At 61.8% G+C, this 50,721-nt stretch overlaps 1 protein-coding gene across 1 annotated transcript; it reads left to right on the plus strand.

The window, feature by feature from the left end:
• The first annotated feature begins 874 nt into the window (after positions 1 to 874).
• PRIMA1 (proline rich membrane anchor 1) lies at positions 875 to 44,769 on the plus strand. Its single transcript, XM_062181562.1, has 4 exons — positions 875 to 967; positions 7,612 to 7,747; positions 35,800 to 35,929; positions 43,710 to 44,769. Exons 1-4 carry the CDS (start codon positions 875 to 877, stop codon positions 43,810 to 43,812), a joined length of 462 nt encoding a protein of 153 aa, XP_062037546.1. The 3' UTR covers positions 43,813 to 44,769.
• Positions 44,770 to 50,721: the final 5,952 nt, after the last annotated feature.

Below are 50,721 nucleotides of genomic sequence, written 5' to 3' on the forward strand. Positions count from 1 at the left end.
GGAGCCGCCGCGCCCTGCGTCCCGAGCGAGCGCGCGGCGCCCGGGTCCCCGGCTCGGCCGCCCCGGAGGCCCAAGCGGCGCGCAAACTTTTGCTCCAGTGCTCGGCGCTCCTCCCCAGCATGTGAAGCCCCCAGGCGTCCGCGCAGCCGCCCGGGTGAGGACCGAGGCCCCGCCTAGAGGGCGGGGGGACAGGGGAGGCGGCGGGCTTTAAATGGGGGCCGTCCGGCGGCCAAACGGAGCTGCCGCGGGGGGAGCGCGGACCTCCCTTCTCCGCGCCGGGGATCTGCCGGGGCCGCAGCCCGCCAAGGTGGCGTGAGGCACTGGAGGGGGTGCGGGCGGGGAGGAGGGGGAGAGCGGGGCTCGGGGGGCGGGAAGCCGGGGGCGCGCGGAGGTTGCAAGTGTTGCATTGTGCGCAGTGAGGCCGGCGGGGCAGAGGGTGCACGCAGCGGGCGATTTCGCGGTGCGGTGTAGGCAGGAGTCGGTGGGTGTGCACGGGAGCCCGTGGGTGGTGCACGACGCCGTGAATGTGCGCGCAGGGTGAGCGGCGCCCGCCGGATTTGAAGTGTGCTCACCGTGAGAGCGAGTTGTGTACGGCGATTTCTGAGGGGTGCCCGGGGCTCGGTGAGTGTACTCGGGGGCCGGGGTGCGCTCGCTGGCTTCCGGCCGTGTGAGTGCTGGGCTGGACGCTAGGCCAGCGAGTGTGCAAGCTGGAGCAAAGGCGCCCGCCTGGTTGACGAGGGTGCCCAGGGGTGCGGGGCGTGCCCGCTGCCCCGGGCTGGTGCGTGCGCTGGGGCGCGGCGGCGATGGTGCCCGCCTGACCCGAACCTTGCTCCCCTGACAGTTGGCCCCTCGAGCGGGCGCTGCGGCCGCCGAGATGCTGCTCCGGGACCTGGTGCTGCGCCGCGGCTGCTGCTGGCCCTCGCTGCTGCTACACTGCGCGCTCCACCCGCTCTGGGGCTTCGTGCAGGTGAGCAAGAGAAGCGCCCGGGGCTGGGACCCCGCGGGCAGGGGCTGCGGGGCGGGGGCGGGGAGGTGGCACTTGGCTCCTGACACCCCTGTAGCTTCCCACAGCCACCCCACCCTGGGGAGAGTTTAAGAAAAGGAAGTCTGCCCCGGTCCCTCCCAGCTGGCCCTGAGAAGGTAAACTCCAGGTGAGACCTCGGCTATGGCCCAAGGCCCTCAGGACTGGGCTTGGGTACAAAGGGGCCCCCAGGGCCCAGACAGGGGGGAAGGAAATGAACCTGAAACGGACAGTCCTCCCGGAACATACATTCTTTATTTCCCACCACAACCACCGGCCAGCCTGCCAGGAACCTTCCCCAGGGCTGCCCGCAAGTCGGAGCTGTGTTGCCTGCAGGTGGTGGAGTTGGGGCGTGCACAGATGATGAGTGTGGGCCACTCGTGGGGGATGTAAGAAGGCACCGTCCGCATGTCCAGACGGCCCGAGGATGCATCCCTCGCCCTTGGTTCTCTGGGCACCAAAGTAGAGGCCAGGGAGCACCACCACCCCCCGCCGCCGCCCATGCAACCAGAGAGGGGCTTCCGTGTCTGCCCCTCCCCAACTGGGCCTCACAGGGTAACGTTTCTGAGCGTGGTTCGTTCTTCCTGATGGTGCTATTAGCAGTACTGATGAGAGAAAGCAAGATTCCTAGCGCAGGGCCTGGGCCGTAAGAAACAGGAAACGGCAGCTGTTGCTGCCACTGGTGATGTAGCTAAGGGTAGCGCGGCTCTCCTCTCTCTGGCCTGCCACGTGGTTCTGGCCATCGCCCTGGAGGCTGATGGGCATTTGTGACTTACCAGGGGTTCCGACGGCTCTGGGGCACTGTTTGACTGTGGAGGGCATTGAAGGACCCACGCTGGGGTGTGTGCAGCTTGTGTCCGCCTGTCCCAGGGGCACTTTGGGAACTGGGAATGTTTCGGGTGGGTGCCCTAAGGGTGACAGGCTGCGCGCCAGCCTGCTGTGCCTCGGGAGCTGACCCACAGGATGGGGCCCTGCTGGGGACTGGCTGGGTCGCTGCTGCCGGACGCTGGCCTGGGTACCCTCCCCCGGCACCCCCAGAGAACCAGGGGCTCTGAGCTGGCTGGCACCTCCAGCCCCACCCCAGCGCCAGGCCCCGTCTTCTGCTGTCTCCTCTGACCGGCCTCTGTCTCACTCACAATTGTTTCCCTTTTGGAATTGACAGCTTTGTTGAATGTGTGACACAGCAGCTATGGCAGTCAGCTGTGACCCCTCAGCACTGTGTCCCCTGTCCCCTGGAGGGGCTTGGGGCGGGCGTCCCTTGTTGGACTTTTGGCTGACCTTCCCATGGGAAGTTGACGGAGGGTTTCTGGTGTTCGCTTGTTCAGTTTCCTGTCTTCTGGAAGACTTTTCCTGCTAGGATGGAGAGCAGTGTGATGACGTTGGCAGTCCCGAGACAAGAATTCTGGCTGGGTGAACCCGCAGGATTGACACAGAAAACCCAGTCCCACCTGTACCCTCTTCTCCCCCCAAAGAAACAATTTTGTGGGAAGCAGCTCCAGGTTTTACAGCCTGGTCCATCAGCTGGGCGGTGCTTGCGTGAGCAGCTCTGTGTGTGTGTGTGTGTGTGTGTGTGTGTGAGAGAGAGAGAGAGAGAGAGAGAGAGATGTTCTTACTCAACTCGAATCAATTTTCATGAAAGTCAATTAGGAAAGGAATCCTCCAGACAACTGGGATGGTAAAATCTTGGCTTGAGGCTCTGAAAAAATTAATTTACAAATGACAAGGACAGAGAAACCACGGGAAGGGGGGCTTTGGAATGAGCGGATGGAGCTTCGACGCCAAAAGGCTGACTCCAGGGGAACAGAGGAGGGAAGACGCAATGTGGAAGTCCAGGAGGCCATGCGTTCCCCTTTAAGTGGTGAGACTACGACCTGTCCCTTCATGGGCATTTCTCGAACGCGGAGCAAGAGCCGGCGCCGTCTGTGCCCCCGTGAAGGTTTTGCTGCAGAGCCCCCCAGAGAGCGGCGAGGGGCCGATGTGCCCGTCCCCTGAGGAGTCGGGAGCTGGGAGGTCCCCCGAAGGCCCAGCTTCCTCCCTGGAATTCGGCCGAAGCTGCTGGATGCTCAGGAAGCCCCTGGGTCAAGTCCGAGGCCACTGGGCGGCCGGCGGCGGGCCAGAGGCACGCTCTTCAACGCCTCGGGAGCCGCGCTTCTGAGCTTTGTGATTTCGGGTTCTTCTGAGTTCACTTCCAGATGATTTTTTTTTCTTGGCAAGGGAAGAGGGTGACAGGCTGGCAGATTGATTAGGTGTGACAGCAGTGTGTCTCGGCGAGTTACCGCGGTGCTGGCCGAGCGCCTCAAAAGATGCCAGAAGCCATCGCTGCTGCGGTCACTCTCCTAAAGCCATTGTCAGGGAGACAGGCGGTGACCTGGCCTCACCAGTCCCTGCGCTAAGCAGGAGCTACCCAGGCCCAAGCCATGCTGAACCCCTTCTGTGGTCGGTCAGCAGCATTTATTGGGCACCTGCTGTATACCCGGCCCTGTGTCTGGTGCAAATGGCTCAGTGGTCCCTGCCCTCGAGGTGCTGTGAGGTCAAGCAAGGGATCTTAGACAACGGAGCTCAGTGGGGGCACATAGCATGGGCCTGGTGCCAGAGTGACTCAGGGGGAGGAGTCTCCGAAGGGAGAGAAGGGGGAAGCCTGGGGAGGTGAGGGCCTGACGTGTCTTACTGCACGTGATCCTGAGGCCTGCTGGGACCGCTGAGAGCTTAGAGCAAGAGACGACAGGGTCTGAGCCCAGCTCCAGCACCAAGGGGGGGGAGGGCAGCTGGGCTCAGCCAATGAATGCACGGATGTGCAACCAAACGGGAGCTTCCGGTAAGCCAGGACAGTTTCTAGCGTCTTCTGTGTGACCTTTGATGGGCACATTGTTGTCTGTCTGACTCCAGGTAAGCCAGGACAGTTTCTAGCGTCTTCTGTGTGACCTTTGATGGGCACATTGTTGTCTGTCTGACTCCAGGTAAGCCAGGACAGTTTCTAGCATCTTCTGTGTGACCTTTGATGGGCACATTGTTGTCTGTCTGACTCCAGGTAAGCCAGGACAGTTTCTAGCGTCTTCTGTGTGACCTTTGATGGGCACATTGTTGTCTGTCTGACTCCAGGTAAGCCAGGACAGTTTCTAGCGTCTTCTGTGTGACCTTTGATGGGCACATTGTTGTCTGTCTGACTCCAGGGGGTCCCGTGTTTCCGCTGGCAGCCCCAGTGAGAGGCAAGTGCTGCCCAGTGGGGGTCTCATGGTGGCCTGGCTGGGGCGGCAGCAGAGGGGATGGAGGAAATTGGGCAAAAGTGAGTGTCATTGTGGCCACAGCACCCACCAGACCTGCAGGTTGCTCTTGTTGGCCAGGAGTGGGCCAGGGGCTGGGGAAGGGGTATGAGGCTGGCACGCGGCAGCCACGCAGCTGGGCCCCCCAGGCCACAACAGGTGCACGCTGGGCCTCGGTGCACTGGTCACAGCGATGCAGGACTCAGACCCACGAGGGCGCCGCACAGTGCGGACGAGAGGGTGGGCAACTGGAGTGAGGAGGGGTCCCGGGAGTAACCACAGCGGCTCTCAGCCTGTGAGCGACTGGCGAGTCGCTGACCTCTCTGGGCCTCTGCTCCTTTTCAGACAAGACCAGCTGAGTGCCGGTGACACAGGGGTGACTTCCTTCTCCTTGTAGACCCCCCAAGACAGAAACCACGCAAGCTGGGTGCTGATGGGTGCTCAGCCCCTGCTGGTCTGAACACAGCGCCGCTGCTCAGCAGAGCCCCAAGTGGCCCTGGGCCTGGGGACCCGGGTAGATCCTGCAGGTCCCCCCGTCCTGGTGAGCAGACCAACCTCCAGTACACTTCTCAGTGGGCACCGAGGCTACTGGCACTCTGGGGCATGAGCCTGGCGTTTCACTCTGAGTGTGGGCGCCACTCGCCTTCCTCAGCTGTTCCCATGGCTGACACTCGCCAGGGGCCAGGAAGTCACGGCTGCGGGGGATCCACACAGCAGAGACTCACTCCTGCCCCACCCCAAGACGCCCACACCATGGCGTGCAGATGGGTGTCACCCCAGAGCAGGAAGGGTTTGCCAGGCGAGGAAGTGGCACCGGGCAGGTAGGGCTCATCTCGGGGGGTGTGGGGTGCCGCCTGGCTTTGCCCCAGGTTGTGCGAGCACTGGGTTTGAAGCATGAAGAGATATTGGCAGGTGAATGGATGAAGGGGCTCAGTGTCTGACTGTCACTCGTGGGAGGCTCCATGGCCACAGGATTGTGTGCGTGGCTGTGCCATGGCTGCTCTCGGGGAGGGGGCAGCCAGCTCAGAGCTGACCTCCATGTAGACAGGGACGGAGCCGTTCGCCTGTCCCCATCTGGGTGAGGCCCTCACGCACCAGGCTCCGTCCACTGCTCCTCCTGCGGCTTGAAACTTGGCCCTGGTTTCTGCTTCCGCAGTCTCATCACTGTAGACGCTTGGGCCCCTCCGTGCCCCGACAGCCACTCAAAACAGCAGCTCACGGTTTTGCCAGCACAGCACGCCCCTGTCTTTGAACTCTCTGAGTTGCACCTTGGAGATGGAGAGAGGCGTGGCCTCGGCTGTGGCCTAGCATGCAGTCGGGGTACTTGGTGGCCTGCAGGACAAGGCAGGCTCAGAGGCCAGCTCTCGGGAGCACGGAGCCACCCAGCGGCCCCCAGGGTCTCGAGCGGTGGTGCTCCAGCAGGGGACGGGCTTGGTGCTAGGAACTCTAAGGATGGCACTGGCAGAGAAGCGGGTGGGCTCAGCCCCGACGTGGAAGGAGTTAATCTGCTTGCTAAAATAATTGAGAAAGGGCTTCCCGTTGGAGGAGAGGCTCTTCCCAGTGGGAGATAAAATTGCCTTCCAGGATCTGAGACGCAGTCAATGGTCCTCTAAAAACACTAAATGCTGCCGAGCAGGAGCGACCTGGCCTCCCAGTGCTAAGTTCAGGCAGCCCACCTGCCCCTGTGGCCGTGACCCAGCGCCTGCTGCCCCGTCACCTGTGAGGCAGCCAGCCCTGCCCTGCCTCCAGAGACAGCCTGCACATGGAAGTTGGGGGCCTGGGGGGTCTACTCCACTATAGTTGACAGCCAGAGGAAGTAACCGTGGCCATCCCTAGGTGGGGGCTGACCAGCAGCTCGCTCTGTGTACCTCGAAATCAGCTCTGGCCCCAGGACAAGCACAGACCCCGACGCAGCAGGCAGGCAGGGATGCGAGCAGTGTACCCAGTGCTCCCCCACCTGCCTCTCGTAGATCTGGAACCTGGGCAGCTCCAGCTCCCAGGCCCGGCTTCCCTGGCAGCCAGGGTTGGGGAACTGCTGGGCGGGCACAGCCCCCTGCAGCCACCCGGCCGAGCTCACGGACAAGGACACTGAGACCAGGCTTTGAACGCAGCAGGCCAGGGAGCAAGAGGCACAGAGGCTGCCCTGGACTGCGGCATGCAGGCCTGCGCTCGGCAGGTACTGACCGAGTGCTAGCATTGCCTTGGGAGCTGGTTTCTAGTAATGGGGGTGGACCGGGGCACTGGCCCCTGCTCTCATACACCTTACAGGGCTGCTTCCAAACGTTCATGAAAATGGAGTAAAACGGTGTTTGTGTTGGTGCAAAAAATATTTGGAATCCTTGCAGAAAGATCGTGGAAAACACATATCATGGAGAAGACTATGCCTGTATCTTTTGCACCAAAATACACTTGCTTTTAAGTTCCATTTTCCACGAACTTTTTGAAGTCCCCTTGTAGAATGCCAAGGTGAAGACAGGTGGGCAGCTGGCAGTCGCCTACAGGTGGGCCCCACTGCCAGGCCTGGCACCTGGTCAGGGAGGTGGGGAGCTTCCTGGAGGAGGTGAGAGCTATGCCGAGTAAGGCAGAGAAGGGGGCCGGGCGGGAGACCATGCTGGCCCCAGGGGCCGGGGCCCAGCACCTGCAAGCAGGGCAGAGCACGGGGCAGGGCGGGGCTGAGAGGTCGCTGGGGGTCAGGTCCGGCAGCACCACTCAGTCCCAGGGCAGTATGGATGCGCACCTGGGGCTTGTGGGGGTAGGGATGGTTGGAGGAGCGCTCCCCACACGGCTACCCAGAGGCTGATGGAGAGCACCAGGCAGGCTGCTCTGTCCCCTTTAGTCGTGTGGGACACAGGGGCAGAGGCCTGGCTGGGTGAGAGTCCTCCCCAGGAAGGGAGGGCTCTGCCCCAGGTGGACACGAGAAGATGAGGACTGGACAGTGTGCCGAAGCGAGGGAGATGGGCGTGGCAGCTGGGCCGGGCTGCCGAGGAGGTGGAACCGTGTCCTGGCACTGAGAGTGGCACCCTCGGGCAGCCACGGTGCCTGGTTCTCGGTTTCCTCGCTTGCACGGTGGGGGGATTCCGCGAGGTGGCCTGCCCATTCTTGTCTACCCCTCCCTCACAGCCAGGCACTTGCCCAGGGCCCTGTAGCTGGTCCCCGGCAGAGCTGGGCATGAAGTTTCCTGGCCAGTCCAGCTTCCCTGGGTCTCTCCTGCCCCGGCTTTGGGGAGGCATCCCAGGTTCCAGTCCCTGGGGAACTGCAGTGGGGCGGCCCCATCTCGGCTTCCCATTGCTTCCTCGTCTCCTACATCTCTCTGTGTGCTCCTCTCCGCAGGTGACGCACGGTGAGCCCCAGAAGTCCTGCTCCAAGGTGACGGACAGCTGCCAACACATCTGCCAGTGCCGGCCCCCTCCCCCGCTGCCCCCGCCGCCCCCGCCCCCGCCGCCTCCCAGACTGCTCTCTGCCCCAGGTAGGTGGTGATGGCTGTCTCTGTTTTCGAGTTTCTCTCTGTGTTTTCCTGGGTCCAGGAAGATCCGGTGAGCGAGGCCGAGGGCAGCCCGGCCTCCTTTGTAATTTTCCACTGGCCGAGCAGGAGGGAAGCCAAGGCTGAACTTTTCCCTGCAGTCTACAAAATGCCTTTCCCACAGAAGGCTCCTGCGAGATGGAGAAGGATGCTGTCCGTCAGTTAATCAGATAAAACTTCAATCTCCATCTGATGAGTGACCGGCCTGCATTGTTTGGAAGGCCAGAGCTTCATAGGGAGACAGGCGCTGGGTACCATCTCCAACACCCGCCACACACACACACACACACAGAGTTTTGTTTTTCAGTTTTAATTCATGTTTAAGGAAGCAGCGAGGATAGAACCAAAGCCAAGGCTATGGTAGCAAAGTTACCCAGACGCCTTTTCGCTTTTGCACAAGATTCTCCCAAGATCTCTCTTAGAGACGTGTTTCGTCTCTGGACCATTGGCTCTCTGAACCATCTGATGGTCTGGTCACTCAAACAAAGGAGCGGTTCTCTAGCCAGAAACAGCCTTGGCCTTGACCTCTGTGTGGCTGAGTTTCCTGCGTGCAGTTGCCGGCTGCTACAGCCCCTGACGGGAGATTCCGTAGGTTAGATTCATCACTCGGGGTTTGGCTGCAGAATGCCCCCGCCGGCCTGCGTCTGCCTCATTAGACACACGTCTGTGGAATTATTTGGGGCGCATCTTCTGTAACCTTGGCGAGGCTCTGCTCTGCTCGGCTGCTTTGTACCCAGCAGCTTTGCAGTCTTCCAGGGCATCTTTGCAGTCTGTGTGCATTGCTGCCCTCGGATGCCAGGCGCCACCTGTCTCCCTCCTCACCTGGCACCTGGGACCCACTGTGGCCCCCAGACTACCTGCTTCAGCATTACCTGCGGCGTTTGTTTTCAGGTGCACCTTCGGGAGTTCACTGCAAACTCCCCGAATGAGATTGGTCGGGGTGGGGGCGGGGTGATCATGAGTCATCGTGGGAAGTCGCAAAGTGGCTGACTGTGCCTGCCAGGTCCTCCGCTCCGCCTCTGCCGGACCCCTCTGCCCCAGGACACTTGCTGCGGTCGCCTACCCTGCTGAAGGAGCCCCTGGGCCTGCACCCAGCCCTGGAGCTCACTCCCTTCCCCCTCTTTCTCTCGGGGCCCCAGGCACCTGTGCTTGTACCTGGGGGATCCACACCCCCAGCAAGGGTCCCTTCCATGTGTCTCGTGTCAGCGAGTTCTGTGCCAGACACGGGATAGCTCAGCCCGCGGGGGGGGGGGGGGGTTGTCTGGTTGTAACCCATGACGAGTGGGCAAGAGAAGGCAGAAACTGTGTACCAGACACACTGCAAATTCCCAATTAGTTATGCAAAACTAAGCCCCAGTAAATGGTAACATTGGCCTGGGTCTTAAGAATACATGGCATCGCTCCAGGTTGGAATCTCGTGAACCAGACTGTGGGGAAAGGGCAGCCAAGCCGAGGGCACAGCACGCAGGAAGACAGAGCCGAGCCCTCCGGGGTGGTCTCAGTCCACTTCCTGTCGCAGCAGCGGAGCACCTGAGGCTGGCTGGTTTGTAAAGGAGAGAGGGTGACTTGTGCTCAGGGTCCCGGAGGTTGACAGCCGGGTGTCTTCCAGCCGGAGCCTCGTGCTGCGTCCTGATGTGGCAGGAAAGACAGGCAGGCGAGTGCGTGAGAGAGGGCAGCAGAGGGGGCTGGGACAACCCACTCTTGCGGCCGGGAGTCCATCCCCGTGAGAACTCACCCCGTCTCTCGGGAAAGACATTCACCTCCCTCTCCGATGCTGCACCTCCCGTCACCGCACAGGCAACCCGATTTCAGCAGGAGCTCTGACTGGGACAACCGCAGGTGCACCAGAGCGGGGTCTCTAGGGGCGGCCAAGGGGCAGGCCTTGAGAGCGCCATGTGCCTGACCGAGTAGGTGGGTCCCTCCACACCCAGAGCCACCTCCCAGCTGCCTTATTTTTTTCCTTAAATAGACACGCATTTTTGCTGGTACAAATTTATTTCTAAACAAAGAAACCAGTGTTACTCGCACAGGTAGGTGACCATAAAAGTGTAAGGCTGATGGAGGGGCTGGCACTGTGGCGTAGCAGGTAAAGCCGCCGCCTGCAGTGCCAGCATCCCGAATGGACGCCGGTTCAAGTCCCGGCTGCTCCACTTCCGATCCAGCTTTCTGCTATGGCCTGGAAAAGCAGTGGAAGATGGCCCAGGTCCTTGGGCCCCTGTGCCTGCGTGGGAGAACTGGAGGGAGCTCCTGGCTCCTGGCTTCAGATCTAGGACTGGGAGCCCAGCCTGTTGTGGGAGGCTCTAAGCTCGCTGCCTGGCTTTGGGTAGAAGGGAGAGAAGCAGGTGGCAGAGGAGTTAAGGCCCTGGGAGCACCGGGCTGAGACTTTCTCTACAATCGCACGCTTTGTGAGAGACCCAGAGGGGCTCGTTTCTTGTCTTAGGTCTCCATGTGTTTGAGTGCCAGGCCCCTTAACCACGGAGACATGGCCCCTCCTTTCCGAAGCCCTGCCGTGGGCAGTGACGACCCCAAGACGGTGGCAAAGCAGGGAAGCGGTGGCCTTGCCTTGTTTGTTTTGGAGAAATTAATTTTTTTGACAACGCAGAGTGCGGATTAGGATGGAGCTGCCAGACCCGGGCTGGAGTCAAGTTGAGGACTGCTGAGATCATTCAGGCCCCAGCGCGCCCCGGCTCTGCAGCGGGGCCAGGGCTTCCAGAGAAGGGAGGAGGCCACTGAGGGCTCCGTGTAGCTGAGCTCCGGGCTTGCGCTGCCCCTGGGAGAGAGGCGAGCTGTGGTGGGTGCCGCGGAAGGGCTTTTTCCATTACAAGTAGCAGAGAGGCATCTTGGAGGGGATCAAGCGATATAAAATATCAGAGGAGGATGTTAGCTTTTTGTCTCGGGTGTCAGGGTGTTCCAGCAGCAGGCCTGCGGGATCCGGGGTCTCCGTGCAGGGGGAGTTCTGCCTCCCGTTTCTCTTCTGCCTTTTCCTGGAGAGCCTCTGCTCTCAGGCCGGCTGGGGCCCTGTGGCTCCTGCTCCAGAGTTCTGTCCACTTTTTTTCTTTTAAATATTTATTAATTTACTTGAAAGGCAGAATTACAGAGGAGCAGAGGGAGAGAGAGAGAGAGAGAGAGAGAGAGGAGATCTTCTATCCACTGGTTCACTCCCCAATTGGCCCAAATGGCCAGAGCTGCGCGGATCCGAAGCCAGGAGCCAGGAGCTTCCTCCAGGTCTCCCACATGAGCACAGGGGCCCAAGGACTTGGGCCATCTTCTACTGCTTTCCCAGGCCATAGCAGAGAGCTGGATTGGAAGTGGAGCAGCCAGGACTAGAACCGGCGCCATATGGGATGCTGGCACTGCAGGCGGCGGCTTTACCTGCTACTCCACAGCACTGGCTCCTCCATCAGCCTCACATTCAGCAATCTCCCTTCAAAGACAGTTTCTCTTCCCCCTGAGTGCAGTACAATCCCGGGACTGACTTTCGCAGGCCAGCTTGGGCCACATGTCCTTTCCTGGACCAATCACGCTGGCCTCTGAGATGGCCCATGGCGCTCGGTCAGGCCCTGGAGTTAGTGTGTGGACGCAGGTTAGGGGAGTCAGCAGGTGGAAGTGAAAGCCCAGGCAGAGGGGCCTGTGCCCCAAGGGTGAGGACGTGGACCTGAGGCTGGGGGGTGGGGATGCGACCACGGCTCACGTCAGACGTGGGAGGCAGATGAGACAGTGCAGGCATTGTGTTTTCTGTTTCTCTTGGTCCTCCTGGAGCCTAGCCCGGATCCCTGCACACAAGTAGTGCCCAGTAAATGTCAAAGCCATGGCCACGTCCACAGCTTCTGCCAGCTGTGAGATGCAGACGCCTGTTCTGCAGTCCGGGAAGTCAGCGTCTCCCAGAGGGCAGGAGGCCCTGCGCTGGGAAGTTGTCCTCTCTCGAAGCTCGCTGGCGTTCAGAGCAGTCACTCAGGGCCCTGTGCAGTGCCCGCCAGTGCGTCTGGATCTGCACACCGGGGGTGGGGTGTGTGCCAGGGGCTGGGGAGCCCGCAGTAGGCACCAGAGACAGCCCCGTCCCCACGGAGCGCATAGACAGCCCAGTGGCTGGCATCCCAGGAGTGGCCTTGCTGCCACCTCTCTGGACATTCCGGCACCAGGCACAGCCGTCATAGGTTGTGCCTCATATCCCCGGCGCCGTCAAGGATCCCTCCCTCTCCTGGGGATGCTTGCCGAGCCCCTGTCCCACGCCCAGCCCGGTACTGGCACCTGCAGGGATACAGAGGCACACAGGGACTTGTCCACATCGACAGGGGCTGGGTCCCGGGAGACTGCGGCCTCACACAGCGCAGAGCCTAGGACCCAGGGAACACAGCGAGTGGCAGGACAAGGTCACGGTCAGGACAAGAGCAGCAGCAGTCATAGGTCACTAACCTTCAGGCCGGGAGTCGCTTGGACAGGGTCCCGGCGGGCACTGTCCGCTGAGGACGGAGCAGCAGAGGAGAGCCGGGAGGACGAGCCGGTCCTGGAGGCTGCGGGTGCCCCCCGCCCCCCCACACCCCGGCCTCCGGCAGAGCAGGGGCTGCCAGGGAGCTGCACTCGTGTCCCTGCCCCGGGCAGCCTTGCTTGGGCATGTGATCCTCAGAGCCCAGCAGAGTCCCCGGCGAAGGCATCTCCGGAGTGAACCGAGGCTCAGGCAGGCTGCAGGCCCGAGAGCCCACGGCAGCCACCCCAGCTCGGGACCTGGGCTCGCCCTGCAAATGACGCACGTGGCGGAGGCCCCGGGAGGAGCCTGTGCCCGCCCTCAGGGAAAGCAGTCCACCCCTCGGAGCTCTGCTTCCCGGACAGATGTGACCAACACGAGCTGGGCTGGAAGGGAGGCGGGGCCCGTGTGGACGGACTACCAGGCCCCCAGGTGGGTTTGACTTTTGCATTTCTTTTATTCTTGAAAAAATCAGGAGTGAGGCTCAGGGACTCCCCGGAGGTCACTCAGCCGTGCTGGAGCTGGGAGTGGGGTCTCCAGGCTCCCGTCCTCTGTGCCAGGGGCTAAGTTCGAACCGAGAAAGACACATGGGCCCTGGAGATTTGAGAATGCTTTTTCTCCCTCAACCAGAGCACGAGAAAGAGCCCAGTGCTGAGCTGGCACCGCGGTGGGCGCTGCTCGCTGTCTCCTTTACTCCTCAAACAGGCCTGGAGCGGCAGGGGTGTCGGTCCCAGTCGCTGGCAGGAGCCCCGTTTCCTTGTTCCGGGCTGCCCAGCTGCCAAGGAGGGGCAGCCACCCAAGGCCGGGGATCGCTTCCTGCCTCCCTCCCTGTCCGTCACTGACAGTCTGTTCCCTTCCTTGCTCGGGCCTCCTTCCCACCTGCCTCAGGACCTTTGCATCTACCTCCTCCACTTGCCAGGTTTCCCCGTGAAGAGTGACCCTGAGTTCGTGCACATTCGGTTCAGCTTTCCTCTCTCTCTCTCCAGGAAAAGCTTGCCTGACTCCCCGAGGTCAGTGGTCTCTGTTCTAGCTCCCTGTGGCCGAGGAGCAAACCACCCACGGGTAGAGGGGACTGTGCTGCCTTTGTCCCGGCGGTTACGGGGTTGACCGGGCTCCACCCGGAGACTCTGGCTTGCAGTGGTGGTTATTTGGCTGGGACAGGGGCTGCCTCGAAGGCTGGCCCAGCTGGCTCGCTTTCGCTCTCTCTCTGTCTCTCGTGTGGCTGGGGGTTGATGCCGGCCGCTGGTCGAGCCCTCAGTGGGGACCGTGCCCCAGTGCTCCCGCAGGCCAGGTTGTGTGTGGTGCCGGCTCCTCCCAGCGTGGCGGCTGGGTTCCACGGTGGAGGGCCCGTGGAAGCTGTGTGCCTTTTGATGATGTGGCCCGGACATCACACAGCCTCGCTTCCACATTTTATCCCTGAGAACTGAGTGATCTGGGCTGGCCCAGGAGCCAGTCGCCACCTCTTGAAGGAGGCGGGTCGGGGATATGCCTCCACCGCCTATCAGCAGGTGCACACGCACAGGTACACGCACAGGTGCACACACCTCTGCACTTCTCACTCGCCTTTGTAACCGCCAGCCTATCTTTCAAACACGCAGTTAATGACTTGACGGTGCTTGGATGCTTTGCTGGACACACCATTGCCCGGCACCTGCTGTGTCCGCAGTGAAAGCCCCAGCGCCTTGGCACATGCCTGGCACGAGTCGTTTTTAGCTATTAACTCTCACGTGTTATGGAAATTGTTGCTCTCTGCTGAATGCCAGGCTTTGCGAGCAGGACAGAAGGGCCCCTGTTGTCACCGAGCTTGCGAGGGTCTCAAACGTCCACGGAGCGGTGGGTGTTGTGGTGCAGCAGGCTAAGCCCCCACACGGGACACCACATCCCATGCCAGAGTGCCTGGGACTGAAACCTCCTCCGTTTCTGATACAGCTTCCTTTTTAATGTTTTAAGATTTATTTGTTTATCTGAAATCCATTGTAACACAGAGAGAGCGAAAGACCCTCAAGTTCACTCCCCAAATGGCTACAATGGACACTGCTGGGCTAGGCTGAAGCCAGGAGCCTGGAACTCCATCCGGGTCTCTCACATGGGTGCAGGGGTCTAGGTATTTGGGCCGTCTTCTGCCACTTCCCAGGTGCGTTTGTAGGAAACTGGATCAGAGGCAGAGCGGCCAGGATTTGAACTGGCACTCCGATATGGGATGCCACCGTTTTAACCCTCTATGCCACAAAGATGCCCCACTCTGCCTTTCAAAAAAAAAAATAAAGTCCTGTGGCCAGCATTGTGGTGTAGCGGGTAAAACCACCACCTGCAGTGCCGGCATCCCATGTGGGCGCTGGTTTGAGTCCTGGCTGCTCCACTTCCTATTCAACTTCCTGCTAATGGCCTGGGAGAGCAACAGAAGATGGCCCAAGTGCTTAGGCCCCTGCACTCACGTGAGAGACCCAGAGGAAGCTCATGGCTCCTGGCTTCAGATAGGCTCAACTCTGGCCAGATTGGCCATTTGGGGAGTGAACCAATGGATTAAAGATCTCTCTCTCTCTCCCTCCCTCCTTCTCCCTGTAATTCTTTCAAACAAATAAAATAAATCCTTTTAAAAATGTTTTAAAGTTCATGGAAAGTGAGTATTGTGGAAAAACTATGCACAGATTGCAATAATTTTTTTGCACCAAAATAAAGCTATCTTTTAATCCCATTTCTCCATGAACGTTGGAAGCCCTCTTGCCTGGTTCACCAGGTGTATGCAAGGGTGGGAGGCCTCGGGCAGGAGGACAGAAGAGAAAAACCCCAAGTCCACAGGATAAACGGAAGGGAGTATGTGCCAGAAGGTGAGGGCAAAGTCTTGTGGGCTGACCAGGTAACCGGGTGGCCGTCTAGACCGGACAGGAGGCGGCGTCAACGCTGAAAGCCGGCTCAAGGGGTGCAGCGGATCGGGGAAGATCTGGGGAAGAGTGTGCCCGTCCGTGGGCATAGCGTGTGCAAAGTCCTCACGTGGGGAAGCTCTCGGGTGCCTGCAGGGCCCGCAAGCTGGTGGCTGCTGAGTGCAGGGGGGCAGAAGGAGGGGAGAACCCGAGAAGGCAGCGCACACAATACTCAGGGCCTGGGGGCTGGGGAGGCAGCTTGGGATTTACTTATCTTAAGTGCAGCTGGAAGGAGGGTGGCCTGGCCTCCCTCTTTATAGGGGCTGGCTCTGGACGGTGCAGGGGAGAGGGAACAGTGGAGGCTGGGAGGGGTGGGCCGGGCTCAGGGGCGGGGCAGGCGGATGCAGGTTGACGGGACCCAGTGAGGCTGTTGGGGATGGAGGGGAGACAGCCGCTGTCTGTCATCCCTGGCCTTCCAGGTCGTTTGTGACCTCACGGAGAGGCTGTAGACACGACCGGGGGGAAGACCGTCGGGACGTCTCCAGGGCGTTCGCGTGAATCCGGGGTTTGCCAGGCGCCGTGGTCATGCAGTGCAGATCGGCTACTTCCGCCTGGGGCGAGTGGAAGAGGAGGCCCAGCTCCCATGCACGGCAGAGCTGAGCGGTGGGCGCAGCAGGTGGAGCAGGTTCCTGCGATCTGTGTTACCTGTAGGGCACTGAGCTCCTCAGCCAGGCTGTGAGCACCGGGACCGTGACCTTGGCTGCCCAGGACGTGAGTGAGGACTGTGGGCCCCCGCCGCGGGCAGCGTCCCCCGGAGTGTTCCTTGCTGCGTGGGCAGGGTTGGTGCCCAGCCTGTGCTGTTGCTGTGGATCCAGGCCTCCGGGCGTTGGGTGTGTGTGGTTCCCTGGTTTCTGGTCCCCTGTGCGGAGCAGGGCCTGAGGCCTGGCTGGCTCGGGCTCCTGGGAGTGTCAGTCATACACGTGTGGGTCTCGGCCAGCCTGGCTCTGGTCCTGCGCACCGTTCAGGGCCTCTCTTGTCAGTATGATCCTTGCCTGAGCAGATTTCTCGTGCACACTGCCCTCGGCTCCCCCATCCATGCAATGGGCCCACTCTGCCTTGCACGCCACAGCCCAGTCAAAAGCTCGTGAAAGCAGGCTTCTTCCCCCCGGGTGGAGTGTCTGAGATCTGTAAAACAGCCTTAATATTGCTGGCTTTTTAAAAATGTGGCTTTATTTTAACTAGTGCCTTTCCCTATGCATGGAATTGGTTCATTCTTCCACTGATCTATTTGTATGCAGCAAACGATAGAAGATTCTGAATTTATGCAGACCTTAACGTATCAATACATGTTTCTTGATTTATAAATCAAATATTTACCAAAAAGGTGTGCTGGGGGCAGTTCTGGGGCCTGGGCGGTGAACGGAACACAGCCCTGGCTGCAGGGAGCCATCCCTCTGCTGGGGGAGGGGCACCCCAGAGCCCTGCCTGCCCCCTGCCAGCACCTGGGGGCTTCCTGAATGCCCGATGCCCATGCCCACTCTAGAGGGGAGTTTTGCTCTGTTTTATTTCTTTGAGATACAGAGAACTAGACAGAACTCCTATCTGCTGGTTCACTCTCCCAGTGCCCACAAGGGCTGGGGCTCGGCCAGGCTACAGCAGGGAGCTGGCAACTCGGTCCAGGTCTCCCATGTGAGTGGCAGGGACCCAAGTGCTTGGGCCAGCACCGCTGCCTCCCGGCGTCTGCGGCGTAGGAAGCTGGGATCGGAGCCAGAGCTGGGGTGGGACGTGGGCCTCTTAACCAGGGGCTTAGCCATCAGGCCAAGCACCTGCCCTGGGGCCGAGTTTTAAAGCTGCCCCAGGTGACTCTTGTGTGGATCAAGGTTGAGACCCTCTGCTGCAGCCAGAGACGCAGGCAGGAGGGGACCTGTGCCGGCAGAGAGAAACAGCTGGGGTGTGACGGCACTTTAGTTCCGGGTGGGCCCAGAGCTGGGAGACCTGGGTGTCGGAGGGGCGGCGAGGGGCGTGCACCTCTTCAGTGGCCCTGGTGCCGTGGGCGCCAGGCTGCGCACAGAGTTTGGACTTCAGGGAACCTCACGTGGAATCTGCACTCCACAGTGGGACACGGAGAGGGAAGCATGCGGCTCAGCAGGGTGCTCGCTGGGCCCCTCGGGGCCTACTTCCTGGGTGCTCTTTTGAAAGAGATGTTTTAGAGTGAGAGAAAAGGCGCCATCGGGTAGCACCCCTTTATAACATAAAATTCCTGTTAAAGTGTCCAGTTCCGGGGTTTCCATACAATCACCACGATGTGCTGCTCTGCGGGTTTGCCGGCTCTGCCTGTTTCGGGGGAGCCTCGGCCTCACAGGCCTTTCCTCCCGCTGGGGGCTGCCCGTGTTGGTGGGCACCCCGACAGGTTTGTGCCCCGGTGGAGGTCCTCAGGCAGGGCTGCGAGTGAGGCTGGGGGAGGCAGGGCGGGCAGGCAGGCTTGGATTCGCTGAAGTATCTCTTGAGTGTGGCTCATTCCGCACGACCATGGCTGCAAAGTGGACGTTCTGGCTGGAGCAGGGCGACCAGGAAACCTGGCCGTGGCCACAGGGAGCCGGCACTGCCGGGTGAGGGAAGAGTGGAGCTGGCAGCTCCAGCTCGGGCCAGGCCACGGTCAGAGACGGTGTCTGGGCAAAGGCTTGTGGTGGGGGGAGTAGGAAGGGGGAGGCAGGCTGGTGCCCGGGAGACCATCCCGGGTAGAGAGAGGACAGCCAGGCCTGAGGCCTGGTCTGGAACCCGCTCTGGGCTGGGGGAGCAGGAAATGGCACCGAGGAGGCAGAGGTGAGGTGGGGGCCCAGGGGACACCTCACCTGCTCCTCCTCAGACCTCGTAGCCTGCAGGTGCCTAGAACAGAGCCGGTTTTCTTCCCTGGGCTGCCACTCCGGAGAGTCCCACCATGGGGATGGCGCTCACACGTGTGCCTTGGGAGAGGCGCTGGCACTGGGTGGAGAATGGGTGGGAGAGGGCTGGAGGGAGACCAACTGGGAAGCTCCGTCCATTCTTGGGCCACCGAAAAGGGCCGTGCCTGAGAGGAAGGAGGTCACAGATCCCAGACACAGAGCCAGGAGGAGGATGGGGAGGGAAAAGTAGAGGCCGAAGGGCGGAGCTATGGAGATACGGAGTCAGCGACAGCTGGTGTCTCCTGGGAGTTAGGGACCTGGCTGTCCTGCAGGTGCACCTGCTGTCACTGCGGGCTACCTGGGGGAGGCGGCGGGGATCTGTGCTCGGGTAGAGATGAGGATCCCAGGAGCAGATGCAGGGCCGGGAGATGGTGGATGCAGGTGGTAGGAGAAACCGTACGGGCAGAGGTGGGCGGTCGGGGGCCCTGGGCCTCTGGGGAAGCCGAGCGGGACACTACCTGTCAGGCGCGTGTGCGGGGCCGCAGGGTGACAGGCATGGGCACTGTCAGGGTGGGTGGGCGAAGCCTAGCTGAGTGACGCACGGGGTCCGTTCCCCTCCCAAGGGCCTGTGGGAGCCTCGCTCTGTGCTGGGCTTCTTTCTAAGACCGTGCCAGAACAGCCTTGTTTAGTTCCCTGCACAGCCAGTTTATGGGGACTTGATTTATGCTGTGCCTCCGTCGTGTCCCTCTGCCTCTAAATATGGCCAGGCTGCACACAGGGTGGGGTGGCGGCGGCCAGCCCTGCCGGGTTGGCCTCTGGAGGTGCACCCAGTTGGCCCCGGGAGGAGGCGCCTTGAGCACCGGAGGTAGGGACCGCAGCCCGTGGGGGAGCTGCCGAGCTTGCAACCTGAGCTGTGTGTGCAGGACACCCAGGGCTCAGGGGTCCCCCGTGCTCGCAGTCACGGGTTCTCCTTCCTCTCCCCTTCTTTTTTTTTTAAACCCCGCCCTCAGGTTCCCTGGAATCCCTGCCCCACCATGGGCGGGGCCTGCCCCCACCCTCTCCCCCTTCCTCACCTTGACCCGACTTCTGTCCCAGCAGGGTGCTCTGGGTGCATTCGGAAATGTAGGGGGTCCGTTGCTTGGTTGCCACGTGACCGGGAGGTGGCAGCGTGCCTGGTACGTGGTGGGCAGGGACCAGGGTCATCAGTGTCGCCCCCAGAGCACCAAGGAGGCCCTGCTGCGACCCCACAGCCTCCTTTCCAAGCAGTCCAAGTGCAGGCCCCAAGCTGGGCCCGTGCAGAGCCGATTCTGCCCACCTGGGGGCCTCCGGGGCCCGCTGTGTCTGGTCCTCTTGCACCCTTGGGTGATCCTGGGGGGCTCATCCAGGTGGACTCCTGAACCATTTGCCGAACACCTGCTCCTGCCGACAGCAGAGGGGTGCACGATAGCAAGACCTGCTCCAGGGCCTTGGAGCACCGGCGTGCGCATTGCTGAGTGCTGATGGTCGCTGATGACCCCCACCGCCCTGCAGCCCCCATCAGTAGACAGTGGTCCACTGCAGCCCTGAGCCCCCTCCACAGGGCCTGCTGCCCGGCGCCTCGCTCGCAGTGCCTCCCAGCCCCAGGGCCCACGGTCATGACAGGTGTTGTGTTGCCGCCCCCAGAGTGCTTGCTCTGCTCCCTGCTGCTGAACGCAGATGCTGCACAGGGAGGGGTCACGCGCTCTCACGCGGCCAGGCTCGCGTGTCCAGCGGCGACGTTGAAGACTCCGCATGTCTGTGGTCTCCGTCATCTCCTGTCTTTACTTGGGTCCTGAGGGGCTCAGAGGCGAGTGGCAGTTGAGGTGGCGCTTTCTGGAGCAAGTGGTCCGGAAGTGAGGGGAGCAGGACTGGGCGGGGAGGAGCAGAGCGAGGTGTGGTCTCGGCTGCCAACTTCAGGGAGGGCCCACAGGGAGCCGTGGGTGTGAAGGGCAGCCCAGGAAGTCTGCCTGGAGGCAGGGCCAGCACTGTGGGCCTCGCGGTCAGGGAGCTGCTGGCTGCCCCGGTGAAGGGGCCTGGGGACACTGATGGCGCCCACTGAACACTCCTCTTAGGGGCCGGGAGGCTGCCCACTGAGCACCGTGGCACCAGGAGGCTGCACGTGGTGGCACAGACACCCCCGTGCTCGTCCCACCACCTCAGGGACCTTCAGTACTTCCCTCGATTTCCTCCCTCCCCCATCCCCATTTCCAATGACTTTTAAAATAAAAGTCTATTTATTTATTTGAAAGTCAGAGTTACAGAGAGACAGATCTTTCATCTGCTGGTTCACTCTCCAGATCACCGCATCTGGGGCTGGGCCAGGCCAAAATCAGGACCCAGGTTCCTCCTTCAGGTCCACCATGTGATTGCGAAGGCCCAAGCACTCGGGCCATCCTCTGCTGCTTTCCCAGGCCATTAGCAGGGAGCTGGATGGGAAGTGGAGCAGCCAGGACTTGAACCAGTGCCCACGTGCAATGCTGGCTTTGCAGGTGGTAGCTTTATCCCACTACGCCACAGCACCAGCCCCTCCACTGACCTCCTGTACTCAGCACAACAGAGGCTGGGGGGGGGGGGGGGGAGCAGACGACTCCACGCAGAGGAGGACCTGTGCCCACGTGACCTTGAACCACACACAAATGGCTCCACTCCCTTGGGCTCCCAAGGCCAGGCCCAGACCCTGGACTCCTTCATAGTAAGAAACACGAAGGATTCCCATCTGTCCCCGAGCACATCTGAGCCTCCTAACCAGCGGGAAGTTTCTCTCCTGGTTCAGCTCCGAGATGCTTTCTGCCAGCCACTAAAGCCCTGTGGGATGGGCCAGCCTGACGCCTGGGGGCTCTGCTGGCCCCACCCAGCCCTCGCCATTCCGGGCAGGTGTGGAGGTTTCCCCGGTGTGAGCGGGAGGTGGCGGCGGCCGGGTGATTGGTGCCCCTGTGCTGGAGGTGGTGCTAGGCAGATCCCCCCTCCACCCTCCCTTCCGCCCTGCGTCCCTCCCCTCTCTCCTTTTCTGTTTTAAACACAGATCCCATGACTTACCCATCCTCCCCTGCAAGGGAACCCCACCCGCCACTCCCCCCGGATGCTGGCTCACTCTGGCAGTCCTGTCCCCGGAAAGTTTCTAGATTCCTCCCGACAAAGATCTGAAGCCAAGTGGCCAAGCTGGGAGCAGCGTTTAGCCACGGCTGGAATGAAAACCCTGGGCAGCAATCGCCCTCTGTGAGACCTGGGAGGCTGCGGAGCAGAGCAGGGGCTGGTTCAGCGTGCACTCTGCCCCCGAGCCCTGGCGCCCTCGTGGAGAAGGGGCGGCGGCAGGGGCAGGGCAGGTGTGGGAGAGGGGAGACCGAGGGTTTGGCTGCTACCATAATGAAGGGAGGGGCTGGGAGAGACCCCCAGGCTTCTGAACTGAGCAGCTGGGGAAATGGGTGGTTGGGGGAGCAGGAGTTTGAGGGGTGACAAAGGAAGGGTTTGGTTGTGGGCAGGTGCACTCTGAGCTGGGCTGCGACCCTCCAGCTGGAGACACGGGTCGCGGGTGGAGTCAGGAAGTGCCGGTGCTGAAGCCGTGCCTGCGGGAGCTGGCATCTGGCTGGCGTTAGAAGCCCAAAGGCTGGGCGGGGCTTTCGGGGAAAGAGTATGGCTGGGGACGGGGCAGGGGCAGCAGCTGCGGGCTCTCTCCCAGCGCCAGGCTGGCCAGGGAGAGGCAGACGAGGGCAGCCTGGCAGGCGAGGGCGGCCTTGGGAGCTCAGAATGCTGCATGCGTCCCACTTTGCCTTTTCAAGATGGCAGCCTCTCTCCTCTCCTCGCTTCCCAAAGAGGTGGATCAAGATGGCCCCATTCCGCAGGCCGTGGCCTGGGCAGCTGCCCCTCGGAAGTGCGGGCACAGCAGCCACATGAGGTACCACGGGGACATGGATGGGCCACAGCCCAGCCCAGTGTTTAACAAGAGAAAAGGAAAGACAAGAACCAGTCAGAGCTACTGACCACGCGGAGGTGCTCATTTCTGTATTTTCTCAAACGACCAATGGCTCAGAGCGGAGTGGGAGGGAGCGGGGGTCGCAGGGAGGAGGCACAGGTGGCTGCGAGCGAGGACTTTGTATGGGCAGAGAGCAGGGCAGCGGCGGGGTGGCAGGGAGTTTTTGCTCTCCAGGTGCTTGATGACCTTGTCCCCTGCCCGCCGGGAAATCTGGGGTGAAAGACCCGTTGCTCAGGACTCTTGTGGGTTGGCGCTAGGGAGCAGGAGCCATGCCGAATTGGCCCCAGGGCAGATGTGGGCCCAGAGCCATGGCTGCAGCTCACGGGGCTCCTGGGAGAGGCCCAGTGGCTCAGCAGAAGTCAGAGAGCTCTGGGTTTCAGAGGAGCGGTATCAGGCGTCTCCCGTAGGCTGAGTGACATCACCAGGAGGTCCCGCACCCAGTAATGTAATCTCCCCGTCGTGAAATGTGTGGGTGTTCCCACGGAGACGAATCTAGGCCATGAGTAACACACTCAGCTCGGCTCGGATTTTGCTGCCAAATTAATTCTGGCATCAAGATAGCTCTTGGGTTTGGAAATTACCGTACAGACTGGGGTCCTACACTGGAAAGGAGCCGCTCCTGAACTCGCTGGAGCCACTGCGGGGCGCCGGGCAGGGGCACTCCCCGCAGTTCTTTAGAAACAAAAAAGGGGCAGCGGTTAGGATGGCACCGGGATGCCGGAGTTCCAGCCTCTTTCCTGGTTCTAGCCTGGCCCGGTCCTGGTTGCTAGGAGCATCTGGGGTGTGAATCAGTGGATGGAAGATCTCTCCGTGTCTGTCTTTCTCTCTCTCTCTTCCTCTCAAATAAAATACAAATAATAATTAAAAAAACCACACAGATAGTTCCACTGATATGAAAGAATTGTCAAAACGTGGTGTGGAATGTGTAGTATATCTCACAGCCGGTGGCGTCCCTGGGATGTGTGTGTGGGGGGGGTGTTCTCTCTAGGAATATAAGGAAATATGCACTCTCGAAGGGTACAGAGGAAACTGGTTACAGTAGTGGCTGCCTCTAAGGGGGAACAGGGTACCGGGGCTGACTCCTAGGTCTCCATTTCCTTTTAGTGACCAGCTTCTAGAAGTCTCTAGAAGTCTCCAGGTTAATAATCAGATTTGATGGTTCAGGGGATTCCAGGATCATGGCATGTCGGCACCAAAAGAGCTTCTGAGACCCCGCCTCATTTCGTGGTGAGGGCTGAGACCAGCGCAGACAGGCCTTCTCAAGGCGCGGGGGCTGGGCTGGCTGTTTCCGGTAGCCGTGGTTTGCCAAAGCAGATGGGGGCAGCGCCCTGCCTGGACGAGGCCCCGTTAATGTCCTCCTCCAAGGATGACAATGGCGACCGTGTGGCCAGCTGTCATGGGAAACACAGTGCACGGCAGGGACTGGGTCTCAGGGCCCCGTGGGCTGGCTTGGGCACTCACGGGCTTGGGATTCCAGGGCAGACTCCATCTTGAAAGACCATGTGAAAATCCCTCCCAGAGTTCTCCCTGGCCGAGACTTTTGTTCCCTTCTCCTGCCGCCGGGGTCCTGGTTGTGGAGGAAGCACCCTCGGTCTGAGTGAGCCCGGCGCCTGCCCGTGCAAGCCCGGGGAAGGCTGGGGTAGGGTGGGGACGCGGTGGAGACTGAGCTCAAGCCCCCAGGCAGTGGTAAAGCTGTTCTGCAAGTGGGACCAAGGCACCTGCTGCTAAAACCCAGCCACAGCGGCCTCAGGTGGGGCGGGAGGGAGGTGGACTCGGTCAGGCTGTCTCGGGGCCGCACCTGTGCCGCTGATCGCCCCTCGTGGCACTTGTTCTCACGGCTGGAGATGGCGACAGTGACTCCCACGGCTCCTGACAGACCAGGAGACTTCATCCCATGATGCATCTGCAGTGTGGCTTGGCAGGTGCTGTTGTCATGATTTCTTTTTTTTAAATTTTACATATTTGAGAGGCAAAGAGAGAGAGAGAGAGAATGAGAGAGCTCCCGTCGGCTGGTTTGCTCACTTCCTCGTGTTGAGGCTGAGCAGCCGGGTCTGAAGCCAGAAGCCAGAAACTTCACGCAGGTCTCTCACATGGGTAGCAGGAACCCAACCACTTGAGCCAGCACCTGCGGCCTCCCAGGGTGGCAATGACCGGAAGCTGGAGTCGGCAGCCAGGACTGGGAATGGAATCCAGGGACTGCAGGGTGGGGGCGAGCATCTTAGCCACCAGACTAAATGCCCACTCCGCTGTTATCATCATATTTGTATATGAGCAGATTAAACATTCTCTTCTTGAAGATTTATTTACTTGGAAGGCAGAGTTACAGAGAGAGTGAGAGCGAGAGCGAGAGCAAGAGCGGGAGCTTTTCCATTTGCGGGTTCAATTCCCAAATGGCCAGGGCTGGGCCCGGCGCCTGAACTCCACGCAGGTCTCCCACGTGGGCCATCTCCTGCTGCTTTCCCAGGTGCGTTAGCAGGGAGCTGGATCGGAAGCAGAACAGCAGAACTTGGCGGCAGCTTAACCCACTGCCCACAACGCCGACTCCCAGATTAAACATTCTTAATATAAATGTTGGTCATGAACTTCTCTGAAGCCTTAGGCATTTGCTCATTTGTCCACAGATGATGGGTGACAACCAATGGTGAAGGTCAGGGTCAGCCTGGCAGGTGCACATGGCCCATGGTGGCCACAACTCTGCAAACCACATTTACCGAATCTTTTGCGGTGGGAAAGTTGGTCCTGGTTCATGTTAGGGGACTTGGTGATCCCCGGCGCCTGGCGTCACGCAGCTAGCTTGGCACTGTTGTACCTGGGAGAGGTCAGGGGGGCCTGCCCCGCCGCGTCTGCCCTTTCCCGAGGGAGCCCCGCTAAGAAAGGGGGCTGGGAGGCATCTCCAGTGGCCTCTGAGAGGGCCCTTGTTGGGCCTTCTGCCGGGAACCCGACGTGGTCCGGTGAGGAGAGGCGGGAGGCCCCTCCCTGGGCGCACGCCCCCTTCTTCCACCAGAGAGAAATGAGTGTTTGTTCCTTGACCCCTGTCTCTGTGTCACCCTTGCCAGCCATCAGAGAAGGCCAGAGGCCACCATTTCCTGGAAGAGATGTTGGCCTACCCTGCCCCTCCGGCCCTGGGCCCCTGGGCAGCTGAATGAGTTCTTTGTCCTCGGATTCAGAATGAACTGGACTGTGGGTGGCAAAGGCCCATTGTCTGCGCCTTGGCATAGCCGGCTACAGATACCTCGGCTCCTCAGACCCTGTTACCCACAATCCCACTGCAGCCTCCGAGGAGCAGGGCTCAGACGAGGGGCGCTTGGCTTGGAATTTCAGGATGTCCCAGCCGGAAAGCCACCAAGTGTAAGGTCTTGGGTCGGCTGGGAAGGGAACAGTGCCCTCCTGGAGGCCGAGGGAGGTCCCCACTGTTGGCTGTGCCTGTGTGCGGTGCAGCCGTCTCCAGGTCCCGGGGTCCTCTCGGGTTCCCATGCAGCGTCTGGTCATCACGGCTGGGGCTGAGCTGCTGAACAGACTACAGCGCCCAGGACGGCCCCGCAGCAGCAGCAGCTGCCGAAGCAGCGGCCACGGCCAGGCCACGGCTCCCATGGGACCAGAGAGATGCCTGAGGGCAAAGGGTTTGAGTGGCTGTGACAGAACCCAGACTGCGCGACCTTGGTCTCTAGGGTGAGCTGAGGTCCAGGCAGAAATTCCCAGGTAGGCGGGGGCTGGTTGCCCAGTGAGACCTCTGCCCTTCAGACCGGCCGGGGTCATGGACATCGCCCGTGGGTGCTGCCACAGCTGGGCTCCCGTGGACCCTGGGCCCGGCCCTGGCCCCTGCAGTGGCACCCACCGCCCCATGGTGGCACTGGAAGCCCCCAGCCCGGCAGCTCTGACTCCCGCCTTCCTTCAGCTCTGGGCTTTGCCTCTTCGCCCCTAGTGACCCCCAGTCTCCTCACCTGTACAGTGGCAGCAGTAACACCCCTGCCTCAGCTCTGCAAAGCAAAGCCACACATGTAGGGAGCACGTGTGGCGGCGCACCCGAGGCTCTCACACTTTGCAGCCTGGGGAGGCACCAGCCCCGGCTGCCTTTTTGGACAGGGAACAGAAGGTTTTTCTGCCCGCACCTCTGGCTGTGTCGGCCAATCAGCCTCCCTGGAGGACGCAAGTGCTCCGTGTCCCTGTTGGTCGGCCGCCGGCCACGCGGGGTCACGAGCGCTCAAGTCGGCCTCGTGCGGCTGGGGAAGGGCGTTTTAAGTTTGCTGATTTAATGTCAGAGTCACGTGTCCTGGCAGTGCCCCTCGGGGCCTCCCTGGGATATTTTTTCCTCTTTAATAAAATGGTTCCGTTCCAAAGCCACGGGCATTTCAAGTTTCTTTCATTTTCAACATCACTGAGCGGCAGTGACGTGTCTCAGCCTGGCACTGTCCCTTTGTGGTCCCAGCCTGGCCAAACATCCAAGGTCCCTGCCACCCAGTAGCACAGGGCGGTTCGGGAAGGAGTCATCGAGAGCACGGGGAGGTCCCTGGTATCTCCCTGGGACCTGATCGCGTCTCTTACTTGGTGCGCCAGAGGCAGCCCAGTGACCCCGTGTCTGGGGCTCCTGACGTGGACACTGTTCGCAGTGGATGCCACCTGCCCGAGCGCTCACGCTAAGTCCTCGTGGGAGGCAGGAAGCCACCTGACATCCACAGAGCATCATAGGAGCTGGGGTCTGCAAGGTAGTTAATACAGAGCCGGGAAGGGGGACACCGTCCCACCCCAGGCCTTGAGTACCCTAAGGCAGCTCATGCTGGCGTCCCACAGCCTCGCGAGATTTTTCGTGTTCTGGTTTCCTTGTTAGTAGCTAAGGCCCACGCACAGGTGAGTGTCTTAGTGAGGCTATGTTTACATAGCGACTGTCGGTGGCACAGGGCAGGGTCCGAGGTGTGTGCGTGGCGTGGAGTGGACTCCTTACAAACACGCTGATGAGTGACAGCTCACGGGCAGTGGGGCTGGGCTCCAGGGCTCCCCTAGAGCTTTCTGGACTGTTCTAGAGCTGTTGAGCACGGACCCGCTGTGCAGTGGTCATGTGTGGCCCTGGGCAGGTAGGGGGGCGGGGAAGCTGAGGTCTTAGTAGATCTGGGGAGGGAACAGAAAAAAGCACCTGGGGAGAGGCCACTGAGAAGCAAGGCCTTGCCTTGCAGAGCTGACAAAGGGGCAGATGTGTCCCTCAGTCGCCACCAGCAGCCGCCCTCTGGCCTCGGCTCCGCCCGGCCTCTACCCGCATCTTTGCCTGGCGTTGGGCACAGCTGTAGCCCCGCCATGGAGACACGGCCAGTTCTCTGCTCCCCTTTCCCCCAGGCACAGGACGGCCGAGATGGTCGTTAATAATGCATTGGGCTTTTTAGATGCCCCTGGGAGCTGAGCCTCAAACAGCGCCCTTGACCACAGCAGCTACGCCACGGCCACCGCGCCGGGCCTGTGCCCAGGACGCCAGGCAGAAATAGGGCAGCCGGTCAGGAGGCACAGACGGGAGGGTCCACGGCTCCTCTCGCAGCCTCCAGCCAGGGGAAGCAGAGAGGCCGGGGGTGCGGCCGCCTCCTTCCCTGGCCAGCCTCGGCCAGCCTGGGCAGGATCTGTTCATGGGGCTGCCCCGCCTGCCCCCGCCTGAGGGGCTCTGCAACACCCCGCGGGACCCCTGTCTGTCCCTCCCCACTCCGTGTGGCCCCAGCCCAGCTTCTCCTTTTAGGCATCTATGGCCACGCGTGGACTTGCTTGCTTAGCTGCTCCGGTCTGTGTAGCAGCCACAGCTCGGCCCTGGAGCCGGGTCACGTGGGTTCCCAGACTCCCCTGGCACAGTTGGGCAGCTGCACTTCACCTCGCCGGTGCCTCGGCTTCCTCACCTGCTCCAGCACCATCCTTGCTCCCAGGAGGAGCTCCCAGCCCCCTGGCCCTGCACTCACTTCCTCACCCACCCTGGGCCCCGCCCGACCTGGCCCGTGGCTGCCCTGTGCAGTGGGCGGTGCCTGGAGCACCACGGCCGACCTGGACCAGACCTGCTTTGGGTCCACAGCCTCGAGCCTCACTCCTTCTCTGCAGGAGGACCGACACAGTCCCAGGGGCTTGCACGACCCCCTGTGTCACCCACCCCTGCAGCCCACTTTCCACCTCTACCACACTGAGACCCCGTGTGGGACCCTCTGTGCAGGAGCCACCCCTCTGGCTTGCTCAGGGTCCTCATCCAGCTCTTCCCCGGGCCACACCCACCAGCTCATACCCCCCTCCTCACCGCCCGCTGCCCAGCACTGCCTTCTGTGACACAGCACAGCGTGCTGGCCCCTCCCCGCTCCCTCCCACTGCCCCAGTGGGCTCCCCCATCCCTCCCTGGAACTCCTTGGTGATGGTTCTCAGCCCCTCGTGCTTGACCATCAGCTGAAGCGCACGTGGCTGAGCTCATCCGCCTCTGCCCTGGTCTCTCCCCTCCCAGCCCTGCCCTTGGCCTCTCCGTGGCCTCCTGCCGGGGGCCCAGGCCTTGACTGTCATCTCCCACCTTGGTGACCTCCTCCCGTCTCAGGGTCAGCGCTGACAGTTCCCAGCTTTATGCCCCCAGCTGAGCCCGCGAATCCACCTCCGGCTGCCTGCTCCCCACCTCCCCACGTGTGTGCCAGGAATTTCAGACTGGACGCCTGACCCAGGCACCCTGCAAGGCCAGCCGGGGCCTGTCTTCCCGGTCAGTGGGTGGAGGGCACTCAGCCCTGTGTCCTCGGAGTCGCACATCGCTCCTCTCTGCCTCTCACACCCTGAGCCACACGTTGGAGAAAGCCTTCCCAGGATCTGACTTTTCCTCGCTCCCACCACAGCTGGTCTGGTCTGAGCCACCCTGTCTCTCTCCCAGGTTTCAGCAATGTCCTCCCAGCCGCCTTTTCCCTTCCCCCCCACGCCCCACCCCCATGCACACACATACACATACGTGCACACACATGCACGCACACACATGTACCCGCAGAGTCCTTTCTAAATGTGAGGGGCGGTGCCCACCTCCCGCTCCCGGAACCCTCCAGTGCCTCCTGTTTCTTGGAACTTCTCATGGCCTCCAGGCCGCACGAGCTCATCTCATGACCCAGGCCGCACTGCTTCCTGCCCTCAGACCGGCCAGGCCGGGATCCCTGCAGGATGAACTCCCTGGCCACGTCTCCCCCTTGGCTCAGATGTTACCCTGGGGGCCGCGCCTGCCCAGCCAGCCTCGCCCTGAGACCCCACACCCTGCACCCTCAGCTGTGGAGTCCAGGACACAGCAGCGTCCAGGGAGAGGCCTCAGAAGGTCAACCCTCCCCTCGGAAGGGCAACGAGACTCAGCTCCCCGGGGGCATCTAAAAAGCCCAATGCATTATTAGGCCCCAGCCGCGTTCCCGCCTACCATCGGATGAGATTGCGTGACCCCTAAACGACGTGAAGGTGCAGGGGCTTGGCCGAGGGCAAAACCCACCTCCTCCGCCAGCCCTGTCGCTCCCAAGCCTGGCCTGTGGGGGGAGGGGAGGACGCAGGAGGGGAGTCGGGGTGGGCTGGGCACAGGGGAAGGCAGGGGGCAGCTGAGGGTGTTGGTTGCCGGCTCCTGGGCTACTTGCACTGCGCATCTTATTGAAGCCCTGCACCGGCCCAGTGGAGGAGGCCCCGCTGCTGCCCCCGGCTTAGAGTGGACGAAGCTGAGGTGAAATCTAGCAGATCGAATGACTTGCCGAAGTCAGAATCTTTGGGTTGGAACTGCAGGTCCTTCTGATTCCAAGCCAACGTGCAAACCAGGGCGCTTGCTGTGGTGCCCAGTGGATGCCAGGGGAGGCGGGGCCTCCGCACGGCAGGGGAGGGCAGGACGGTGCAGGGGCAGAGGGGTGGGAGGGAACAGCTGCACATCCGGCACTGCTGGCCTGCCTGTGAGGCTGAGAGAGGGCACAGAGTGTCTGGGTCCGGGCCTGAGGCTGGAGGAGGGCAGAGCTCCCAGGACATTGAGGAGAGCTGGACAGGAGGCCCCACCCACTGCTGGAAGCTTCCAGCACAGAGGCCGGGTGGTCTAGGGTGGGGGCCACGCTGGGGGTGGGGTGATGCCGCACTGAGAAGAGGCGGGGGGGCGGGGGCTGTGGAAGCCACAGGTGGAGCAAGGAGGGAAGGGGCGCCCCATCAACGGAGACGGGGTGGTTGGGCCCCAGCCCACGGCACAGGCAGGCACTGGGCTCACCTGGAGCCACAGATGTCTTCTTGTTCCTAGAACTGGGGGCTTCCTTAGAGGTCATTGCGAAGCACCACGGTCTGCTTTTGTACTTGTGGTTTTCCAGCGAGCCCACGTCCTCAGGCCCCTGTGGGGTAAGAGGTGCGTGGGCAGCCCCACACCCATGCCGACCCCTGGCACGGGCCTCCCCGTGGGCGCCCTGTGCCCATGAACTGGCTGGGGCTGGAGAGTCAGTCCCTTGTGTACGAGACAATGGGGCTCTGTGTGGGGGCGGGGCGCCGGCCCTGTCCTTCCCTGGTGGATTCTGGGTCAAGCGGCCGGCAGGGGCAGGGCTGGGCAGGGGGGCAGGGAAAGGGTCTTTGACCCCTGAGGCCCCACAGCCTTTGGGACAGTGCACAACACAGGGCTGCGAGCTCCAGGGCCGCCCTGGGCAGCCTCAGGCCGCTGCTCCCCTTCTTTGATCTTCAGTTTCCTCCTTTGGGGGGGTCCACAGGCAAGCTCTGCCCTTCCCCCAGGATCTGCGCAGAGCCTCTGGCCCCCAGGGCGAGATTTAGGGGAGCTCTCGGCTGCCCCTCTCCAGGCAGTACTGTGAGTCCCCAATTCCTCTCAGGTCTCCAGGACGGAGCAGGTGTGCAGAGACAGACCCTACCCACCCTGGGGACCCACTGCCCTACAGTACCCGGGGCCTGGTGGTGTCACCAAGGCAGGGAGACGCCGCCCAGCCCAGTCTGTCTTTCCCACTGGAAAGCCTGGACTTGGCCTCTGTGAACTGGGAAGGGTGTTCCCGGACAGGAGCCCCTCGAGGGAGCCCCGGCGACCCCCACCGCACCAGCCGCGCCTGTCTGCAGGGCTGGGAGCTGGGCAGACAGAGCTGCAGGGCGCACCTGCAGTTAAGGCCGGTTAAGCGCTCTCACCGCAGGGAGCACTCAGGCAGCCTGGGCCTGGTCACCCAAGACTTGGAACGTGAGGACAGCGGCTCGCCCACGGGGTCCCCAACAGCGCCCACCCCGAGGCTGCTCCCAGCGACAGGGAGTCAGGCCAGCAGACGCCAGCCTCCTCAGGTGGCCACACACAGGGCCGGGGGCCAGGATGGAAACGTGATCTGGAACGTGGCCTCCGCACCCTTCCCGCACACAGCCCCGAGCTTGCTTCTGACCTACTTGCCGCTCCTCTGGTTCATTCATCCCTGGCCAGTTCCCTCCTGTCACTCAAACGTCTCCTGGGTGTGGCTTCTCTGGCGCTCTGACGGGCCAATCGTCGTACGTTAGGATGTGTCCAGATGGCCGCAAGGAATGTTGTGAGGCCTCTTGGCTGTGTGGCCTCAGCTGCCGCCCTTCCAGAACTGGCTCACCCTTGGGCTGTGCACCACGGGGCCTGCCGGTGTGCACTGAGGGTGGTGCTGAGCAGTTGGCTCCACTCCCAGTGCCCCCAGGAACGCGGCGTCCGCTGCCTCATTCGATGATCACAAAACCCCCCGGGGGGCAGATGCTCCCCAACTTGTCACGTGCACATCCTTGGGTCCCCAGGGCCCCTGCTGCTTCTCCAAACACCGAGATCTCTTTTCCGTGTCCTGGGGGGCACTTCCCGCTGTGAATAATGACATTTCTGTTGGCGCATGTGTTTATTATCGGCTTCCTCTACCCGTGTGAGCTCGCGCACCTGTCTCACCACCCGACTCTCAGCTCCATGCCCCGACTTCCAGGGTAGGCTGGGCCTGCCTGGCATCTTCTTCCCACACCAGGAGCGACTGTCTCAAGGCAGGACACCAGGCCGGCGGCAGCTCTCGCACTCGTCTCCCTCGGGGATGGCTGTCTTCTGTTACTTGTTGTCCGCTGTTTGGGGCGTTGGGGTGTGTTTTGGATGTCTCAGGAGGGAGGGCAGGTCTGGCCCCTGTGCCTCCATCCTGGTGGGAGCATCCCATGGTGCATCTCTTAGCAGAGAAAGCAGAAGCTGGGATCAACAGAACTGAGCCCGTTGCTCTGTGTGCCAGCGCCGTCCCCTCTACTGGCGCCACAAGTGTTTACTGCAGGCCGCTGGGGAGGGCGGGGGCCGCGGCCCCTGAGATGTCTTGGGCCAGCGCCTGCCTTTCTGTCACGTTGCAGAAGCTCGGCTGGAGCAGGAGGCGGTGAGAGGGGAGGCAGAGAGTGCCGGCGGCCTCGTGCCTTCCCAGGGCTTGGCATCTCGCTGCCTGTCTTCCTGTCTGACCACCTGCCTCTCATACATCACCACCCTCACCCCTGAACCACCTTCGCTCCCGTGGACCGACCTCGCCTTGCACATTAGCATATTCGCTTGTCTCATCTCCTGGAGGCCGCCGGCTCCTTGAGCGAGATGACCGGGTCTTCATCAGCTTTGTGCTGAGCCCCGGGGCAGCTGGCGCCAGGCCTTGTGAGAGCACAGCTTGTGTCTAATTCGTCTTTGGACTCCCAGCTCCTCGTACACCGCTGGGCACCAAGGATGCTCAGCGTGTGTGTGGTGGACAGATGGACGGACGGACAGATGGACGAGCCCCTTTGGGATGCCTGCGTCTCATGACCTGTCTTGGCGCCTGTGGAAAGAGGTACTGGCCACACCCAGGACACAGGAAGGACATTCAGGACCAAGGCCCCAGCCTTGGCCACTGAAAAAGTCACTCCCTGCTTCCGAGGGTCAGTCTCTGTCCTCTTGTTGAAGTGACACCCCCAAGCCTCTCCCGGCTCCCACGTGCTCCAGCTGGCCCAAGCCGGGCTAGATAGGGGTGCACCCTCGGAACTCCGTAGCTGGTTTTCTGAGCAAAACGCGGTGTACCTCTCGCCTTGGCTTCACTCTCCTCCCTCGCTTCCTGCTCTGTGCTGGCCTCTTTGCCCACAGAGTGACCAGGGCCCTGCTGAGCACTGCGGGCGGGGCCCTGGGCGGAAAGACAAGGGCGGCTCAGGGCTTTCACTTTCCATTACGTCTGAGAAGGGATCAGAGGCAGAAAATTCCCACTTCATTAACAGAGAAGGGGCGGAGGAGGAGCTGGCCCATGGAGGAGCTGTACCAGCTAGCAGGCCCTCGGTGCGGCCTGTCCGGTGCACTGTCATTAACGGCCACAGCTGCTGGGGTCCCTCCTGTGGCAACCAAGGACAGCCTTATCTCCAAGTGAGCTCCTGGAGGGCTTGCAGCCCCGGCTGAGGCCACACACTGGCCGGGTCCTGCCCAGAGCTGTGACGGCCTGAGGCAGCGCCACAGAGGCCAGAGCTGCCCCCCTGGGCAGTGGAAGTAAAGAGGTGTCCGTGGGGTGGGGGCAGGGGGCTTGGGTGACCGGAGTTCCTACTCTGCCCGCACTGGCTGCCGCCCTAGGGAAGCTGGGGCCCCCCATTTGCAGCACTGAGTCTCCCACTTCAGGGACACCCCTGAAGACAAGGATTGGGTTTGGTGTTTCACCGGGAAGAGCACTGAGCAGGTTCCTCCGGGGAAGACGAGCATCCGGGGGACCCTGACTCCCCTCGTCCTCCGGCTCTCTCCTGCTCTGAATTCTCCGCTCCGTAGCTTCTCTGTGTCTCTAAACACCTGACACTGGCGTGGCTGCAGTGCCGATTCTGCTTGGCTCGGAGCCCCTCCCCACACCCCCTCCCGGGGACCTTGCCCTTGTTAATGGGGTCTGAGTGCCCACCCGTTCCCTGGGAGGAACCGATGGCTTCCTGGATCTCCTAGTCCGGCTGCAACAATCAGGTACCACTTCAGGAGCCACGACCTTCTCCATCTTCTCTCCTTCTTCCTTCTGCACAGTGAGACAGCGGCACAGGCACCCAGTGAGTCAGGCACTCCCGTAGGGCCAGGAATCCCACCCCCAAGGGTTTATCTGGGACAAAGAGGAAAGCACACCTACACCAAGGCGTGTGGGACGTGTTCACAGCGGCTTTGCTCACCGTCGCCCGAACCTGGAAACAGCCCGGGTGTGCACCTGCGGGGACCAGACTGGCACCGGATGCCGCTCAGCAATAAGAAGGAAGGAGCCACTGGACCACGCAACAACCTGGGTGAACCCAGAATCACTGGGCTGGCTCAGGGAAGCCAGGAAGCGGAGCGCACACTCGCGATTCCGTCTAGCAGACGTCAGGACCCAGCCAGTCTGATCCACAGCTTCAGAAATCAGAACAATGGTTGCCTCTAGGGTGGGTTTTTTTTTTTTTTTTTTTTTTAAGGTTTGCTTTCCTGGTGCTCTCGAACTGCTTGTGTCCTTTGTTAAATTAGTTTTCCCATTTTTATTTCGTTTCATTTTATTGGACAGTGAAAGAGAGAGATTGTTCATACCCTGGTTCACTCCCCAGATGGCCAAAGCAGCCTGGGCTGGGCCGAGCCAAAGTCAGGACCTGGAACTCCACCGAGGTCTCCCATGGGGGTGAAGGGGACCCAGGTTCCTTCCCGGGCTGTGCACTCGCGGGCAGCTGCATATGAAGTGCCGTAGCCGGGTCTCTATAATCCGGCACCTGATGAGGGAGGCAGGAGCCCCAGGCAGTGAACGTGACCGCTGTGCCAAACACGCCCCAGGCTGGGATTGCCTGAGAAGGGGCACAGGGAACCCTTCCAGGGCTTGGAAACGTTTTGTCACAACAGAGGTGTGGTGTCCACGTTTGTCAAAGCAGATCCGACAGAACAGCAGTTGGGTGCACCTCACTGTCGCCAGTCAGTCTTCTGGGATTACAATAACAAGGAAGCCACTCATGGTACCCTTTGGGAGGTCATCCCTCGAGGGATGACTCTGCTACTGAGTGGACAGAGACCAGGGCGTAGTTGGGACCCTTTTGTATATATTCACATCTGAATGACCAGCCCAGAGCCACTGCTGTCTGTCCATCACCACTGCTTCCTCCTTCCCCCAACTCCCCCCCCCCAAATTCCTTTCACAGTTCTGGGCACCGTGGTGTCCGGGCTGCACTGTGGGAACCTGGGCCTCTTCCGGGGAGGTCACCAGGCTGCATCTACACCTCTGCTTCAGGTACACCCAACACAGCGTGGGCCAAGGCAAGGAGGACAAGTTCAACCCCAGGCCCTCCATGGATTCAGTAACCATGGGCGGGGCCAGGGGCAACCAGGGCCAGCCTCATTGTCAGAGACACACTTCTCCAAATTTCGGCCGTGCCACACAAGCTGAGATGGCCACGGGTGCCCACCACATGGGCAACTCCCAAGAAGGGAGAGAGACGCCTCTTGCGAGAAATTAGCTTAAGAGCCGGAGCCCGACCCGCCTCCCCTCCCTCCTCCCTCCCACAGTGTCCCCTGTGAGCCCTGCTGCCCACCCCCACCTGCGCAGGAACCGGATCTAATGCCTGGACTGAGAGAAGGAGATGCTCTGTTATTTTTCATGGGGAATTAGACCTGACCCTGCTGGCCGTTAGCTCATGCCAAGAGAGGATGGATGGCCGGGGCCCGGCGCTTAACCCCTGTTCTGAGCACGCCAGGCCTGGCTGGAGGCTCTAGGGGGAGCAGCCTGGCTGGGGGCCAGCCATGACGTCACCTGCTGCGGGTGGGGGTGGGGACGGCAGGGAAGGTCAGACAGGCTTCAGCCGTGATGGATGGCGGTGTCTGTCACGGCCGACAGTCCCACCTGCACGGGGAGCTGGTCCGGGGACACTCAGGCTGCTCTCGTCTCTTTCAGCTCCCAACTCTACCTCGTGCCCGGCCGAGGAGAGCTGGTGGTCGGGGCTGGTGATCGTCATCGCCGTGTGCTGTGCCTCGCTGGTGTTTCTGACCGTGCTGGTCGTCATTTGCTACAAAGCCATCAAAAGGTGAGTGCCCACCTCCACCCCGCACCAGCTCTGAGCGCTGCCGGGCTCCCCCAGCTGGCCTCGGGGCTCCGCTGCCTGAGGGGCCGGCAGTGCCCGTAGATTTTGGTAAGGACCGCTGAGCACTTCGGGAGCAGAAAGCAGGCCTGGGGAGCTGCCATCCGCGCTCACCCGAGACAGCAGCTCCGGAGACGCGCCGTGTTGGCTGCAGCGATTTGTGCTTCTCTTCTCGTCCTCTTTGCTGGCCTGGTTTAAAGCTCCTTTCAGACATAATGCCCACGTCGTTTTTAGGAGTTTGATTCCACAAACATTTGCTGAGCGCCAGTTACATGTCAGGCCCAGTGCAGCACACACACACACACACACGCAAATTAAAATGCCGCAACCCTCCAAAGGATACCAGGACTTGTTAACTACACAATGTCTCAATAATTTTTTTTTTAATTCCCTGGGGCCTAAAGTCAACAAACAGGTCCACATTGAGAACAATCAAGCACTTGGACTATTTAACATTACTCTTTTAATTGGATGCTTTATGGGACTTCATTTGCATAATTCAAAAGCAGAAAGAGTAAAGTAACAAGTGTGGACCAGGTACAGGGGATGAAGGGCCGTGAAAAGCCAACAGCCCGAGCCCATCCTGAGGCCTGGGAGAGGGCGCAGGGCGCCCGGGGTCGGGGCCTGGGGGTGACGGCGCCACCCGGGACCGGCCCTGCCCTGAGCCTGTGCCGCCCCGCCCAGAGCCCCCTGTGCTCCCGAGGCTCACGCTGCAGACAGTCTCCACAAACAGCGACAAAGGAGAAGGGCACAACTGTCTAGGGCAGCGCCCGGACTCCCCCCGGGCTCAGATCTGCCCCTCCTCCCTGAGTGGCTCCATTCTGCAGGCGAGGAAACAGTCCCTAAGGAGCTAGGGAGCTGCCCAGAGTGACGCCATCATGGACAGCAGAGTCTGATCGGAGCCCCGGACGGGGAGATGGCCACGCCAGCCCTGAAGGCAGCCCCGTGTCACCCACGTCGGCTCCTTGCTGGGCAGAGGGCAGACCTGACCCTTCCCGGCTGCCCTGGCTCGGGCGTGCAGTATGGGGACTGTGGTGAGGCGTGACTGTGCCCATCTGAGACCAGCCGACAGAAAGGCACTGAGTGGGAGTGATTTGTGGGTGCCAGACCCCCCTCCCCGGGTAAGACCCAATCCATCGACGGCAGAGGTGGCGGAGGGGTCCTGGCGGGGGGAGGGTCCCGCGGAGGGGTCGCGGGCAGTGCGAGGGAAGGATGCCCGACAGCGGCACCTGTGCGGGGCTGCGCGGGCTGGCCCCAGGCTGAGCGGTTGATGGTTGAGGAGGCACTGGGGCTATTGAAGATGTCTGAGGAGGAGGCTGCTCCACCTGGGCGTGGCTGCCAGCCCCGAGGACCCCACCCCCAGCATCAGCATCAGCAGTCCTTACAAAAGTCACCTGGGGCCACCTGTGCCTGCCCGCCTGCCCCCACCAGAGCCGGGAAGGGCGCTGCTCCGGGTACAGAGTCTCCTCAGCTCTCCCCGGCTGCTGCCCCGCCCCTCAGGGAGGAGGGGGCAGGCACTTCCAGTGTGGGCGGGGCTCCTTTCTGGGGTGGGGGGCATGGGCGGGGCTTTCCCCCAGAGATGTGGGCCCAGCACCCCAGCACAGGAGGCCAGGCAGGGGAAGAAAGGCACGGTGGGGACCTGGTGAGAGGGGCTGCCACCAGGAGCTGTACGTGGTTGCAGGTGCAGCCCGGACAGGAGGGTGGGGAGGAACAGGCCCAGACCGCAGGAGTGCCCCCGGGGACCGGTGGAGGCAGACACAGCCCCGCCTGGCCCTGCAGCTCTCCCCAGAAAATGTCCAAGCTTTCTTGATCACGGCCGTTTGGTCAGCATCTGTCGGCACTGCCAAACCATCCGGAGGGAAAGCCAGTGAGAAACCCCGCTTGTAAAACAGAGCCTCTTACAGCCTCCAGGCTTCCGGGAGGACTTTCCCAGGGTCTCTGAATGTCCCCAACACACCCTGCCCTGGTCACACCGGCAACTCTGCTGCTAGTGATGGTGCTCCGTGTGTCCCTGGCGGAGGAATTGGGCCAAGGGAGGTTTCCCGAGAGAGGATAGGTGACCAAGGCGCACCTCACTTCCTGGCTGCCTGTCCCCTCCACCCTCCGCACTGCTGTCTGGTGTCCCCGTCAGGCCTCAGCATAAGGTCCCTTCCAGCCTGAGGTCGCGTACACACGGCCCTGGGGCCTCAGGGTGGCAGGTGCCAGACCCCCACTGAGATGGCTGCCGTCTGGGCTGCCCCTGCCCACAGACCCTCCCTCAGGGGTCTCCACCCCCCAGCAGCTCAGGAGCATAAGGGGCAGACCCCAAGGCCAAGCCAGTTTGGACAAGTCCCTGTCTGGGCCTTGCGCATAACCCTCAGACCTTCCTCCAACAACCCAGACAGAACACACACGGCGCGGCTGCCGGGCCCTCAGCCTCTGCTGCAGCAGGTGCAGGGGCCAGGTTTGTCTCCTGCACGAGAAGGAATTCAAGGACCAGACACAGGTAAAGGCCAGCAGGGAAGCAGGTTTATCTGCACACAAAGTGTTCACCCTGGAAGGAGGGCGGCCGTGCCCTGGAGAGAGCGGCTCAGGGCCGTCCGTTTATATCTTCTGGGGGCACAGAGGGTCCAGTCTGCAGTGGAGTTTGGTTGAATATTCATAAGGGGTGGGCTTGAGTACTACCCATCTCCTTACTCTATTTTGGAGGTCTCTGAAGTGTCACGGCGTCAGGTGCATGATGGGAGTAGGAGTGTCAGCCATGGTGATTTTATTATAATGACATGATAATGAGCTTGGGAGGCTGCTGGCAGCCCGGTTGGGCATTTTTGGCCAGTGCTGGTTCTGAGTACCAGTTTCCTGGAAGCTGCAGTTGCCTGCTGCCCGGGAAGGGGGCGATTTGGACAGAGTGGGTGGGGGCTGCAGCCCAGGCAGGGAGGGACCGGTGGCCCCAGCTTCTCCTCGCTGGTGACCTGTGTCACCTCCGAGCTCGCAGCTCCCTAGGAGGTTGCGAGGAGCTGCCAGGGAGGAAGCGTTGGAGACGCAGGCACCAGTGGTGACTGAACAAGGAGACTAGGGCCCTGGGCAGAGCGTGTGGCCACGTACCTGACCACTGCCACCTGGTCCTGCAGGGAGAGGGCTGGGGGCCGGAAATTGGGCCACGGCTTCTCACAGTGGCACCGTCGGTGGTCAGAAAGTTTTTCTCTGGCTCCTCACCAAGTTTGGAGAATGCTGCATTCTAAAGGGGACTCTCATTGTGAAATTGTGTGTGTGGGTTCACGTGCGTGTGTGGGGGTGTGTGTGGGCTCACGTGCATGTGTGTGGGTATGGGTTCATGTGCATGTGTGTGGGCTCACGTGCATGCGTGTGCGTGGGGGGGGCTCACATGCATGTGTGTGGGTGTGGGTTCATGTGCATGTGTGTGAGTGTGTGTGGGCTCATGTGCATGTGTGTGGGTGTGTATGTGGGTTCATATGCTTGTGTGTGGGTGTGTGTGGGCTCACATGCACGTGTGTGGGTCCACATGCATGTGGGGGATTCACACACATGTGGAGGGTTCACATGCGTGTGTTCAGGTGTGTACATGTGTAGTTGTATGGTATGTAATGACATTTCAATAACAGGCCGTGTACTCGGCATGTGAGAGGGTTTCACCTGGTGATGGTGTACTCTGACACTTGCACAACGATGGGCTCACCGATGGCACCTTCCTTAGGTGTGCCGAGCGCATCCAGTGAAACGTGGTTGTGTATAGGGAGGTCTGGGGTGAGGCGTGCGTGTGTGTGTGCGGTATGTATTTGCACATGAGTTGTGTGTCTGGGTTAAGTGATGTATAGGGGTGTATATGCGTGTGTGTGTGTGTGTGTCCGGGGTGTGGCTGTGTCAGGGTGGGCAGTGAGGAGGACGAATGCCGTTGGTGGAGAAGAGTCGGGGCCTTGGCCGTCCCGTGGCTGACGGCAGCCCTCCCCACCCCCGCGCGTGGGGCTGCCGGGCGGCTGGCAGCCCTCCCTCCTCCGGCTCCTTAGGCAGTTCTCTGCCCGTGGCTCCGCCAGCAGAGCCGCAGCTGAGGGCATAAGCTGTCACATCACTGTCAGCCAGGCCCAGAGGGGTGCCCAGGCCTCGGCCCTGCCTGTCCAGCCAGCGATGCCGGTTTAGGCTCGGTCCCTGGTGAGCAGGGGACGTGGAGAACCTTCTGCTTGCCTCGCCCACCCGCCCACGGGTGGGGTCCTGGGAGGGGCCGCGCTCCTACAGATGAGAATCCTGGGCACAGCCGCGGAGAGGCTCACCTACCTTTCTCTTGGTTTTAGGAACCATGCCATTTAGGCGCCCTCGGTGGCCACAAGGGCCGGGACCGGGGCGGAAGGGCTCTCTGTGTCTTCACGGGACCACAGCCACGGAGCCAGGCTGGGGCCCGCAGCACTACCGTTTCTGAAGCTCACAGGCGCGTGTTAGGTAGGAAGTCTGCTCACTGCCAGGGTAGTGGAGTGGCTCCCACGGACCCCTTTGCAGCAGCAGCGCTGAGAGCTGCCAGCACTTACTGGGCGCTTACTGTATACCCGACACTCGACTAAGCGCTTGACCCATATTAACATGTCTAATCCCCCCGGCGAGCTTATGGAATGGACACTGGTATTGTGCCCATTTTATAGGCAAGGAAACTGAGGCATAGAAACGTTATGTGGCTTGCCCAAGGTTTCATAGCCAGAAAGTGGCAGAGCCCACTTTAGCTGAGCTGTGCCATCTGCCTCCTAGCTCAGGGCAGGGTCTCCCTGAAGGCAGTGCCTGTGCGGGGATGCGGGTGGGTGTGCGGGGGGAGGTGAGCTATCTGAGCTTGGTGCAGCCCAGGGAGGCTTTGGGAAGGGGTGGGCTGCTGTGCAGGGAGCAGAGTAGTTGGGGACCCGGCCGTGCTGGGGGAGGGGAGCACTCCCTGCCCTTGGGACAGGGCACATTGCACACAGCCCAAGGCACCTTTGCCGGGAGGAGCCCTGCCTGGACTCCCTCTGGCTCTCGGGTCCAGAAGCTGGAGCAGCCTAGGAGGCACCAGGACCACCTGCTTCCACACTTCGGAGCCACCCCTTTGCAAAGCAAATCCTGCTGCCTTCCCCCTGCCCTCTTTCCCCTCAAAAGAGCAGAAATCTTGGTCCTCCAGGATTTGCCCCTCTAGAGGGGAGCTCGCCCACCCTTCGGCTCCTCTCTGCCCTCCCCTGCACCTGCTGACCCCGCCCCACCTGCACCTGCTGTGGTGGGTTTTCCAGACTACACCCAAGGTTGAGTGTTGACCCCGCACGACTGCAGCGTGGGCTTGGGCCCCGAGTGTTTAGCTGTTAAGTCTCTGGTGCCCTGGTGCTGATGTCCGTTCTGCCCCTGGATATTTGATGGTAAAAGCAGGAATCCCACCTGCGTCCCTTGGCCTCCTGGTGGGGCAGCAACAGGACCTCACTGTAAGGAGAAGCCCCCGCCCCAGCCTCCCAGGCTCCGCAGATCCGTGGTCATGCCCACCCAGCAACATGAAGCAGCCTGAGCTCTCTGGAAAGAGGGGGGGACAGGCAGGGGGCTGCAGGGGACCGAGGGAGAGGGGGGCTCAGGGGCAGAGAGCTGGGCTGCAGAAGCCAACATTTCCCAGCCCCTCTACGGGGAAGCGGCTGCGGGCATCCACCTGGGTGGGCCTCTTGGACCCCACACGATGGACGATGGACACACGGGGGGGGGGTTAGGGAGAACGGGGCGGGCTTCCTGGGGCGCTGCAGGATTCCCAGAGCTTAGCTGTGGGGGCTGGGCTGTGAGCAGTGCTGCTTTGAAGGAAGCCGGCTGGAGCAGGACGCAGTGGTGGGGCCCCCCACTCCACAAACCAGCCGGGGGTCCTTGGGCAAGTCCTAGCCTCCCTAAGCCTCCGCTTCCCCATGAAAGGAACCTCCTAACTCCAGGCCCAGCTTCCTCGGGGGACCACTGGGACCGTGCCCTGCCCCTCTGGCCAGAAGATGTCACGGTGGTGGGCGTGGCCACCCCAGTGCGTGCACTCGGGGCTCCTCTCCCCCGTTCTGTGAGTCTACGCTTGTGCCGCCAGAGGAAAGAGTGAACAGACCCTCGGCAGGCCTGGTGGTCCCAACCGCGGAACTGCTGACCTTCCCCCGCCCTCCCCAACTAACAGACAAGGCTTTTTCCCACGCGCCACACACGTGCCGTCAAGGAGAACTGGAAATGCCCATGGCCCGTGGGCAGTGGGCGCCCCCAGGGACAGCAGTGTGGGGCGTGCCATCGGGGGGCACAGAGTGCTCGGCGCAGACCAGGGCGCTGCAGCCCCTCGGCCGGGGCCCAGGGAGGCCTTGGATCTGACCTGGCCAGGAAGTAACTGTGGTTGCAGGACCTCAGCGTGTGAGCAGGAGCCCTCTCCAAGCTCCCCTCCCAGCCTCGTCACCCTCTGTGCACCGCAGGGAGGGCTCTTGGGGTGACGTGGCCTCTGGGGTGAGCTTCAAATGGCCAAGGCGAGTGTCCCAGAACTACTGGGTGTGCTCACCTTGGGGGCCCTCAACACCACCGTCAGCCTCTATCACTGCCGCCGTCCACCCAACCATCACCACCACCGTCACCATCCCCATCACTGCCCAACCATCACCGTCACCACCACCATCACCACCTCCACCCCATCACTGCCCAACCATTACCGTCACCACCACCATCACCATCACCACCTCTACCCCATCAACGCCCAACCATCATCACCACCATCACCGCCCAACCATCACCACCACCATCACCGCCCAACCATCACCATCACCGTCACCGTCACCATCACCATCACCACCTCTACCCCATCAACGCCCAACCATCATCACCACCATCACCGCCCAACCATCACCATCACCATCACCACCTCCATCACCACCTCCACCCCATCACCGCCCAACCATCACCACCACCATCACCGCCCAACCATCACCATCACCACCTCCATCACTGCCCAACCATCACCACCACCATCACCATCACCACCTCCATCACCATCACCACCACCACCACCATCACCGCCCAACCATCACCACCATCACCAGCTCCACCCCCATCCACCACCGCTGTCGACCACGCCTTGCCCACTGCCGTCACTGTCATTAACACCACCACCAGCACTGCCACTGGGCCCCGTCCCATCACCATGACACCACTGCCGCCATTGTGCGCACTTTCCCCACTGTCGGCATCGCCATGGACACCAGTCCCTCTACCACAGCGCCAGCGTGACCACCCTCCCTCCCCTTCATCACATTTTCCGTCCGTCTTTGACCACACAAAGGCGAGGCCAGAAAACGCCCACACTGGTGCCGCACTTCCCTTAACCACGTACAGCCCCGAGGTTCCGCTCCCTGCCTGCCTGCCACCTCAAAGGGCTCCCTCAGAGCCGGACCTTATGAGGCCAGCCGGACACTGGTGTGCGCAGACCAGTCGCAGGTCACGCCTGCTGCCCGTGGCTCTCTGTTCCCAGCGTCCCTCTGCCACGGTCCCCTGTGTCCTGGTTCTCCTGGGGATTGTGTGGTCATCCTGGACAGGTCACACCGGCCTCTGACTGACCCCCAAGGGCCGGCAGGAACCCAAGGCCGCTCACCCTGGGCACAGCCTGGTGGGCTTCCTTCTGGGGCTCTTGCTCTGGTGGGCTGTGCAAGCCAGCTGGGAGGCCACCCCCCTGGCCAGCCCCGTAACTAATGGTGTCCCTGCTCCCTCCCCTTGCCCTGCCTGCTCCCTGGGCGCCTTCCAGGAAACCACTGAGAAAAGATGAGAACGGCACCAGCGCTGCGGAGTACCCCATGAGCGCCTCCCAGAGCAGCAAAGGGGTGGACGTGAATAACGCCGTGGTCTGAGTCTGCGGCTCCGGCTCCGCTGGCCGGAGGGGCGGCGTGGTGGCACCAGCGGACACGGGAAAGCAGGTGGACTCGAGCTGGCCCTGGGCTTGTCCAGGACTTCGTGGAGGAACCGTCTTCCCAGGCTCGCCCTGGTCGCCTGTGGGCAGGGGCGGCGCCCACACCAGGCTGAGCCCAGCTCCCCTGCATGCCCCACACCCCGCCTTGTCCGCGTCTGATCCAACGCCTGTCCTCGCAGCCGCTGTCTGAAGCCTCGCTCTGGCGAAGGCAGGAAGCCCGTCTGCCTGCTGGAGCCGGGCATCCCGGGCAGCCAACAGGAACCCCCCCGGGGGGGCTCCCTCCCCTGCCTGGAAGCCTGTCCTCCTCCAGGAAGCCCACCTGCTTCCCAGTCCGGAGTTCCCAACAAAAGCCATTGGCACAGCCACGAGACAGACACCCCCTTCAAAGGTGCTCCCCACACATCTGCCGTCACCCACCCCACCCGCTGCAGGGCCCGCCTCCTACTCTCGTCCCTACCCACGCCCCGGCGGGCCCTTGGCTCCAGAGCCTGGCCTGCAAACCGCCCCCCTCCCGCCCCAGCAGACCAAGGGACTCTGTTCACGAAACCCTGGCCAAGGGTGGCTGGGAGGGGCAGAGCCCGAGGCCCCCCGTGCCTGTCCTGCCCGTTTCCACCCCGACCCCGGAGGAAGCTGGGCATCCACGCGAGCCAGGCCCTGGAGGCCACCACCTGTGCCAAATCCACCGGGACCCTCGGTGCCAGCCCCACCAGCCCCGCACTGCGTCCCGCCACGGCCCTCCCCACGAGGGGGCGGGGCGCTTCCCCGTCACCCAGGAAGTGTCTCTCAGGAGTGGCGGGGAGGAAGGGAGGGCCTGAGCCCTGTTTCCCAGTGGGGAGGCCGGGCCCTGGCCCTGGGATTTTGTGGGCCCTGCCCTGGGACTGCCCTCACCACCCCACAACCTTGATGGGGAGGAACCAGTGCTTGGTGCGCTGTGGGGGCTCTGATGGGTGGAAGGGGGAGGGGGTCCTAAACCATGGGCTTCTCGGGCAGGGGTGGGGCTGCAGGTGAGACTCCTATCCAGGTGAAACCGAGGCCCGAGGCCCGGAAAAGCAGTCCCCACCAGACTAAGCCTCCACATGCCCACACTGCTGGGTCCTAGTGCCCAAGCTGTCCGTGTGCGCTCGCCTGCGGCCAGGCCAGGCCAGCGTGCGTCCTCCCATGAAGGGGCTTGTCTCCTTGTCGCTCTTCCTGCTGTCTGAGGACTTCTCTGAGGTTTGAACCTGAGTTCCACTCTCCCAGCCCACCTCAGCGTTGGCACCCACAGCCCTGGTGGGGAGCACCCTGCCCCGCTGTCAGATGCAGCACCAAGCAGCATACAAGCCAGGGGCTGTGGGCAGGGCGGGGCAGGGGCGCGGTGCCCCACCCCAGGGCACCCCCACACCCATGTCCGCAGCACCCTGGTGCCTGTGAGCCCCCTGCCTACGCCCTAAGCAGATACCTGGGCAGGACCCCACCCCTAATCACACCCCCACCCTGGGCTTCTCCCGCTGCCTGGGGCTGGCCAGAGTTCAGGGGTCATCTGAGGGACCCCAGTTGGGAGGGGCAGCCCCAGGGGGACTGGGGCCCACACATTCCCCTGCCCACCCCAGACCCCAATACTTCCATCCCTGGCTGCACCTTGGGGCCCAGACTTCGCAGTGGGCCTCAGCCTCCAGACCAGGTGGAAAATCCCAGCCGTGCCACCCACTAAGCTTTGGGGCTGCACCCTGTTCCCGAGCCACGGACACTCCAATATACAAGGAAGCTCTCCCTGTGGGCTTGGAAAACCCCTTCTCGCCCATAGGAAACCCACTGGAGAACACCCCACCCCACCCCGGGAGCCCCAGGGCCAGCCACGGAAGCTCAGCTCAGGGCCCAGGGCGAGAGGCCCAGCAGGCTCTCGGCTTCCAGAACCCACGCACACACAAAACCACGAGGACCTAGAATGTGAGCTTAGGACTTTGGAAATGAACCCCCAGCCCCTAAACACGGATCCATGCTCCGATCAGCTCAAGGTCAAGAGTGAAAGGCACGCCCCTTCTCTGTTTTCTCCCTGCCGTCTCAGAGTTGACCTTGGCTTCGGAACTCAGTGGCGTATGGGGTGCCCAGGGTGTTCAGGTGTTCTTGGGAAGCGTGTAACAGAAGTTTTGGAAGACTGATAGGTGTAAAAATATAGACATATATTATATATAGTTATATATATTTAAAGAGATCTCTATATCTATAGAATTATTGTGCGTTCTGCATCTGTACTAAGTGTGGCTTACACAGCCCGGGTAGGGCGAGACCCGGATTGCATGGGCGTAAGCGCCCCGAGACCACGTGCACGGGACAGGACAGGAGCCACGGGTCGGTGCCGGCTCGACGCCGTCTGGTCGGCCGGCGCGTCATTCATTTCGGTTTCGTGCACACGTGGGGCCGGCAGTGTGGGGAATGTGCTGTTGCTCCTGCTTACACAGAAGAAAGCACCGTGACTTTTTTATTTTCAATAAAAATATCCTTATAAGATGGCCGCCGGTTGTCGTTTGTGGTGGGTGTTTGGCCCTGGCATGGGGTGGACTGGAGAGGGCAGGCCGGGGTGGGGGTGGGGTCCTTCACTGAGGTCCTGCCTCAAATCCAGGGCGGGGCTGGACACTTCATGTGCATTCTTTTGTAAAAGATGTATTTGTTTATTTGAAAGAGTTATAGAGAAAGAGATTGGGAGAGAGATCTTCCATCCACTGGTTCACTCATTGGGATGGCTACAATGGCCAGGGCTCGGCCATCTTCCACTGCTTTCCCAGACACATTAGCAGGGAGCTGGATTGGAAGTGGAGCAGCTGGAACTTGAACTGGTGTCCTTATGAGATGCCAGTGTTGCAGGTGGTGGCTGTACCTCCCTATGTCACAACGCCAGCCAGCCCCGATGCGATGTGTGCATTCTCCGTGTTGTTACCCTAACACCTCCAGGGCAGTGTTCATAGGGGTTCAAAGGCCAACCGTGGCCCTTGACCCACCTCCTCAATCCTGGGCTTTACTGAGGGGCGAGCAGCTGAGTGACACACTCAGAACCCAGGACTTTCGGGACTAGAACCAGAAAGGCTCAGGCACACGAGACCTTAAGTTGCACCCTAATTTGACAAGTGCTCATGAGAATCATAAAAACAGGAATCAGCCGTCCACGGTGGAGGGGACGCTAGGTAGCCTGTGGCCAGCATCACCACCTCCCAGCGCCTCCGTCCTGGTGTGAACCTCTGTGGTACCCGCTCACCCACCAGGTGCCTGAGGTCGTGGCCTACCTTACACCCCCAGCAGGGGGCCCCAAAGAGCACAGGCCCCTCCTGCCTGACCATTCTCTCCCAGCCCCATGGGCAGACAGGTCAGCAGCCGTCCTTCCCGGGGCTTCAGGAAGGGGCTCCTGTCTGATGGGCCGAGAGGGACCCAGGAAGAGAGCTCTTGCCTCTGCAGTGCTGTGTCCTCACCTTGCACGTGTGGGGATGGTCAAAGGCAGAACAGGCCAGCCAAGGTCACACAGACACCAGGATACAGGGACAGGGCTGGGGTCGGACCCAGAGCATGCCTTCAGCACCTGGCTGCTGGGCATGCGTGGGGTGACCCCCAACCCAGACGGTTTCTCTGTGGCTGGGACACGGTCGCGGAGGAGCTCAACAAGGGGCCACCGAGGGGGACCTTCAGTGCCCAGGGCAGGGAGGTGGGGTCTCCCCCAGCCTGGTCACAGCCCGGGGCCCTGGGGAAGGGCCTGCGTCACACCCAGACGTCTGCAGAAGCTCCCCCTGAGAGCCTGGAAACACCCACCACCACCTGGGACCCGTGGGCTGCCGCGTGCTGGCCCTTTGCGTGCCTACAGCAGGCACACAATAGAAGGCAGATGTCACGACCTTGACCGCCAGGGTTGTCAATAAAAGCAGACTGTACCTCCAGGCCAGAGCAGGGGCTCTTCAGCCCATGGCCACCTCCGAGGGCTCAGCTTGTGCAGGTGCAGGGGTGGGGCCAGCCTGGGAGCGGGGATCAGCGGAGCGTGCTGGTGCCACCTGCACAGGCTGCAGCAGCAGATCCCTCTGAGCCACCAGCTCCATCAGTCCCCCTCATGTCTCCGGAACCGTCGGCTGCAGGTTTAGCTGCAAGCGACCAGCACGACAACCTGCTCTCAGACCGCCCGACAGCCCCCTGCCCTGTTTGGGGGTCCTGCTGCCACTGGCCAGGCGGGAGGCACCATGGCATGCACTGGGCAGCCCTGCCTGGCCCCTGAGGGGTGCAGCAAACTGGAAGTTGGCCCCTGGAAGCTGAGGGCACTGTGGTGCCGGATCCCAGGTGCTTGCTAAGGCCTCACCTTTGGGCACATTCACCCTGCCCCACCTGACTAGTGGCCCCCACCCCCTGTTGGTGCACCTGATCCCCCCTCCTTCACCCAGGCCTTTCTTCTCCCCTCTCTGTTCCAGAATGCACGCTGAGAAATTGTCTGGCAACCCCCTTGCCACACACCTGATACCCACCGCCCTCCCCGGGACAAGGTGCTCCATCTGCCTTTTGTGTGGGGAGAACCCCCTGCAGACCCCACATCCCCACTCCTCTCCCACCCTCTGCTGGAGGAGCGGCAGCCCCAGCCCCGCCTCCTCCTCCACGTCCCCCCGCCCCAGCTTTCCGGAGCAAGTGTCCCTGGGCTCCTCACTTCGGCCCCACGTCATGTGTTCACACATGTGTGCGGTCAGTCCACCCCTGCATATGAACAGAGACTCTGCCAACTGCCAGGTGCCACCCTCAGCCCCGGAGGCCAACTTTCCCCACCCACAGTCCCCACTGGAACCCTCAGGGGTCCCCAGCCTCTGGACCACGGTGGGTCCCGCCTTGGCCCTCCAGTCTGGTCTCCAGCCCCACGTCCGCCTGCTCACCCTCCCTGCACTGCCCACCCCGTGTCTAGTCCCAATCTCCAGCTGCCCGGGCAGTCTGCCCCCTCTCCCAGCTCCCCAGCTCAGCAGCACACGGCTGGCCACGGGCCTCCTGGCTGGCCCCACTCCCACGCGGGACTTGTTGTCCCGGCCGGCCCAGCCGGCCTCTCTCCGCCTTCTGCATGGTCACATCTTCTTGCTCTCCAGGTCCATCTCTGAGGTCGCCTCCACCCTGAACCCATGTGAGCACAAACCCACATGGGCGCAGAGCCTGCACCGGGCAGCACCTAGGGCCCTGCTGGCACAGCTCCCACGTTCCGCCCTCTACTATCTGAACCTGTCGGCCCCTCGACAGCCCTGGCCCACTCACACTCTAGACAGGATGCACAGTGTGTCCTGGGGATCCAGAGAGGACCAGAATGGCCTTGCTTTCCGGGAGCCAGGGGGTGGTGGCAGTGGCCCCGTGACGTGCACAGAGGAGGCACCAGCGTGGAGATGAAGGGGCAGTCAGTGCCAGCTTCCCAGGGCTCCTAAACCCTGCCTTCCAGCGGGGAGGCACAGACATCACCCCACTTTACAGATGAGAAAACTGAGGTTCAGAGGTCAAGGGTCACAGGAGCAGCAGGTGGCAGAGCTCTTCAGGCCCGGCTCTCTGTGAGCACAATGCTGACAGCACCTCAGGTTCCACTGCGGCCGGCCCAGCTGGGTTTTGCGCGCAGCTGTCTTCTCACCACTGGGGAAGCAAACACAGCCACAGCCCCCCTAGCAGCTGGGAGCCGGTGGTGGGTGGAGGTGCACGGTCCAACCAGGACCACTTAGCATGGGGCCGCCGGCAAGGCTCTTCCCTTGTACAGTCTCAGTGTTCTCAGCTATAAAATGGGGGCAGCAAACCCCGGCAGGTGCCCCCCCGCCCCCGATCGCCACCTCGGAGCTTTCTTTGGCCACCTGCAGCCCCTCTCGACTCTGTCACCTTACTTTCAGCACAACACTTCCCACACCTAAGACCTGGTAGGTGTTTACCATCTTTCTCCTCTGGCGTTTGGTCTTGTTACCAAATCTCTAGCCCTCCATACGGCCAAACTTGCCTGGCACAGGGAACCTCTGCTGAATTGAGTTACAGTGGGCGAGAAATCTAGGCAGAACACACAGGCATGAAGAGAAGACTTTAGGGAAAACAAAGCACTTTATTGCACAGAACCGGAACCCCACCCCCGAGGGTGCGTGCAGAGGAAGGGGTGGGGGTGGGAGACCCTGAACTTGAAGCTGCTGAGTAGTTGGCCCCTGCTGGTCTCACTGGTCCCTTTGGTATGACTCCATTTCTTGCCGACAGGTGCGCAGTCTTTGAGGCGTCTTCCCGGGGACCGGTTCCCCTCTGGGAAGCACCTGCCCGGCCCCTGGGCGGGAGTCCACGGTCTCTGGTGCGGGCCAAGCGTCGGCTTCAGGGTTCCTGCAGGTAGGTCCCTGCTGCAGAGGGTCTGGCTGGACTCTCCCTGGTGACCGTGGGCTGTGGCCGGGCTCTTCTGGTCGTTGCGGGTGAGCGGCCGTCCCCCACGCCAGCCAATGCCCGGGCTGGAGCCATCTCGCCACCCCAGCTGAGCACCTGCCCGTCTTCCTGCTCTGGGCAGCAAGCCTGTGGGCCTGTGCGCTCACTCCCGCGAGGGCTAATGAGCCTGTCTCCTGGGGTCCCGCACTTCCAGCCGGGCACCCCCAAAAGGGACGGTGAAGCCACGCCCCCTTTGTCCTTTGCCATCAACCCTCTGGGGGCACAGAAGAAGTGGGCTCTGCCGCCTCCTTCCTGTCTGACCAGAACATTCCCTACACGCTAACCTCGCCCTGCCCCAGGCTGTCCGTGGAACTAGACCGGGACCCGAGGTTTCCTGGAGAAGAATAAAAAGCAGATCTGTTTATTAACTTTTCCCAATCGGAGCCCCCTCCCAAACACAAGGCTACATCTGCCCCCGCCCCGGCAGCCCGCCGCTCACGAG

This window comes from Lepus europaeus, chromosome 22, assembly GCF_033115175.1.
Source record: "Lepus europaeus isolate LE1 chromosome 22, mLepTim1.pri, whole genome shotgun sequence".
NCBI lineage: Eukaryota > Metazoa > Chordata > Mammalia > Lagomorpha > Leporidae > Lepus > Lepus europaeus.

What these genes read in the sequence shown, in the direction of transcription:
- PRIMA1 (XM_062181562.1), top strand. Translation starts at nt 875, where the DNA reads ATGCTGCTCCGGGACCTGGTGCTGCGCCGCGGCTGCTGCTGGCCCTCG. An exon ending in CGCTCTGGGGCTTCGTGCAG is followed by an intron (nt 968 to 7,611) that starts GTGAGCAAGAGA and finishes TCCTCTCCGCAG; the next exon opens with GTGACGCACGGTGAGCCCCA. An exon ending in CAGACTGCTCTCTGCCCCAG is followed by an intron (nt 7,748 to 35,799) that starts GTAGGTGGTGAT and finishes CGTCTCTTTCAG; the next exon opens with CTCCCAACTCTACCTCGTGC.